Below are 72,089 nucleotides of genomic sequence, written 5' to 3'. Positions count from 1 at the left end.
AGGTGCCAGATGCAAGGGGATGACTGTATCTCTTCTTGCAATGTAATTACAACAGGTTGATCAGCAAGGCAATGATACCAATTTTCACCCGAAAATGCAATTGATATCATCATTATGGGCAATATAACCAGCATATCTCTACCATAAATGTAATTAACACACTGTCTTTTGCACACTAAAGACTCCATTTCTTGGAGAAATGCAATAACATTGTGGTACCATGATCCCATCTATTTGTACAAGTTAATTATCGCTTTTCCACTTGCCAAGCTATAATGATAGGTATTCCTGTAGGGCAGTGTTTGCACCTCTGCCCTCCAGGTAACAATCACATATGCAACCAGAGATAACAAAACTGTCTTTAGGGGCAATGATCAGATTCCTCTGCACAAGGTAATGATAACATATCCACTTTTACTGAAAGATAGCAGGTCTCTTGTCAAGGTTCTCGTCAACTTTCCCTGCAGAGAATAAGCAACAGCTATTGATGCAAGGCAGGTGGGGGTGGGGGGTGGGGTGGGCTGGTTCCAAATCTACCTGGGCACAGTGGTGGATCTCTTAGGAAGCAGAAATCCTACTGTAGTGTAAAAGACAGGAGCAAGAGTGCCAAAGACAAAGAGATGTAAGTTTAAATAGAGGCCACACCAGAGTCCGTAAGGCTTCCCTCATAGCTCAGTCAGCAAAGAGGGAGACCCGGGTTCGATTCCTGGGCTGGGAAGATCCTCTGGAGGAAGAAATGGCAACCCACTCCAGTATTCTTGCCTGGAGAATCCCATGGGCAAAAGAGCCTGGCAGGCTACAGTCCATGGGGCCACAAGAGTCAGACACAACTTAGTGACTAAACCACCACCCCCAGAGTCTGTGTGGCTTTGGGGAGCTGATTCGGCCTCTCTGAACTCAAATGAAAAACAGGATGGTAACAGCTTTTTTGCAAAAAGATTGACATGATCATTGCATTTCTCAACATAGAGCCTGGCTCTTTAAAACTGTTCTTTGGGCTTCCCTGGTGGCTCAGTGGTAAAGAATCTGCCTTCCTTATGCATGAGACAGGGGTTCAATCCTTAATCCAGGAAGTAATCACCTTGGAGCGATTATGCTTGTGCACCAGAACTACTGAGCCTGAGCTCTAGAGCCTGGGAGCTGTAACTACTGAAGTTCTGGTGCCCTAGAGCCTATGCTCATCAATAAGAGAAGCCACTGCAATGAGAAGCTAAGGAACTGCATTTGGCAAGTAGCCCCCACTGGACACAATGAGATAAAAGGCTAAACAGCAACAAAGTCCCAGCACAGCCACAAATAATAAATAAAGAAACAATTTAAAATATATAACAAAGAGGTAGACATAAAAATGATATTACAGGCAGAAGGGAGAGGTTTTGCAAACGTGGCGATATAGAGAAGCTCATGTACATAACGTGATGAGATGTTACACAGAGAGGACTAGCAGACAGCTTGTAAGAAAAACATCCTATGGGAGAAAGAAGAAATGCCCTCAATTACCCACTCTGAGACTGGAGTGAGAATTTAATGAGGCCATGGCTATGTAAGCAGGTAGCAGAATATCCAACCCTAAGTATGTACCCCAAAACTGTGCAATTAAAAATGTTCATCTAGGACTGGAATCTTGGTTTCTAAATATAATTCTCCAATAAAAGGAACCAGACCTCCTTACAGAAATGGCTGATTCTAAAAAGCGGGGAAGGAAACTCCAAGATGAGCCTGGAGCATCTTGGAGGGCCATAAAGTAAGAAAGTACTCAAAGACCAAAAGGATGAAATTGTATTAAACAGACGCAGGAGCCAACCTGAAAGAGCTCTTGATAGCCATGCTGGAACCATTTGAGCACTAAAATAAATAATGATAGTATTGGATGGTAGCCCCCAAAGAAAGTAAAATACCCATGGGTTCATTCTGATACAAATAAATGATGAAGCAAATTATAAAGTGGTGTCCCCATCAAAGAAGGCTCGCAACAGAAGCAGCAGATCCAGTCCATCCTGCAGTCCACTGAAAGGTTCTTAGTCTAAACAGGTGGCCTCGCCCACATTCCCTGCTGACTCCTCCCCCAGGGGTTATGTATCGTCTGTTAGAGTGTAATATCTCCAGCTACATACCTTCTATTGTTATGAAATATTGTAGTACTAAATCTGGTTTTGGGGCTTCCCTGGTGGCTCAGTGGTAAAGAATCTTCCTGCCAATGCAGGAGACGTGTGTTCAATGCCTGGATTGAGACGATCCCCTGGAGAAGGAAATGGCAACCCTACTTCACTATTCTTGCCTGGAAAATCCCATGGACAGAGGAGCCTAGCATGCTACAATCCATGGGGTTGCAAAAGAGTTGGACATGAACTAGTGACTAAACAACAGAAGAAGGAGCAAATCTTCCTGACAAAAGAATTCTAATTAATAAATGCAGAAGAAAGAGAGAAATAAAAATCACCATTGGAACACCAAAGTAATGACTGCTGCAGGCAAAATCCACTGGCAAGTGCTAAAATTAGCGAGCATAACTTCAAGGAAGAGCAGACTTGGGCACTGCCTCAGAGTATCTTCCCCCAAACTTGTTAATTACCATGAGCATTTTGACGTATGATCACAAATTCTTTAATATCCTTCCTTGCAAGAAGTGGGGTTAATTCCTCTTCCCTCAAGAGTGGCTAAACTAAATGACTTGCTTTTAAGGAACAGAGTTCAGAAAAGGAAAAAAAATACCAACTCTACAGTGGAGAAACTAGGAGACATCACCTTAACCAAGTCACCAAGGCTAATATCACCAGTGATAAGACACACTGTTACTATGAGTCCCTGATGGGATGTGATTAGAAGTTTATCACTGCCATAATTTTCTTCCCCTCAAAATCAGTACCCCAGTCTACTGATGAGAAAGCACCAGATCAACCCAAACTGAGAATCAGACTGTTTCACAATGAAAAGAGAGGCATTCTATAAAATACCAGACCAGTATGCTTTCAAAAGGACTAAGGTCATGAAAGACCAAGAAAGACAGAAACTCACAGATTGGAGATAACTAAGGAAGCATGAGGGATAAATGCAATGTGGTGTCTTGGATTAGATTCAGGAGCAGAAAAGGAAAGGCGGAGAAATCCAAAGAAACCTTATAGTTAACAATATGTATGAATGTTAATTACTTAGCTTAGATAACTATTCCATGGTCACACAGTACATTAATATTACAGCAAGGTGAAGGTTATAAGGGAACACTGTATTATTATAAGGCAACATGTAAAATGAGCTCTTATTGGAAAAGATTCTGATCCTGGGGAAGACTGAAGGCAAAAGGAGAAGGGGTGGCAGAGGATGAGATGGTTAAATAGCATCACCAACTCAATGGGCACAAATCTGAGCAAATTCCAGGAGACAGTGGGCTTCACTGATAGCTCAGTTGGTAAAGAATCTGCCTGCAACACAGGAGACTCCAGTTCAATTCCTTGGTCAGGAAGATCCCCTGGAGAAGGGATAGGCTACCTACTCCAGTATTCTTGGGCTTCCCTGTGGTTCAGCTGGTAAAGAATCTGCCTGCAATGTGAGAGATCTGGGTTTGATCCCTGGGTTGGGAAGATCCCCTGGAGAAGGGAAAGGCTACCCACTCCAGTATTCTGGCCTAGAAAATTTCATGGACTGTATAACCTATGGTGTCACAAAGAGTCAGACACGACTGAATGACTTTCACTGTTACTTTCCAGGAGACAGTGGAGGACAGAGGAGCCTGGCATGCTACAGTCCACGAGGTCACAAAGAATCACACATGACTTAGTGACTAAACAACAATGTACTATCTTTACAACTCTTTCATAAATCTAAAACTATGACCCAAAACGTTTAAAGTGTTTGTGTGCTCACACATGCCTGTGTATCTCAGACTTTCTCCTACCATCCCACCCAAAGCCAAGAAAAAGGCATCTTTTAATAAGACCACTTCTTAGAAACCAAAGCACCCTGCCTGGAGAGCCAAGAAGGACCAGCCAAAGAGTAAGTTTTGTGAGCTGCTTCTTTATAACTTTTCTCACTGCGCTCTTTATTATATGTATGTATATGTATATATTTTCCTTGTCTTTTATTTTATTTAGGCGCTTTCTAGAGTTCAACTGTCGCTCAGGGCATCAAACTAATTTTCTCCTCAGCAACGATGGCAGAGCCGCATGCATAATGAACCCCATTATTGCTCTTGCTATTAAGTAGGCTGTTGGGGATGTGGACAGATGGGAGGGAGGCCACAATCCAAAGGCAAGAGTTCTGCTAATGCAGCCTGCCCTCCCTCATCGACTGAGACCGCGGGAACGAGGGGAAAAAAGCACGTGTGGAGAAAGATGCAAATGAGCCTGCGCCTTGATGTGGGGAAATGTCAGAGGTCTGGACTGGCTTTGAGGCACTGACTTTTGTCATTTATTTAATGCAAAATAAAGTCGTTCTTTATTGATCGCTTGAAAGAACTGCATTTATTGAGAACCGATATTCATGTACCATCCTAGGTTATTTTATGAATGTTGCCTCATTTAATACTCATGACAATTCTACGAAGAGGATGTAGTCATCCTCTGTTTACAGATAGGAAACTGAGGCTGGGAGAGGCTGAGTGATCTGCCTATCATTTCCCACATATTTAGCAAGTGGTGGAGCTTCAAATTCAGGTATAGTCCATGTTGGATCCCGTGCTCTTTTGATGACACCACCTTTCTTCCTGGCACAGTTCAGACATCCCAGGATACATTTACACACCTTCATAGGTACCAGAGCAGGAAGCTGGTTTTCTATGCTGTCAAAGGCAACAGGGTTCCCAAATTTCAAAATGCATATGAATAACCCGAGATCTGATTAAAATGAAGATTTTGATGCAGAAGGTCTAGAGGGTGTCCAGAGAGTCTTCATTTTTAACAGCTACCAGGTGGTGATGTTTGATGCTCCTGATCCTTGGATCCCACTTTGAGTAGCAAGAAAAAGGACAAGATTGGAATCCCACTACTATGGAATCATGTCTCAGACTGAACACAGAAATGTGGAAATCTTCTGTTTTTCTAACTCTGCTTTTGTCGTGTGTGTATATATGTATCACAGACATTTCCTTTCAGTCTATAAATTTATCTTCTCACTGTCATTTAATGGCACTTTTTGAAAAGAAATCTTTTACTTTGATGAAGTCCAATTTTTTTTATTTTATTTTATGGTTAGTGTATACCATTTCCTAAGAAATTTTTGCCAAATTTAAATGTTAATGTTTTCTTTATATTTTGCCTATATCTTTTAGGCTTTACATATATCTACAATCCATTTGAATGAACTTTTATATAGACAGTAAAATTTTAATTTGTTTCCATATGGATTCTCTTTCAGTGTCATTTCTTAAATGACTGTCATCTTCTCATTGAATCACTTTGGTATCTTTACCAAGATACTTAGCCAAAAGTCAATAACCTGCATACAGGTGGGCATATTTCTGGCCTTTCTATTGTTTTATTGATCTAAGTATTTGTACTTACACCAATAATCAAGACTATATAGTAACTTTATAGTAAATCTTGAAATCAAGTAATGTATGAAGTAGCCCTCTAACTTTTTTTACAATAGTTCTTTTACAAAATTGCTTTGGCTAGTCTTTGAATTTCTATATAAATTTTAAAATAAACTTCTAAATTTTATGGAAAAAACCATGCCTATTACTTCTGATATTCTCATGTATGCAAAACATAATGAGTCTCTACTTGTTGAAGGCCAACCTGCAAGCTGGGATTGATCACTCTACTTTCAGTATTTGAACAATAAACATTTGTTAACTAAATAAGTGAATGTATGACTGGTCAATGAAAGAACAAACAAATAAAGATTTTTTTTTAAATTTTAGTAACAGCAAATAAAATGTTATCTGAAAAATAAATAACAATCAACAAATTCATAAATGAGGATTTGTACTCAAAGAACTTAAAAATAAAGAAATGAAAAAATATACACACTTTAAAAGAAAAAAACACATGATTATGGCTGAAATCACAAGGAATCAGCTATTCAGCCTTTGAGATTCTATTTACTTTACAATATAACTTAGATGGTATACAATTGTTTCACCTATTTGTAAGTGAAAGTACCAGTGCTTGGAGCCAAGAGTCTTCTGTGTACTTTTCATCTGAGATTATAGTAGGTGAGAGCTACATGTGTTTTCCTTTTCTCTCTTCCAAATAATCTTGAATTATTGCTACTAGGTTGTACACATCTATTTTTCTATCATTGCTATGAACATGGTAGGGCTTTTTAGTGAATACACATTTACAACACACCTGACACTCCCTTACCTTCACGGAGACGCAGCATATGACATCTCTCAAGTTTGTACCCCATTTCTCCCTGCTTTTTTATACTTCTAGATGAAAGGGATTATCATGCCCGGACTTTCCTCTTTTTCATCAACCATGTTTATTTTCAAATCAGATTACATGATAACTAATGTCTAGTAGTTATTCAAATGATCTGAAAATTATGGATCCCACCCAGCGCCACTTTTGTTATCTCCACACATGAAAGAATCAAAGAAATGTCTCTCTTTGGGTTCTGACCTTGAAAACACAACCCACAGGTTTTGTCATCTCCCAAAGCTTTTCCTGCTGTGAATAGCACATCAGAGTCCCCCAGACAGCTGTTAGAGCTCAGAATCAATTTACTTTGGGGTGAGGACTTGAGGGACACAGATGGGTGAATTACAGGTGTTCAGCTTAGTGGCAGACCCTACTTGGCACAGTTTAATATGGGCTCCAACCTGTTTCAGCTGCAGGGCAGCAAAGCTGTCACTCTTTGCCCTGGAGAGGCTGGTGGGTTTTGGCTGGGTGCCATATGCAATCCTAGTTACAAGGTCAATTGCCTGTTTTTGGTTTTGGGAAGCTGTTACAGTTTGAGCAAGTCACTGACTGTACCATTATCCTGGGTCGGGCTTCTCTCCTTGGATTTTAACTGAGACTCTAAAGTGACTGCTAATCCCATTCAGTTGCTCTCTCCAAGAGCCCACAGATATCATTCGTATCCCATGCTTATGTTACTAATGCTCACTTGCCCTATTGCTTTTTCTTCTCTTTATTTACCATTTCCTATCTTCTCGATTGCACAATGCCATTCAGTTCCTCCTTACCATCATTTCTTAACTTTTCAGACGTTCCCTTAGTGCATAATCACAAATTGATAAAAGCTCAGAAGATGAGGAATTCAGTTCTATGGAAACTTATGACAAGATAAGTTAATCTAGGGATGAAGGGGGAAAGGTTCAGGTTCCAATGGGGTGAGCACTTCTCCAAGTCAAAGTCTACAAAGAAGTGGACAGTAGCAATGATAAAATAAAATGCCCCAATATCTTAGCCATTCTAGACCTGAGCAGATCTCCTGAGTATACAGAAACTGGGTTCCAGGCAAGGTGTTCTAAAAACCAGAACTGCCTTGGGAATGGAGGAATCATTTCTAAGGCAATGAGGATCTGGGCCCTGGGAAAATAATTCATTAGACTAGATTTGAGAGCATTTACAGTCTGAAGTTATGCCAGGTGTACCCCGTCCAGACCATAGCATGACCTCTGCAAATTCATATCTATCATTGAAAAGGCTATGCTTTCCGTAACTCCTTCTGATATGCTGCCAAAAACTCAAACAGCTATTCCGATTACACTTTAATTGGTACTTTATATTCAACACATAAGAAAACTCACTATAAACAGAAGTTGTTCTTTCCTGAACTCTGTGAAGTTAAAGTATCTGGCCTGTGTGTTAACTATATAATATTTATGGAGTTCAGCATATGAGTGAAGTCAGCCAAGGCCCATTTCTTCTCCTTAAGGCCTTATATATTAAGGAATTCTTTATATATGATGATTTTTTGAAATAGCTTTGAAATACTGATCCCCACGAAGTCCTTGCAATGGTAAAGGATAGAAGGAATAATAAATAGTCAATTCAGCTTTTTTTCCTTATCCTTTGAGAAATCATACTAATGTAGCTGGCATTTATATAATCAACCTTCTTTCAAGAATCTCAAAACATATATAAACTCTGCTAGTTGGTTACTTAAAGTAATCATTTGCCCTGAAACCATCAATCAGGTGACATATGGAACTGGTTGTAAGAATTAAATATTAAGACTTAAAATTTTTACCAGTGGTTTATGATCACACAGTATCCCCTTCCATTCACCTACATCCATGCATGTAGGTGAGACCACTGGGGAACTGAGATAAAGAGAGGAATCTAAGGCGCGTGTATCCAGACAAATAACTAAACCTCTCCTCTGTGCTAGACTCTGTGGTGTGCATAAAGGACATGGTGATAAAAAAAAAATCAGATTTTTAGAAAAAAAATTTTTTTTAGATTAAAAAAATCAGATTCTAGACAGCTCTGCTGTCTAGAAACGCACTGTGTCTAGTAAATAATTATAAACAGTCGACACATAGCAATGACATAGAGAACATACCCTGTTGTAAAAGCCCTTCAAGTGCATTAACTCAGTCTTCACAGTTAATCTACTAAATAGCCTAATATTACATTTAATAGAACCCTCTACCCGGATATGAAAGTGCTATTATTGAGCCTTAGATTTTCAATTCATTTTAAAGACAAAAATACTTTTCAGACAGACTGTAGGTCCTCATTGTACCTTTTTATGGACCTCAATTCTTACTTTCCCTCCCAAAAGGAAATTGTTCTTCTCCATCCCCTTCATACAGGGGGTGTATCTTTCCTATGTATTTTTAAAATAAATATGCTGCATATATCTATGCACAGCATATATATATATGCTTATTAATTGTTTTGTGTGTTTTAAAAATTCGTGTCAATGCTATAGTCTCTTCCACCTTGGTTTATTCATTTGATGGTGTGTTTCTGGAATTTATGAATGTTGAGTTATACAGAAAAAACACATTAACAGTTATATATAGTATTTTTTGTATGAATACATATAACTTACCAATCCATTCCACTGTTACTGGGCAATTCCATCGTTTACAATTATTTTTTATTACGTTAATACTTTAATGAACTCATCCTTCTGTGGATTTTCTATGATACATTCCTACAAGTAAATCTGCTGATTCATAGGATAGGTGCATCTTTAAGTTTCCTAGATATTACCAAACAGCTCCTGAAAGTGGTTGTTGTACTCCTGCTGCCAATGGAAGAACGTATAGGTCCCCTGCAGCTTCAGCAGCATCTTGCTGCTGTTAGAAATTTAATTGTGTGAGTTTGATGGATATGCATGAAATATATCTTACTATTATTGTAGGATGTATTTACATTCTAAAATATATTGACTGGTTCAATGTATATATAGATATACAACCCCATGAACAACCCCATGAACAGTAGCCTGTCACACTCCTTTGCCCATGGAATCTCCCAGGCAAGAATACTCTAGTGGGTTGCCATTTCCTTCTCCACGCAATCTTCCCTACCGAGGGATCAAACCCATTTCTTCTGTTCGGCAGGCAAATTCTTTACCACTGAGCCACTTGGGAAGCACACATTGTTTCCCACGTGGTGCTAGTATAGGTCTTCCCTGATAGCTCAGTTGGTAATGAATCCACCTACAATGCAGGAGACCCTGGTTCAATTCCTGGATCAGGAAGATCCCCTGAGGAAGAAACAGGCTACCCACTCCAGTATTCTTGGGCTTCGCTGGTGGCTCAGCTGGTAAAATCCTCCTGCAATGCAAGAGACCTGGGTTCGATCCCTGGGTGGAGAAGATCCCCTGGAGCAGGGAAAGGCTACTCACTCCAGTGTTCTGGCCTAGAGAATTCCATGGACGGTATTTTTTTCTTAAGTAAACACTGCTGCTGCTGCTAAGTTGCTTCAGCCGTGTCCGACTCTGTGTGACCCCATAGGCAGCAGCCCGCCAGGCTCCCCCGTCCCTGGGATTCTCCAGGCAAGAACACTGGAGTGGGTTGCCATTTCCTTCTCCAATGCATGAAAGTGAAAAGTGAAAGTGAAGTTGCTCAGTCATGTCCGACTCTTAGCGACCCCATGGACTGCAGCCTACCAGGCTCCTCCATCCATGGGATTTTCCAGGCAAGAGTACTGGAGTGGGGTGCCATTGCCTTCTCTGAAGTAAATGCTAGAGTTTATTTAATATTATAAAATTTTCTCATATAATAATTTATTGCATGTCTGTGGTTATGTCATGTTTCAAATAAATTTCTAGCGATTATTTGTGCAAATTCCTTTTTTTTTTTCCTCCCTTTACTTGGATAGTTTTCCAGGAAGTTGTCTATTTTATTAGTAATTCCAAAAAATAAAAATTGGGGGGTACTTTTCTCTATTGCTTTTATTATTTTCCATTTCCTTATTTTCTGATCTTCAGTTATTAGTAGCTTCTGTACATTATGAGGGAGAATTTATTCTGCTTTCATTTTTAACTCTTTGAGTTCAATGTTCAGGTCATTAATTGGTCATTTCTCTTATGTACAAAAATATATATTAAGGTTATGAATCTCCCTCTGTGTACCAATTTATCTTCATTGCACAAATTTTCACATGATATACTTCTGTTATTATACTAGTGTTTTTTTTTTTAAGAGAAAGGCTCCCAAACCATACCTGATAAGTCACTTTCCTCAGGAATTTATTAAAATCTTTGCACAGTGCAAAGACTACCCCATTTTCATTTCATAGGAATATGACAGCATTTCCAAATTATATTGGGTATATAACTTTTGGAATTTGGGAACATTTCCTATGTTACTAAATAATATAAAAAATCCCTAGGAAACCAAATGTCCTTCAATAAAAAAGGGCCCCATATCTACTTATAAAACCTTCCTAGGAAACCAATAGACTATAACTAAATTGAGAAACTGCACTAAAACATGTTAGCCAATAGGACGAGCCTCTTGAGGAAATAGAAGTGAAACACGTCCATGATGTTTAAAAGTGGAAAAGATCTTACAGATCACATAGGACTATACTTCATTATACATAGGCAGAGAGACTGAAGGACTTTCACAATTTCACAAAATAATCGGTTGGGGATTCAGGACTTAACACCCTCTGTGTAACTGTTGCTTGGTCATGATTGTTAAATTTTTATCATATTGCTCCTGCCCTCTTTCCTAGGAAATGAGGATCAATAGGTTTGTGCATCTACAGAAAATTTTTGAGTGTTACTATATATGGCTCCTTTATGAATAGGGATGGTGACCCACAAAGCCTGTTTCTAGAGCATAGAGAGCAGTCATGGACAGGTAATCCACTGGCCACAAAAGCGCACCTGTGGCAGCCTTCCTGAGACAGCTTCCGCTGACCCCTTTTACCATTTCCAAAGTGTGAGTCCCTCTTACATGCTTCTTATCCATTCTACTCACTGTTGTTTCTCATTCATCAGGTTTAACCTATAAACATCACCTCAGGGATGACTTTTCCTGACAATATCATCTAAAGAGGATCCTACACCCACCCTCCCCTATCCTCCCTTTCAATCTTACCACCTTTTCACTTCTTCCTCATAAACCACCATGTAGAATTATTTTATTTATTAATCAGTTTACAGTTTGTGTCCTTCCCTTTAGAATATATATATATATATAACATGTCTAGTTCTTCACTGTACTTCCAGTGCGCATCGCAGCTGTGGTCATAGCAGATACTTCGTGAATGCCAGAGGCTTAAATAAATGCACAAATGAGAAAATATTAAAGTGTCTAATACACCTCTAATGAATATAGAAAACCTCAATGAAATACTTTGCAAAATACAACATCGTGTATTCATATAACAACCCTAAGCTAAATTGGAGAAATCCAGGTGAGATTCTGGTATTGATCACTATAACAAGAGATAAAAACTTTAAAAACAGAGTGATGGGTAATTTAATTTCCAGTAATGACCCACTCAATGGACATGAGCTTGAACAAATTCTGGGAGACAGTGGAGGCCTGCTGTGCCACAATCTACGGTGTCTCAAAGAGTCAGACACAGCTTAGTGACTAAACAACAAAACAATGACGGACTAAGTCATTACTACATTTTTCTTTGTCTTCCTGAGGAAAAGCGAAATAGCTGAATGAATTAGAAATACCATATTTAAAAAACTAACAAGATCATGAGCTATCTGGAAGAGATCTGATGGAGCTGGAGAACACAGAGATAGAGTCTAGTAATAGAGGGTGCTTCTCCCCTCATAATATGAAGATTCAGAGTATTAGTTGGTGGCTTGGGCTGTATGTTGAAGGGATGAAAAGTCTGAATGCAGGTTCTTTCAAGAATCTGGATTTTGTAAACCTCTACCACCTTGGGCTGAAACTCTAAGGGCTACAGCTAGGTAGTAAAAGTAACAGCTTTGCATCATTTTACTCTCTAGAAAACATCAAGTATTAAACTGGTTTAAAATGACCAAAAATTCTATGCCTTGGATTCTGGCAAAAGAAAATGAAAATCTTTGGTGCAAGAAGACAACATCAATCATGTCTTAAACTGTTACTAAGAGTCAGTTTTCAAAAAAAATGTCCAGTGAACAATCAGAGATAATCAGACACATGAAGAGATGGAACACCATAAGAGAAAAAAAAAAGAAAAAAAGGGCAAAACAAGGCAGAGTAGGGAAAAATTAGGTAAAGTCCAAATAACAGAATTACCAGCCAGATTATATTACAACCCTATTCACTATGAGAGAAAAAATATGAAGCTATAAAATGTTAGCAGAGAATTAGAAACCATAAAAGTGACACCATAGGTTAAAAAAAGAACCAAATATGCATTCTAAAATTATAGAAGAACATAACTGAATGAAAAAAATTAATTTTTCATTAGGTTAGGTAGAGTTAGATTAAAAAATCATTAAATTAGAAGATAAGTCAGAAGTCTTTGCAAAATGAGACAAGGAAAGAAAACAAAAAGTTAGAAAATATAGAAGAACAGACATAGATATACAGTGGTGGTGATCAACAGAAACTGGGTGTGTCTGTGGTGTCTAATGCAGTAACCACTAGGCACAGGTGGCTCTTCAGTACTTGAATTGTTCTGAAGAATTGACATTTTAATTATAGTTAACTTTAGTGAAAGTAAGTGTTAGTCACTCAGTCATGCCCAACTCTTTACAACAGCGTGGGCTGTAGCCCGCCAGGCTCCTCTGTCCATGGAATTCTCCAGGCAAGAAAACTGGAGTGGGTAGCCATTCCCTTCTCGAGGGGATCTTTCCAACCCAAGGATCAAACCTGGGTCTCCTGCATTGAAAGTGGATTCTTTACCATCTGAGCCCCAGAGAAGCCTATAGTTAACATTAGTTAAATTTAAATTTAAATTTATATAGCCACTTATGCTAAAGGCAAATGTATTGAACAGTGTTGATATAGAGTGTACATATATAAAGTGCAACATATACATAATAGAAGTACCAGAAGCAAGGGAAGATGAGGTTACGTCTAAATAGATAATGGATCAAATGTTTTCAAAAATGATGAAAGAAGCTAATTCAAAAATTCAGGAAATCCGTACAATCTCAACTAGGAATAAACCCTAGGCATGTCATAGTGATTCCAAAGAAAACCAAATACAAAGAGAGATTACCTTCAAATAAATATCATGTTGACTGAGAGTTGACTTTGTAACAACTACAATGGAAACCAAAAAAAATGAAATGATATACTCAGTGTGCTGAAAGACAATAACTCCCATCCTAGAACTCTGAAACCAGAGAAAATATCTTTCAAGGATGAAGGTAAAATGAAGACATTTTAAGAAAAGAAGAACAGACTCTTTAGTACTAATAGATGCTGCCAATGGAAATTAATAAATGATACCAGATAGAAGTAAGAGATGAAAGAAGAGACAAGAACAAAGAGAAGGTTATATGTGTAAATTAAAAGGAAAATACTACATAAAACAAGTAATAATTTATTGTGGATTCTTTCTCTCCATCTTTCTACTATATATTTCTTTGTTTCTCTCAACAGTTAAACACTATATTTCACATTTTATGCTGAAATTGTTTAGCATTACTACTGCACTTTCTACTTTTTTATCAGAGGCCTTTATTAAAGTGTACAATAAGGCAGTGCAACATCAATGTTTGCTTGTAAAGACAAATGGATGACTGAATAGAGCAAAGGCAATTATTTAGGGATTCCTTGGTACTGGGGCAAGAGCACTAAAAAGCAATGAACTTCAAAGAGAGGTGACGATTCTGAGCAGTTGAGTCTCAAAATTGTCAGTTTAGGCTTTTCCAAATAATAACACAGACTTGAGTGTCTTGATTTATGACTCTTATAAAGTTGTCTGGAATAATTTCCTGAGAGCCCATTTTAGCTTCTCGCTTTGATCAAGTCACTTAAACTCTCTAGTCATACTTTTATGTTTGACCCGTTTTGCATCATAGTGTGCATAAGACCACACTTGGACCCTTTTCAGTGACTTCCCTAAAATTTTATGACCTCCTTGGTGGCATACTCTATTTTCTCTGATTTTTATTTTTACTGTTGTTTCTTTTCCAACTCTTTGGGTATTTCCTTGGGAATACTTTTACATCTACAATTTGTGTCCTGTTTATCTCTCTCTTTTTGTCCTCTCCACCTGTATTCTTATGGAACTTCTCATATTGTGTTTCATGTCCACATCTTAAGTGTAAATTGTGTTGATTTTGCACTTCTCTGACACCGATGCAGACTTTGTTGTCATGTTCTTTGAAACTGTCCCTTCTGTCTTCCTTCTACTTTCCCCATCTCGTTTTGTTACCTCTTTCCTTATCCCTGAATGAAAGGAAATGTATCAAGAACTGATGATTGTCAACAAATGGGGTACCTAATTCCTACCTGTAGAAACACTCTTCTGGCTCTTGCGGCAAATTTATTTACTGTTCACATCCCAACTCTCTTCCATGGGAGCCTGCTTCCCTGCCCCAGTGGGCAAGTAGATTGCAATATTTAGGCTGATTTCTAGTGTCTGACTAGCACCTACATAACTGAGCACTGCTGCACTGAGTTAGCTTCCTCAACTCCATCTGATAATCTAAAGAGATAAACACATGACAATTCTTCCTGATATGTACCGCTACCGTGTGTTTTCCTGTCTATTTTCCTGCCAAAGCAGTGCATGTATGCAGGGTACCACAGCAATAAGCTCTTCTTTCCTAACTCTCCAGTTGTTTTCTGGAAGCTGAAGTCTCTAAAAGCTGTGATAAGGAAACAGAAATACTCTGTTGGCCTCCAAAAGGTACCATTCATAAAGTAGAGAGGGATTTCCAAATTTCCTCCCTGAGTTGGTTTTTTTTCTGAGTAAATTCTCTATTTCCAATAGGTAGCTAAAGGTCCACCACTTTTGAAGTTTCTCACCCCAGGCCCATTTGACTTGGAAACCTTTGAGTTTCTCTAATACACATATTGGTCATGGTGTGAACTTTGCTGTTGTTCATTTGTGTTTTATGTGATGGATTGGAGCATTATGAACTTCTCCCACTCAGATATCATCTTAAATTGAAAAAGGTGTCAACATGTCTAAATAGTAAACATGCTATTTTAGAATATTCTATAGTTTAGACTTTATATAGAGTATTTAGACTTTTCACTGGGTCAATGGTCCTTTTATCTTTGTTGTAAACTATTGAAGTCTAATTCTACTAATAAAAAAAAATATGGATTATTTAAAATGAAATTTGGATTAAAGACAGGATTTTGGAAGCTGAAGTTCTCTAGTGCTCCCAAAGATTCAGTCCAGATTCCTAAGGGAGCTATTTGTTTGTTTCAACATTTTATCATGAAAAATTTCAAACATGCAGCAAAGTTGAAAGAATGTCACAATGCACAGCCTTATGGTCACAATGAACCACCTATATTTTACCATTAAAATTTTATTATAGAGTAATCACCCTTATCCACAGGGAATGCGTTCCAAGACTCCCGGTAGATTGCTAAAACCATGGAGAGTCCTGAACCCTATATACTATGTTTTCTCTATGTATATATACCTGGGATAAACTTTAGTTTATAATTTAGACACAATAAGAGATTAATAACAACTACTAATAAAATACTACAAATTTAAGAATACGGTGCAAGAAAAGTTATGTGAGTCTGGTATCACACGTTCTCTCTCTCTCAGAATAGCTAAATTGTACAATTTAATGCCTTTTCCATCTTAACTAAGCACTTACAAAATACTGTGGCTGTAACTTTTGCAGTTTTAGGTGCAATAATAAGAGTAGCACAAGTTTCTTTTTCTTTCTTCACAATTTCACAGATAGAAGATTCATTCTTAACCTACATCTTAGCAACCTCAGCATCTTAATTTTGTTTCTCATTAAGTTGAGAACTTTCACCTTTTCATGTAAAGAAAGCAATTTATGGCTTCTGTTCGACATATCCAAATTGCCAGCATCACAACTCTTGTGCTTTGGAACCATTAGTAAGTATTAATAAAATAAAGGTTACTTGAATGCAAATGAGAACCAAGAAGGGTTCTGAATGACTAATGGGCAGAGTATGCTGGACAAAGGAAGGACTCATGTCCTGGGTGGTATGTGTGGGACAGCATAAGATGTCATCACCCTACTCAAATAAATCTTACAAATTGTATATTTCTAAAATATTCCATTTAATATTTCCAGACCATGGATGACCACAGGTAACTGAGACAAGGGAGGACTCCTGTATTTCCTTTATCATTTATCCATCTTTATCCTTTATCCATCTTTATCATTTATCCATCTTTATCCATCTTTATCCTTTATCCATCTTTATCATTTATCCATCTTTATCCTCTATCCATCAACTAATTCATCACAGTTTAGGAAGCATTTCAAAATAAATCATGGACACTTCCTCCTAAATACTTCTGCATGCATATTATTACAAAGAGTTTATGGTTCATTTACAGCTCTTCTTTTTCATGCAAAAATTTACATGCAATGAAACCCGGAAATCTTTAAAGTACTGAGTTGCGCAAATGCATACAAAAAAGACTGGCCCCATTACAAGGGAACATTTTTAGGATATAATAATCAGATCAAAGTGGAGGAGGGGCAGTTTCCTTCAGAGAGATCTCAGGGCTAACTCAGTTTCCCCACTACCTTGGTGTGAGGGTAGAAAGGGGAATCTTTCTTCCCTGTGGTTTCTTAGATTTTGCACTTCTGACACAGAATTTAGTGTTCAGGAGTGTGGAGGATAAAGAGTCAAATGGAGACAGAAAAAGTCATGTCATCATTAAAAATAAACAGAGACACAAATATGTCAGAGGGCAGAGGCAGGCATTTCATTGTGCCAGTGATTTATGGTGGAAGCTAATTTTAAACAAGCTCCGGCAGCTTGCTAGGGTGCCTTGCAGCCAAACAAACAGTCAAAGCAGCCAGTTCGACAGCAGTCCAGAGCTGCTGGCCTCCTCAAGGAGTAATCTCATTTTCCATGGTGCTGTAAAAGGCAAAAAGTGGCTGTTTACTGTCTAAGGAAACCTTGGTTGAGTCATTGAAAGCAGATCCTGTTGAATGTCACGGAGTTACAAGGATCACGGCTAAGAGACAATGGCCTCAGAGTCAAATCCACACGACAAAATGCGGGCACATTAAAAACAAATAAAGCAGGGGCTTTCCCTCCGTTTATTCCTGGCTGTGGACATCTTTCAGACAGGAGAGAGAGAGAGAGAGATAGGTGGCCCAAGAAATGACCGAATGGAGCTCTGGTCTTGTTATTCGCGTCTAGTTTGTGACAGGGATCAGGCAGGCACCAGAGTTATGCCAGCAGGGAGCCGGCCAGGTCACAGGGCAAGTGGAAACAGGAGAGGCATGAGGGTAGCCTCATCTGGCTACTCTCCTGAGGAGGAGACACTACAGGACTATACAGCTTGGCCAGGCCAGGATTAGAAGACCCTATTTTTAGACTGGGAGCCTTGGGCAATTAGTTTTCTCTGCTTTCAGGTTTGAAGCTTTTCCAAACATCAGTGTTGAAAATTTGGTAGTTCCAGAGTCTAATCCTATGGAAAGTCCTAGGCAAGCAGAGAGAGAGGTTTGTGTGCGTGTTTATTGGGGGCGAGGGGGAGGTTGGGTGGAAAGAGTGGAGGAAGATTGCTTGTCAGCAGTAATTTCAATGAATGAAAATTTAATATGGCCCCTCAATATATATGGTTCAAAAGTCAACTGAAAGGTAAAAGAAGGTTGAAGTGGTAGATTAAAGAGAGAATTTCTTTGGGAAAATGTATGAGTATTTTCCCTCCTGCCTTGCCAAGAAGGGGGGGTGGGTGTGGGTGTGGCCTTGTTGCCTCAAGTCTGGTGACAGTTTTGAAAGACTCAACCAGGGAGTAGATTGTTTTCCCGGGATACAATGAACAGGTCTGACTTTCCAAAGGGTTTCAACAGTGAATGAGGCCTGCACACTGACAAGAAGAAGTGACATCAGCTGTGCAATAGGGGTCTGCTCCTGCAGGGTCCTGTTTTGCCAGGTATTTCAATTCTTAGATTCCTGAGTTGGGGCTGGGAAGGGGAGGACATTGGTAGAGAGGGTTTGGGGGGTTCTTGGAGCAAAAGCTATTTACAGGTTGTTAAGGGAGCACTTCAATGCACACACAGTTAGTATACCCTCCTAGTGCATACCAGCTGATTAGCAGGCCTGAACACGGTAGGTGAACAGGGGCTGTGGTTAGGGAACACCTGCAGCCCTGCGGAGCACTGGCAAATGTTTCCCATAGGGGCGGTGTCAGTCATGTGTACAGAGGAAAGAGAACTAGCCTTTATCACCATAAAGGGAATGTGTCCAAGAGGCCTGCTTGGAAGCAAAATGGGACAATAGCAGAGAGACTATATGGTGGATGGGAAACTCAAAAAACAATGGTATTTTGGCTATAGACCCTTTTGGTAGTCTATATCTATGGGTGACCCTTTCTTTGATTACTGCTTGCAAGAGCAAAAATCAAATTCATAGAATTGCAAAGGAAACCAACCATATCTTTGCTGCTGCTGCTGCTAAGTCATTTCAGTTGTGTCTGACTCTGTGTAACCCCATAGATGGCAGCCTACCAGGCTCCCCCATCCCTGGGATTCTCCAAGCAAGAACAGTGGAGTGGGTTGCCATTTCCTTCTCCAACGCATTAAAGTGAAAAGTGAAAGTGAAGTCACTCAGTTGTGTCTGACTCGTAGTGACTCCATGGACTGCAGCCTACCAGGCTCCTCTGTCCCTGGGATTTTCCAGGCAAGAGTACTGGAGTGGGGTGCCATTGCCTTCTCAGAACCGAATCTCAGTTAACATTAAAAAAAATCTTAACACATTAAATAACCAGATCTAGTATCAGCTCTAAGAACATCATAATTTTAGTAATTTTGAAACAGTGATAAGTGTAAACAACATTTTAAAATATCGTCATAATCACAATATAATATGAAACTCTCTGATTTCACTGGTGACACAGTCACAAGTATTGCTAATAAAACCACATTCTAAATAGCAGGAAATGCTAAATTTCCATTAGAATTTGCGCCTTTATAATTGATGGACACAACAAATTTCAGTTAGAGATCAGTGAAAGCATATTACAAATACTTTGTATTCCACTTTAAGTTGAGGGACCTCTGGATAAGTAACCTTAGGTTTAAAGGTCCCCTTACAGGACCAACTGGAGTATATACCACCTGTAACAAGGACCTGAAGATGAAAACCCCACAAAACACGCCTCAACAGAGTTAATTTTAAACAAAGGCCTTGGCCAAATTAAATCAAATATATATGAATGCTTTTCCAGAAAGGCACTTTTGAGCCTTTGGCCTCTCTTCCCCTCTCTGCCCCAACCAGGAGGTTCAGAAGTCAACACCAGGGAATCAGAGTAGATGGAGGGAGCTGGGAGAGCAAAGAAATAAGAAGTCCCTCTTGCCCTTTGGTAGATTTCCAAAACTGCTGCAAGATCAAGGTGAGAGGCTTAACTCTGAGTGAAGTCCAGAGATTCAGTGATTACACTGAACTGGGCCTATTCATCTCTGAACTGAGGCTGTTTTACGTGGCTCAAGTGTCTGGAGTTCCTTTTCTTATCTCAGAGGGAATTGGGAAGCTGTGCAATCTTCCTGGAGTTCAGATAGTGTTAAGGAATGGCCTGGCCCCATAGGTGTTGGAAAGGGCATTTGTCGGGGGAAATGAAGCTGCTTTGTGATTACAGCCTTTGAGTCTTGGTAGCTCAATACACACACGTGTGTGTGCTTTCACACACACCTTAGAAGGTGTTTTTAAAATATTTCTCTGCCTGGAAAAAAAAATATGCTACAGTCTACAGAACTAAACTGCCTGTGAAAGAATTCCAGCAAACCACTTACTATTTCATCTTGAGTGAGTTCCTTAACCAAACTGCATCCCAGTTTCTTCATCTGTCGAATGGAGCTAATGTTATATGTATATGGAATATGTAACATCAAGAGGAAAAAAAGGATTAAATGTGTAAATATACATAAAATGTTTAGAACAATGCATGGCACTACACAATTATTAGCTGTTGATATTGTTATTATTAAATTACATGCTCCCTTGCCATTCTCAGTTGATTCTAAGGAATATCCACTGAACTCTAAAAAATAAAAGTTGGAAATCATAGCTTCAGAATTTTTGTTTCTGCCTCCCTGATGGGGTATTTGGGTTAACTCCAGTGAAAGAAATGGCTCAACCAGCTGGGTAATTATTGTCCTTGGTACTTGCCAAGGGTCAATACCTGATCATCCTCTCCCAGGCAGCCACCCAGGATCATACCCTGGGCCACCTCCTGTTGCTTCATCTGGGATAATAGCTTTCAGGAACCCACTATGGTGTGAGATGAAACCTTTGAAAGCTGCGTCTGTAGAAGGTAGTTGTTAAACATCACAGGTAGCTAAGGGTCTTTTCAGTTGCTAAGGGAGGTGTTATATTTAAATTTCATCAACAACAAACAAAACAGCTGGTAGATACACCACACCTGATGTGCGCACATGTTTCTGGCAGTTGTAGAAGAACTGAAAGATTATTGGGCAGTAGTCAAGCAATCCTGGACTTAAAATATCATTTATCACTCACCAGCTGCCTGAGATTCAATACATTTCTTAATGTCTCTTAAAGTCAGAATGTTTTTAAATATAGTGAGTATAACTGATAATGCCCTGGTATGGTTGCTCTGAGAATCACATGAGATAAGGCTTAGGTGTTTGGTTGTGTTGATACATTCTCTTCACAGGGGAGGAATGCTATTCAGACGTCAACAGGCAGATCTCTGCTTTACAGGAGAGGAACTTAAACATGGCTCAACCTGTTTCCATCTGACTTTACAAATTCAGTCGTCCCTGGAAGTCCTTAATGGTCTTTAGTTGCTGTTGCTGTTGGTGAGCTCCATCTGAGGGGGCAGAAATGGAGCATGACATTCCTATGGCTCACTCAGCATCCTAGTCTCTGACCTCCAAGCATACCATCTTTATACCACATCACTGTACCCAATAGAAATGAGCAACGTACGCTCTGACTTCACAAACAACCACAGCATGTGCGGCATTGTTTATACAAATAACTTTTTAAATGTCTGAGTCAAGATGAATAAGCTCATTTCCTGGCAGCAAACGAACTCACCGTTCTTCATTACCCTTTAGTGACCCTGCCACCACGAAGCGTCCCAGCCCTCCCACTCACATTCACAGGTGCGTGCACTTCGTTGGTCCTCCTCCTCTTCTCATCCCTTCTCTATTTTCTTCACCCCATTTGTCCTTGAAGCTCACGATCAGCAGTAAAAATAAAACAACAGTCACTCCTTAGTATCCATGGGAGATTGGAGTCACATGCTCCTGGGATACTAAATTCTCGGACACTGTAGTGGCCGGCTCCTCCTCCTGTGGGTTCTGCCTTCCACGGGTTCCTCCTCCCAAAGATAGCAAACACTACACAGTCAGTGCATAGTTGAATCCACTGATGCAGAACGCTTAAGTAAGGAGTGCTAACTGTATGTTCTTGCTTCTGCAGAGCAGCTTCCTACAGCCTTTTATGTCCTGATGTTTGGTATTCTTGCTTGTGAGTGTGTGTGTTTGCTATGTCCAAGTAATAAACCACACCTAAATCAGTGGTAAGATTTAGGATTTGAAGATAAACATTGTTGCTCACTAGCGTATTTACCTGCTAGATGGTTCTACTGATCTAGGCTATGCTGCTCTCCTGATCTTGTCTGGCTTTGCTCATATATTTGCAATCAGCTTGTCGGTCAGCTGGGGGTTGCTTGATTTAGAATGGCCTCACTTGCATGGGTTATTGGTGACAGTGGAAATGAAGGTGCTTGATCTATATGTCTACATGGTAGCCTGAGATGATCCACATGGTAGAGCAGGATTTCAAGAGAGACAAATGAGCAAGTCTTCTTGAGGCCTAGCCTTAAGAGTGATTGAGTGCCACTTTCACACCCTTTGGTCATATCCTATTGACCAAAGCAACTCACAAGATCAGCTCCGATTTAATGGTGGACAGATATGCCCCACCTCTTAAAGGGAGGGGCAAAGTCATTTTACAAAGGGGAATAGATTCAGGGAGGGGAAACATTTACACTATATTTGCAATCAATGTATCATACTCTTTCTCATCCACTCCAGTGGGCTCTTGGAGTTATTTTCACAAGGATAATTACTGCCCTGAGAGAAGTTATTGTGCTGTCTGTTAATATAGTACAAACTTTTTTTTCACCATGTAAGAGAAAATGTCTCAGCTTCCTTTAAGAAAAACAATTGCACAGGGCACTTTGCTTGCTGGCTTCCCTGGTGGCTTGGTGGCAAAGAATCTGCCTGCCAGTGTAGAAGACGCAGGCTCAATCCCTGAGTTGGAAAGATCCCTTGGAGAAAGAAATGGCTACCCACTCCAGTATTCTCCCCTGGGGAATCCCATGGAGGGAGGAGCCTGGCAGGCACAGTCCATGGGGTCTCAAGAGTAGGATATGATTAAAAGACTAAACCACCACCACCACCTCTACTTTGCTTGCTATCTTGAGTCCCATTTCCAGAAAAGAGAAGTTGTCTTTTCCTGAGATAGGGATGGCCTGAGAAAAGTACATCAAGAGTTTAAGAATAAGTGATTCTGTGGAACTGGGCATACTACATACAGCCCCCAAGGATGACCTGTGAGGCACAAGACAATGATTTATGGGTTTGAAGGATGACATGATAGCGCTCTGTAAAACTGTAAAGAGCCACTGAAATATTCTGTCTTCTTCCTCTAGCTTGAAGCTTAACATAAAAGCAGATATTAGATACTCATAGCCAATAAGGTACCAATAGGGATGTTGGGATCTATTGCTTTAAACTTTTACTCTACCTGTTTAATAATTGAATTCAAGTATTTTATGAAAGAAAAAAGTTATTTGATATATGGTTATAAATTAGTAATACCAGTTTCATAAGCCATAATAAATAGTCTCAATGAATTTTATGCAAACTATTAAAAAACTTTTGTTAAGACAAAGATACTCTCTTTGGTCTAAGAAATAATTTAAAGTGGGTGTAAGCAAATTGGCCCTCTCATAGATAAAAAATAGCAAACTTATGGGGAAACAATTTGGCTATAAACTATTCAGCTAAAAACTAGCACAGTAATTCAAGATCTGATTATATATAGGAAATATATCTAAATATGTAAATAAGCTATATGCACTCAGATACTATATCCTGAAAAATAAATTCATTAGTATGAAAAAGTATACCATGACACAGAGTTTAAATCACATTTTGTTATAATTTTAATGTGTAACTTTTATTAGACAGAATAAATTACCTAGAATTAAGGATATACCATGAATTTTGAAACATCTATTCACACCGGCAATGTACCGAATATTTTTCCATGGTGAAAAATGGTTTCCTAAAATAAAGATAGAAACAAATCTACTCATACATGATTTCTCTGTCTTATTTATTTCTATCATTCATTTATTTACCTGTCCACTTACTGTTCATTCAGTTCTCATTGAGCCCCTACTATGTGCCAAGCATTGTATTTTATATATTTATATATTGATATATATATGACTGTTTCAATATATAATATATTGTGTATGCTGCTGCTGCTGCTGCTAAGTCACTTCACTAGTGTCCGACTCTGTGCGACCCCATAGACGGCAGCCCACCAGGCTCCCCAGACCCTGGGATTCTCCAGGCAAGAACACTGAAGTGGGCTGCCATTTCCTTCTCCAATGCATGAAAGTGAAAAGTGAAAGTGAAGTCTCTCAGTGGTGTCCGACTCTTAGTGACCCCATGGACTGCAGCCTACCAGGCTCCTCCATCCATGGGATTTTCCAGGCAAGAGTAATGGAGTGGGTTGCCATTACACATTATATATATGAAACTGTCTTAATTATTTTAATAACTGAAATTTAGGTATTATTTCTCCGTTCCAGCGATAAAGAAAAATAAAGGCTTAGGAAGTTTAAAAATAGTTTCCTTACCTGGTAACTAATCTAGCCAGGAGGCTAATTTAGATATTACTAACTTCACAATCTGAATTTTAACCATATGCTCATGGAAAATGAGCTAAAGTTTACATTATATTCCTATTACTATGTCACATGAAATGCAGTGAAGTCGCTCAGTCGTGTCCGACTCTTTGCGACCCTGTGGACTGTAGCCTACCAGACTTCTCCATCCATGGGATTCTCCAGGCAAGAATACTGGGGTGGGTTACCAGTTCAGTCTCCAGGGGATCTTCCCTACCCAGGGATCAAACCCGGGTCTCCCGCATTGGAGGCAGATGCTTTAACCTCTGAGCCACCAGGAAAGTCCGTAAAATCAAGAGAATGCCTCAACAGCCATGAATTTTTCTAGATCTTGAGTGTGGTCTTACAAATAAAAATGCGAAATTGGTGCCTATGTCAAATGTGTAGTGAAAGTTCTTTGAAATATAAGTTCAGTGTAAATATCTTGCTCTCAGTTTTCATTTTCTGTTAAAAATTACCTTCAACAGCCTACTTTCCAGTTGTTTATGTGCCAGTTTAAGAATCACTGACCAATTCATGACCTTTATAAGATATTCAGTATTTACTTGCTGAATACAAGGAACTCAATGAAAAGTTTGATTAACTTATGTTTTGTTAGGTACCCATATCTACCTATTCTTTTGTGTGATGTAGGTTCCCATAGAAACTCCAATATTTTGGCCACCTGATGTGAAGAATTGACTCATTGAAAAAGACCCTGATGCTGGGAAAGACTGAAGGCAGGAGAAGGGGATGACAGAGGATGAGATGGTCAGATGGCCTCACTGACTCTATGGACATGAGTTTGAGCAAGCTCCAGGAGTTGGTGATGGACAGGGAAGCCTGGCATGCTGCAGTCCATGGGTAGCAAAGAGTCAGACACGACTGAGCTACTGAACTGAACCCATATTTACCACTAACACTTTCCAAGTGGTGCTAATGGTAAAGAACCCGCCTGCCAGTGCAGGAAATTTAAGAGATGCAGGTTCGATCCCCAGGTAGGGAAAGTCCCCTGGAGAAGGAAATGGCAACCCACTCCTGTGTCTTTGCCAGAAGAATTCCATGGACAGCGGACCTGGTGGGCTATAGTCCATAGGGTCGCAAAGAGTTGGACATGACTGAAGCAACCTAGCACAGCACTCAAAATTTACTCATTTAAAATCATGAGTACTATCACTTCTGACTTGTATTTTATTACTCTTAGAGTGGTATTCTTGGAAGTTCAGCAAATTTCCCAGATTTCACATATTTCTGTATTAATTTATTATTTGATTACTCTTTCTAACTTGAATTCCATTTTTATTCCTTTGACTTCTCTCTGTTTAATAATCCTACACAAGATGTTAAGATAACCTCACTGGTGTTCATCCCCTGGACAGACACTATTTGCTCAGATAATGAAAAGAGTTTGCATTTAGGGTCCCAAATATTATTAGCAAACCAGGATCTGGACCTAATCAGAAACAAATATTTCTGGAAAAATAGATTCAAGGAGAGACCCAAACTCCCTGATACATCAGAAGATCCTGAAAAGAAGCGGCTGGAGCCAAGGAAAAGCCAGAAAACCCTGAGGCTCATACCTTCTCTTATTTTTCCTTAAACACTGAGGATACTTCTCCTTTGTCTGCTGTCAACGCAATTCCTCAATCTCTCTGAAATAGTGCTAGTTATTCCAATGAAGTATTCACATTTTGAAGGTAGAGAGCATGTTTTTTCTCCATTAATAAATTTTTTTCTTTTTAAAAAAATTCATTTTTTTAAATTGAGGAATAATTGCTTTATAGCATTTTGTTGTTTTCTGTCAAACTTCAACATGAATCAGTCATAAGTATACATAAATCCCCTCCCTTTTGAACCTCCCTCCCATCTCCCTCCCCACCCACCCCTCTAGGTTGATACGGAGCCCCTCTTGGAGTTTCCTGAGATATACAGCAAATTCCTGTTGGCTCTCTATTTTACATATTGTAATATAAGTTTTATGTTATTCTCAACATACATCTCACCCTCTCCTCCCCTCTCCCCATGTCCATAAGTCTGTTCTCTATGTCTGTTTCTCCATTGCTGTCCTGTAAATACATTCTTCAGTACTGTTCTTCTAGATTCCATATATATGTGTTAGTACATATTTATCTTTCTCATTACTTCAGTCTGTATAATAGGCTCTAGGTTCATCCACCTCATCAGAATTGACTTAGATGTGTTCTTTTTAATGGCTGAGTAATATTCCACTGATCATATGTACCACCACTTTTTTATCCATTCATCTTTAAGTGAACATCTAGGTTGCTTCCATGTTCTAGCTATTGTAAATAGTGCTGCAATGAGCAATGGGATACATGTGTCTTTTTCTTTTTCAATTTTGGTTTCTTCAGGGTATATGCCTAGAAATGGGATTGCTGAGTCATATAGTGGTTTTATTCCTAGTTTTTTTTAAAGGAATCTGCGTACCAGTCTTCCACAGTGGCTGTATCAGTTTACATTCCTACCAAGAGTTCGAATATTCCCTTTTCTCCACATCCTCTCCAGCATTTATTTTTTTGTAGACCTTTTGATGAGGGCCATTCTGACCGGTGTGAGGTGATATCTCATTATACTTTTGATTTGCATTTCTCTAATAATGAGCAATGTTGAGCATCTTTTCATGTGTTTGTTAGCCATCTGTATGTCTTCTTCGGTGAAATGTCTGTTTAGGTCTTTTTCCCATTTTTTGATTGGGTTCTTTGTTTTTCTGGTATTGAGTTGTATGAGCTGCTTTCATATTTTGGAAATTAACCCTTTGTCAGTTGTTTCATTTGCTATTATTTTTTCCCATTCTGAGGGCTGTCTTTTCACCTTGCTTATAGTTTCCTTTGCTGTGCAAAACCTCAAAAGTTCAATCGGGCCCCACTTGTTTATTTTTGTTTTTATTTCCATTACTCTAGGAGGAGGTTCATAGAGGATTTTGCTTTGATTTATGTCATCGCGTGTTCTGCCTTTGTTTTCCTCTAAGAGTTTTATAGTTTCTGGTCTTACATTTAGGTCTTTAATCCATTTTGAATTTATCTTTGTGCATGGTGTTAGGAAGTGTTCTAATTTCATTCTTTTACATGTAGCTGCCCAGTTTTCCCAGAACCATTTATTGAAGAGGCTGTCTTTGGCCCATTGTATATTCTTGCCCTCCTTGTCAAAAATAAGGTACCCAGAGGTGCATGGGTTTATTTCTCAGCTTTCTATCTTGTTCCATTGGTCTATATTTCTGTTTTTGTACCAGATCTTTTAATCCTGGAAAATGACCAGCTACCCAGGTTTTTTTTTTTAATAAAAAAAAAAGTCACACAAAAAATCACCTTGGGTTCTATTGGTCATAATATGATTATATGTTCATCTCTGAATGAATTTCAGTGATAACAGAGAAAAAGAAGTAATATGATTAATTTAAGCCAGTTTGGACCCACATCTATAATTGAGGATGGGGTCCATCTTTATCTAATTAAAAAGGTGAAAATAGAAAATAGGTTAATTTCTCAAAGTAGAATCAAGACATTATGAATAGTTGGAGAGAAAGAAAAGTTTACAATGAAACATGATGCTAATAAAACTACTCAGATATGCATACATCTAGGAGTATCTAATTTTGTTAGCATTTGAAACCTGCATGCCCCAAACTGCTATAATCTGATATCCAAATTCTCATGCTTTGTAAAACTTAATTTTATTTAAGTATGTATTCCCCACAAATTATAGTTCCTGAGCAAGTTTTACATTAGTTATAATTTGAAAGAAGGCATGATTACCTACCTTGTCTCTGGTCTGCCTTTGGCCTGGTGCTTCAACATCTGACTGCAGCTCTTTGCTGGTGAATATGCATCCCTGTTCCGCATGATGGGAGGCTTATTTGTTGCTCTGTTCCACTGGATCAGACCTTGTCCTTGCCTGCTTGTTGACCATCCCTAAGAACCAATGATCTACTTTTAAAGAGCCATCTAGACCCTGGAACGTCATCCCAAATTGATCTCTGTGATTCTGTTACTTCATTTATTAGTTAAGCGTTAGTCACTCAGTTGTGTCTGACACTTTGCAACCCTATGGACTGTAACCTGCCAGGAATTCTCCAGGCAAGAATACTGGAGTGGGTAGCCATTCCCTTCTCCAGGGGATCTTCCAGACTCAGGCATTGAACTTGGGTCTCCTGCGTTGCAGGTGGATTCTTTACTGTCTGAGCCATCAGGGAAGATCTACTTCATTTATAATGGGAAATAATAACATTTTCTCTACCAATATATTTAAGATGACATCACATATAGAAATGATATTCAATAATCTTTCTAGTTAATTTATAGTATCAAGTTAAAATGATCCACGTGAAATTTAAATATTAAAGGTTTATTAAATGCAAATATTGATGTTTATAATATAAAAACATGACCCTGGAGTCTGTGGTATGTTTTAAAACAAAAGATTATTGAAAATAGAAGTGTTACTATTAGCAATAGGAAAGTGGTATAAGAAATGAAGAACTTAGAGTGATGGGAAATTTCCTTGGAAAAGGAAAAAAGGGGGAGATTTAAAAATGCAGTCTTTCAGCTCATGATGATGGATGAATCTTTTGAAGCTGTATTATATACACAAGGTGGGAATGGCGTGGGGTGAGCCTGCAAATGAGACTAGAGATTTTGTTGGTGAGGGTTCCCAACACACTTTGGAAAAGGGTGTGTGGATACCATGCTTTCAGTCTTTGGATTTGATTCTTTGGGCAGGAAGCCTTAGTAAACATACATTTCATGGGAACCTAGGAGGATCATTTGCCCCTTGGAATGAAATTTCGATGGACAAAACCTTGTTTCTCAGGGTAAGATGTGGTTTAAAACATCCTGGAAAAATACACCTATACCTGATTCATTGGGGCAGCTCTGGCCAGGATACAGTTTCAGCTTGGCTTGAGCTGGCAGTCCAGATGTTCCCTGAGAATGCAGCATATCCCCCTGGCTCTAGAGGAATCACTCACTATGCTTAACAATCCAAACAAAACCTTCTTTGTGAAAGGGGAAGGGAGAGTCAAGTTGCGATCCCAGCCCAGCTGCCAATCCCTCCCAGTTTGGGACCCTTTCTTGCTCTCCCCAGAGCTCCATCAAAAGTTGAGCAGAAACATTTGCCTCCCGGCACTGACTGTGTCAGAAGTCTGACAGATTGTTTTTATATATATTTTGTTACATTTAAGTATGGGTACTGTTTTAGAGGAGAATTAAAGAAATAAGATGAAAAGTCCATTTGTTGGCTTTGCTTTGTAATTCTTTCTGTAGTCCTTTTTTTTTTTTTTCAGTCTTAGCCAAGGCACAACCATCAGTTGACTTTATTCCAAAGAAAGGCTTATTTGAGGAGTGATCCATAGAAAGGATTATAAAGTCGGAGGTATGATGAGCGAGTTTGGTATCTAGAAAAAAGAAGTTCTTCCTCCATGTAAGGCTTTTACTTAGACCCAGACTGAAGAAGTGTCAGAGGGAATATTTGATCCCATTACCCAAGGTCTTCATCTTCTTCTGATGGTTCATTAAACTTGAGAGAAACTGGTGGGAACTGGGCTGTAGTAATAAGCTACAAAGTCACAGCAATAAAAGTGGCAATATTTATTTTTCTCTATTTTGTCTACATCTTTTTGATCTCTTAGACCTCTGGGAGTGTATCAGTTAGCTATTGCAGTGTAGCAAACCACTCAAAAACTCAGTGGCTTAAAACCATCGCACTATCATTTACCAGTCTATGTTTCAACAAGGTGATCTTTTGATTGCATCTCTGCTCGCTGATACATCAATGGTCTTCTGTGGGTCAGGTCAGTAAACCTCTGCTCATCTTCTGTGGACTGTTAGCTGTGTTTGGGAGTTCACCTGGCTGAGGTTGGTCTGGAAAGACTTTGGATAGGACAACTGGACTCTTCTCCTTAAGCTTTATCATCCTTCAGCCATGTAGCTCAGACTTCTTACAAAGTAACAGCATTATTGGGAGTATGTAGAAGACGAGGGTAAGACTTCTTGAAGCTGAGACTCAGATCTGGCATGCTGTACTTTCAGCATGTCCTGTTGGTCAAAGGTTGACACAAGACCAAGTCCAGAGTCTTGTGGGAGAACACACCCAAGGGGCATGGATACAGGGGCCAGGGAAAGAAACGTGGCCACAGTTCTGTCTGACCTTGTGAAGCTGGATGTGACTCTACCTGAAAAGACCCCTTTTGCTTCCTACTGCCCACCTGTCATAGACTGAATGTTTGTATCTCCCCCACATTCAAATAGAAACCCTAACCTCCAATGTGACAGATTAGGAGGTGGGGCCTTTGGGAAGTTGCAAGAATTAGTTGGGTTCATGGAGATGGAGCCCTCACAAATGGACTTAATGTCCTTATAAGGGTCATGGGAGAATTTGGTTGCCTCCTCTGCTTCCCACCATGTGAGGACATAAGATGTTTGCAGTGTACAGCCCAGAAGAGGATGCTCACCAGAACGTGGCCATACCAGCATGATGACCTCAGATTCCAGCCTCCAGAACTGTGAGAAGTAAATGTCTGTTGTTAATGAACCAGTCAGTCTCCTGCAGTGGCTGTGTGTGCTATGAGCTCCATCACTTCAATTGTGTCCAACTCTTTGTGACCCTATGGACTATAGCATGCCAGGCTATAGTCCATAGTACCATGGTACCATAGTGAGGCCTCCTGACTTAAGTTACTTCTATAGAAAGTGTGGAAAATAGGAAGAAATCTGTGTAACTGTTGATTGGTCACAATTATTGTTTTGTTTTGTTTTGTTTTACCTTGTTATTCCTGCCTTATCTCCTAGGAAATCTGTCTAGGAGGAGAATCTCTTGCAGGTTTGCTTATTTCCAGAACTTGAGTCTGCATCCATTGCATCTGAACCTGGCAATATGGCATCAATACGCTAGAGCAGCAGTTCTTAAACTTTAAAGTAAATAAGAATAACCATGGGAAATTTCAAGTCTGTAATTCCCAAGCCTCGATTCCAGAAGTGTGTTGTGGTATAGGCCTGGCATTAAGCCAGTACTTTGCATTGAACTGTCTACCCAGGATCCTCTGATTGATCCTCTGACTCTATGTTGAAAAATACTTGATAAATCAATTAATAGTTAATCAACCAGAGTACTACCTAGTGAGTTATTCTTAATCTTTTAAAGTATAATGCTAGTTTCATGTAATTTTGGTTGAAATAAGCAATCAGAGGGAAAAGATACTGTCTTCCATAGGCTTTTTAATTTTAGTCCTGTGTTATATAACTTTACATTTTTATTCCTTTGGAAAATGAACAAACTAAAAATGCGGGGCATTTGATATACCTGATATAATATTTCCTTATATTTTTGTTCAAAATAAGCTGTGATGGCTTTATTCAACAGATTTTGAGTCTGATAATTATTTTTAATCATTTCTTAGAAGAAAAATAGCATAATTTCTCATGCTCTTATGGCCAGAGAATGGAAGAGAGTTGAATACAAGTTTTCTGTAATGCCATTGCTACATCAGGAACTCTGCTTGTGTGGGATGCATTGGTGAGGTGTGGAGTCTGGGCTGGACTTGTGGCCTTGACTACTTTCAGGGACAGTATCTATGATGAGAGTCTCAGGAGACAGTCCCACAAACAAGTCATTGGGAAGAAACAAGGTCCAGCACAGTGAGTCATTAGGAATGTTTCTTATGCAAATAGATCTCATGATTTTTCTGGACAAGACAGTGAAGCTTTCGAGTTAAAATCTGGCCCCCAAGTCAAATAACTTCCAATAAAGAAAGGAGGCAAAAGCTTCCCCAGAGAATAAAGGAGTTTCGAATTGGGTGGAGTCTAATCTTGACAGAGGACCAGTCTGAGATGTCCAAGATCAGTGCTAAATTCACTCATAAAGGTAGAGAATGCATATAAGATCTGACCCCCAATATGCATGTTGACTGAGGAATATTTGTAGGAATTTCTGGAGAAGGAAAACTCTTGAGAGTCCCTTGGACTGCAAGGAGGTCAAACTGCAAGTCTGAGATCAAACCAGTCAATCCTAAAGGAAATCAACCCTGAAGGACTGATGCTGATGCTAAAGCTGAATCTCCAATTGTTTGGCCACCTGATGCGAAGAGCTGACTCATTAGAAAAGACCCTGATGCTGGCAAAGATTGAAGGCAAAAGGAGAAGAAAGCGACAGAGGATGAGATGGTTAGACAGCATCTCCAACTCATAGATGTGACCTTGAGCAAATTCCAGGTCATAGTGGAGGACAGAGAAGTCTCTCCTGCTGTATCATGGGGTTACAAAGAGTCAGACAGGACTTAGCGACCGAACAATAACAACAACTGGGGAAGGGAGGGTAAAAAGGAAGAGATGTGGAATGAAAGTTGAGTGAAGGAGATGATCTACAGGGTGACTGAGGAGAGTGAGCAAAGTCTCTGGATTCAAATGACCTGGGTTTATGTCCACAAATGGGCTGTGTGACCCTGAGAAGTATTTTAAGCCTAGGATGCTTCTGCTCCATTACACTCTGAGTGTAACACGGATGGGAAGACTAAAGAGATAATCTATACTAGAGTGCTTAGCATGGAATAAACTATTATTATTATTATTATTATTCTCACCATCATCATCAAGAGCACGAGCAGCACTAATGACATATTGGGTATTCTGGAAAGGAATACTTGAAACCCTAAGCATCCCTGTCTTGCCAGACTTAGAGTCCATTCCTGAGAAAGCAGCCCCAAGCAGCTAGAGGGACGTTTCTCTGCTGATTTTTGGAAGGATTTCCACACTTATAGCATTAACCTTGCCTCTTCAGATTAAGGGGTTTTAGTGGATTTCTTCAGAACTGCCTACCTCACATTCAACAGCACTCAATCACTGTCTTTTAACCTGCAGCATCACTTCCCACTCCACAAAAGATACTTTTCTGCTTCAAGCATCCTCTTCCAGGTTGGTCCAAGTTGCATTGTCTGGGTGGGATTCTTTGCCTGGGTGGGATTCTTTGAAGTTTATAGAATCAAGTGGAGTTGTTTTCCTAGGGTCCATATAAGGAATGCTGCTTTTTAATTGTTCTTATTATTATTACGTTGGATATCATAAAGAGTAAGGGCTGAAGAAGATTTTAAATGTGTCTAATTTCCAGACCTGGCAGCATTTTGTTGAAGTTGGTCCATTCTTATGGCGATGTTGTGGGGTTGTTGTTGTTGTTGTTGTTGGCTCCACTGTGTCTTTGTTGCTGTGTAAGCTTTTTGCTAGTTGCGGCAGGTGGGGGCTACCCTCTAGTTCTGATATGCAGGCTTCTCAATGATATGCACGCTTCTTACTGCGAAGTACAGGCTCTGGGGCAATAGGCTTCAGTAGTTGCAGAATGTGGGCTCCTGGGCTTTCAGACACAGGCTCAGTAGCTGTGGTGCACAAGCTTAGTCGCTCGCAGCATGTGGGATCTTCCTGAATCAGGGATCAAACCAGTGTCTCCTGCATTGGCAGGCGAATATTTATCCCTGAACCACAAGGGAAGCCTCAGTGATGTTGTTTTGAAAACCAATGCAAATATTTCTGGAGAACAATGTGACAACAGTAACAGAAGCCGCAAAATATTAGTTTTCTTTCACTCAGTCATTCTTCTCAGTGGGATTTTTCCTAAGGAAATAATTCACCAGAACCAAAACTTGGCTTCACAAAGAATATGTGTGTCATGGACACAACCTAAAAAGCTAACGATTAGAGAGTGGTTTAGTCAATGGAGGAATTTCCACTCACTGGAAAATTATGTATCAGTAAAAATTGGTCACTCAGAAGTCTCTTGTAAGCACAAAAACATACAAACTCTGAAGTTAAATGAAAGAAAAAGGCAACAAAAAAATAGAGCAGACATTTTATTTATAATTATTTTAAATATGTGTTCACATACATATATATGAACTCAACAGAAAATGCAATTGTCAGATTACTATTGTGCTCAACGTGATTACATATTGTTCTCTTTTAAAAAAATCTCCCATTGGGACTTCTCTAGTAGTCCAATGGTTAGGACTCTGCTTCCACTGCAAAGGGCCTGGGTTTGATCCCTGGTTGGGGAACTAGGAACCCACATGCCACAGTGTGGCAAAAAGGAAAATAAAAATAATAAATAAAATGATCTTTAAACACATCAAAAATGACTCAATTTAAAAAAAAATCCCTTTAATACAGAATAAACTTTATTTTTGACATTAAAAATGGCAATTAATTTTAGAAAGCTAAGAGGACAATTATTTGAGATTACCTTTACTTCTGTTTATGAATGTGTATCCACCAAGATGGTGTTAACATGGCCTTCTCAAAAGCAGTAACACAATTCTGTGAAGATAGCTCTGTCTGTTCCTGGTTTCTTGTCTCTATCCTTCCTTCTCTGCACCCCTCTGCCTCACCTCCACCAGGTAATTTGGTCTCATATCTCTTCTCTCCATAGACCAGCTCCAGGCCAGCCCTTGGCCATCTCTACTGAGGCTGTGCAAATGGGTAACTCAGCTGAGCCCCACTGAGGGCAAAGCTGGATGAAATGATATGGGAGCAGTAATTGTCTTGGGGTGTGTGTGTGTGTGTATGTGTGTGTGTGTGTGTGTGTGTGTGTTGAGTGTGTGGGAATGGAGGATCTTTTCTCTTTCAAACCAAAATGTTCACATTTCTCCACTCCATTTTTTCCCAGAGTAACACCAGTCACTAGGTTTGCACAACTCAGAATGTTCAAGCGGATTCTGCTCTGATGTCTGTAAGGCCTCAAGGGAGCCTGTCTCCTGGGAATGGGCCTTGGGGTGGGGGGAGGGTGCTTTCCATATGCGGGTTTGTCTGCTTTATTTATTCACGTCTGCATCTGCTTTGCTTTTTCTATTTGGTTTAAGAGCTTCTGATGTGCATCCTCAGGGATCCAGACCGATCCAGACCCCACCCCAAGTGGCTGATGCTGGGTTGGGTCCTGGAGAGGAGGAATCTGGAAGTCTCTGCCCCATCTTTTAGGTAGAGGATCAGTATTTGGAGTGAGAGAGACATCCACTTCTCTGCCTACCGAGGAGCAGGAATCTCTCTGTGTTTTTGCTCACGCTTTGTGGTATCCAAGAATGTTAATGCCTCTGTGCCAAGAGAGAGAAATGACATAATAAGGGGCTTTCTAATCATGATAGACTCTTCTAAATGTTAGAATCCACTTAATGTGCTATAATGTATGTTTTCTCTCTATCACAATTCACTGGGTAGACTGTAATGAAATGGTGATGGCTTCCAGGCTAAAAGGTCCTGAAACTTGCAGGACTGGGATAGAAAGAATATGAGAAAACAGAATGCCCAGCAGAGTGCCTTCGCAACAATGGAATATAGTACAATTCAAAAATATATATATTATGAAGTGAAAAGGATGCGGGAGAGTTGGGAGTCACCAGCTATGTGTTCATGAGCAATGAAGCCTCTGGGAAGCCCAGCTCGTTCTCTGAGCCTGGGCGGCCGGTGCTGAGAGGGTTAATGCTGCTCCTGCTCTGATGGAAGGGGGAGGGAGGCAGCTGGTGGGTGCTGGGCTTGGCACAGGGCATCAGGCCTTACTCCACCCTCCTCCTCTGGGGCTGCTAGATCCTTGCGTTGCTGAGCAGCTGTTGTGCTCCGGCTGCCAGCACAACCTTTGGAAACCGAGGCCCCGAAGTAGCAGGGGTTTCTGCTATTCTGACCTAGGAAAGGCAAGTTAAAGAAGACTTTGCATTTGCACTTTCCAGGGAGGTGTAAGGGCGACATTTATCAAAGAGCCTCAGCCCCAGACCCCTTCGGTATGGCACAGCACTTGGGCTGCTGGCACCGAAAGGAGAAGTGAGGGAAGAACTTTCTAGGCGCCCAATAATGCTGACTGGCTGGCGATCAACTCAGAATAGAAGGGGTTTTCAGAAGCAGGAAGCATTTACCAAGAAAGCTCTGAGGCCGCTCCTCACCCAGAGGATTGGTTGGTTTCGTAGGGACCAATAGAACTCTCTGGACTTCCCTTCTGGGTAGTGATCTGGATCTGGTCCACTACAGTTCTCCGCTTGAGCCAGCAGAGGAGACAGGGGAAGGGACTCAGAGCCAGGCAACTTCATTTGAATGTTGGCTCTGCCATTTACTGACTGTGTGACCCTTGGAAATATGGTCCTGAAATCACACACTGGCTCTCGGTTTCTTTAGAATCAAAATGTGGGTAAACATCATATCTATCTCAAAGGAGGTATATTGGGTACATGAATTAAGGTGTGTAGTAGGCTTAGAATGGGGTACTTCATTACTGCTTATGAAAAGAAAGTAAAAATCATCTCGTTATACAGGCAGTAGTGGTAAATCCCTCAGTGGAGAAAAAGAGGTGGAATCAGCACCACTTGGACTGATAGGACACTCTGAAGTAGCCAGAAGAAGGCTTAGCATGGTATGAAAATAGCCCCAGTGAGGCACAGGTGGAACTCAGTGGTAAGAGCCAACTGTGCACCTTCCCTTCCTAACTCCATGTTGAGTGACATCACCTAGGCAACTTGAGATCAGCCGAGGTGGCAGTATTTACACCACAGAAACTGACGAATGTTACACTTAGGTTTCTGTTTTGTTTCAAAAAGTGAGTTGTTAAACATCTATCAACATACCGGGCTTCTCTGATGTCTCAGTGGTAAAGAATCCGCCTGTGATGCTGGGGGCCCAGGTTTGATCCCTGTGTTGGGAAGATACTCTGGAAAACAAAACAGCAACTCACTCCAGGTAAGCCTGGTGGGCTACAGTCCATGGGGTCACAGAGTCAGACAAGACTTAGCAACTAAACCTCCACCACCAACATACCACTGTCTTTATAACATGTATTTCTAAACATCAAGGCTATAGAAGATTACCTGTCTTCCAGCAGATTTTAGTTTTGCACCAAGCATCCCTAGGATGACAAAAGGAATTTGAAGTGTCTATTGGAATAACAGATAACTCTTGAGCACCTACTATAGACCAGGTAGTGTGCAAACGCTTTGTATGGATCAGACAATGGAGTGATTATAGCAGCCTTAGTAGCAGTGCCATTTTACAAATGAGGAAAAAAATGAGACTCAGGTTGGGTACATAACAGAAGAGAGTGGCAGAGTAGGCTACAAAGTAGAGTGGCCCCTTAATATGAATCAATGGGTCAGCAAATGTAAATTCATTACCTACTCAAAACACAGAGATGTTATGGGGAGGGAGGTGGGAGGGGGGTTCATGTTTGGGAACGCCTGTAAGAATTAAAGATTTTAAAATTGAAAAAAAAAATAAAGATAAAAAAATAAAAAATAAAAGGAAAAAAAATAAAATTAAATTTAAAAAAACAAACAAACTTCATTAACCCATGATGTCCCAAGACTCCATGAACACATTCCTATGTGGCTTATAAGAGAATTAAAATTACCTTCTAAGGAAATACTTGTAGTTCTCTTTTTAACTAAGCTAAAAGTTGTTGTTAACATGTCATCCATTCCAAAATAAATACATTTGACCTCTTCCATGTGAAGGATACTATCCCCGGAACAGAATAATAAAGAGAAGCATGGCTTAGATGGTGAAGAATCTAACTGCAATGCAGGAGATGTGGGTTTGATCCCTGGCTCAGGAAAATCCCCTGGAGAAGGGAATGGCTACACACTCCAGTATTCTTGCCTGGAGAATTCCATGGAGAGAAGAGCCTGGTGGGCTACGGTCCACGGGGTCGCAAAGAGTCGGAAAACAGAGTGATTAACACTTGCACTTGTTTTTTCTCACTTTTCAAAAGTTGTTGTTAACATAAGTCATTCATCCAAAATAAATGTATTAGAGTTCTTCCCATATACTGTCCTGGGAACAGATTAATAAAGAGGAGCATATGACTTGGTTTCTGGTCTTAACACTTTATTGACCAGGGGATTTTTGCAGAAACTAATGCCAGTGGCCAGCGGTTTGTTGTGGAAAGTAACACCGAAGCATATACCGTCAATAATGTCTGGATGACCAAAGGGGTATTAATGCATCTCTGGTTAATAATGGGAGCTGACAGGCTTCTCAGTGAGAAGTTGCTTGAAAGGACATTCCTATCCCATGGTAGATCTTTGAGGAAATTGGGAAGTGGAGGAGTTCCCTGGGAGCTGTAGTAAGCAAAGAACCTCTCCAAGATTCAGGTCCTCATCAACACAGAAGCATCACAACAGTACCAATGCCTCACAGGTTTGTTGTGGGGAATTAGTGAGACAGTACATTTATCAACTTAGTTCAGTGTCAGGCAATTGTAAGAAGCTCAGAGGAGTAGTAGTGTTAGTCACTCAGTAGTTATTGATTGTTAAGCAATGTTATTGTTATTAATCAATGTTATTGATTGTTACTGATTTCTGACTCTTTGTGACCCCATGGACTATAGCCCACCAGGTTCCCTTGTCCATGGAATTCTCTAGGCAAGAATACTGGAGTGGGTTACCATTTCCTTCTCCAGGGGATCTTCGTGACCCAGGGAGTGAAGACCCTGGGTCTCCTGCATTGACAGGCGGATTCTTTACCATCAGCGCCATAAGGGAAGCCCTAAGACCCTCATACACCATCAATATTAATTGGTATCCTGATGACAGTTCAATAGGGTAAGAAGTCTGTAAATGCTTCTTGTGTTGGAACAAAAACAAAAAGATACTAGACCATAGCAAGGGGAAATTAGTGCACCATAGTCTCCCTATTTGAAATTGCAAGCCATCACACACATCTATCGTGACACTCCAGGTCTCACTTCATTTCCATGGCATATTTCTCTATTTAATTATCCTATATAAGTTAACTTATTTGTTATGGTTATAGTTTGCTTTCTGCTTTCCCCTGAAGAATATAATCTCCATGAGAGCAGAAGGATCTTGACCTATTTTGTTTGTTGATATATTCCAAGTCCTAGAAGAATGACTGGCACACAGCAGATAATAAATATTTGTGAAATGGATAAATGAATTCCCTAACCTCTGTGAGGGCTTCCCTGGTGGCTCAGCTGGTAAAGAATCTGCCTGCAATGCAGGAGAACCTGGTTCAATTCCTTGGTCGGGAATACTCACTGAAGAAGGGACAGGCTACCCACTGCAGTATTCTTGGGCTTCCCTGGTGGCTCAGCTGGTAAAGAATCTGCCTGCAATGTGGGACACCCAGGTTTGATCCCTGGGTTGGGAAGATTCCTGGGAGGAGGGCATGGCAACCCACTCCAATATTCTTGCCTGGAGAATCCACATGGACAGAGGAGCCTGACAGGCTACAGTCCATGGGGCTCTGGAGAGTTGGATACAACTGAGTGACTAAGCACGGCAACCTCTGTGAATCTCAAAGTTCTCTTTTTAAAGATAGGAAGTTTACCTTCCTCTGCAATTTTCTGGACGAGTTTGAGTAGGATAGGTGTTAGCTCTTCTCGAAATTTTTGGTAGAATTCAGCTGTGGAGCCGTCTGGACCTGGGCTTTTGTTTGCTGGAAGATTTCTGATTACAGTTTCAATTTCCATGCTTGTGATGGGTCTGTTAAGATTTTCTATTTCTTCCTGGTTCAGTTTTGGAAAATTGTACTTTTCTAAGAATTTGTCCATTTCTTCCACGTTGTCCATTTTATTGGCATACAACTGCTGATAGTAGTCTCTTATGATCCTTTGTATTTCTGTGTTGTCTGTTGTGATCTCTCCATTTTCATTTCTAATTTTATTGATTTGATTTTTCTCTCTTTGCTTCTTGATGAGTCTGGCTAACGGTTTGTCAATTTTATTTATCCTTTCAAAGAACCAGCTTTTGGCTTTGTTGATTTTTGCTATGGTCTCTTTTGTTTCTTTTGCATTTATTTCTGCCCTAATTTTTAAGATTTCTTTCCTTCTACTAACTCTGGGGTTCTCCAATTCTTCCTTTTCTAGTTGCTTTAGTTGTAGAGTTAGGTTATTTATTTGACTTTTTTCTTGTTTCTTGAGGTATGCCTGTATTGCTATGAACTTTCCTCTTAGCACTGCTTTTATAGTGTCCCACAGGTTTGGGGTTGTTGTGTTTTCATTTTCATTAGTTTCTAAGCATATTTTGATTTCTTTTTTGATTTCTTCTGTGATTTGTTGGTTATTCAGAAGTGTGTTGTTCACCCTCCATGTGTTGGAATTTTTAATAGTTTTTCTCCTGTAATTGAGATCTAATCTTAATGCATTATGGTCAGAAAAGATGCTTGGAATGATTTCGATTTTTTTGAATTTATCAAGTTTAGATTTATGGCCCAGGATGTGATCTATCCTGGAGAATGTTCCATGAGCACTTGAAAAAAAGGTGAAATTCACTGTTTTGGGGTGAAATGTCCTATAGATATCAATTAGGTCTAACTGATCTAATGTATCATTTAAAGTTTGCGTTTCTTTGTTAATTTTCTGTTTAGTTGATCTGTCCATAGGTGTGAGTGGGGTATTAAAGTCTCCCACTATTATTGTGTTATTGTTGATTTCCCCTTTCATACTTGTTAGCATTTGTCTTACATATTGCGGTGCTCCTATATTGGGTTCATATATATTTATAATTGTTATATCTTCTTCTTGGATTGATCCTTTGATCATCATGTAGTGGCCTTCTTTGTCTCTTTTCACAGCCTTTGTTTTAAAGTCTATTTTATCGGATATGAGTATTGCCACTCCTGCTTTCTTTTGGTCTCTATTTGCGTGGTATATCTTTTTCCAGCCCTTCACTTTCAGTCTGTATGTGGGATCTAATTAAAATTAAAAGCTTCTGCACAACAAAGGAAAATATAAGCAAGGTGAAAAGACAGCCTTCTGAATGGGAGAAAATAATAGCAAATGAAGCAACTGACAAACAACTAATCTCAAAAATATACAAGCAACTTCTGCAGCTCAATTCCAGAAAAATAAATGACCCAATCAAAAAATGGGCCAAAGAACTAAATAGACATTTCTCCAAAGAAGACATATGGATGGCTAACAAACACATGAAAAGATGCTCAACATCACTCATTATCAGAGAAATGCAAATCAAAACCACAATGAGGTACCACTTTATACCAGTCAGAATGGCTGCGATTCAAAAATCTGCAAGCAATAAATGCTGGAGAGGGTGTGGAGAAAAGGGAACCCTCCTACACTGTTGGTGGGAATGCAAACTAGTACAGCCACTATGGAGAACAGTGTGGAGATTCCTTAAAAAATTGCGAATAGAACTACCTTATGACCCAGCAATCCCACAGCTGGGCATACACACCGAGGAAACCAGAATTGAAAGAGACACATGTACCCCAATGTTCATCGCAGCACTGTTTATAATAGCCAGGACATGGAAACAACCTAGATATCCATCAGCAGATGAATGGATAAGAAAGCTGTGGTACATATACACAATGGAGTATTACTCAGCCGTTAAAAAGAATTCATTTGAATCAGTTCTGATGAGATGGATGAAACTGGAGCCGATTATACAGAGTGAAGTAAGCCAGAAAGAAAAACACCAATACAGTATACTAACACATATATATGGAGTTTAGAAAGATGGCAATGACGACCCTGTATGCAAGACAGGAAAAAAGACACAGATGTGTATAACGGACTTTTGGACTCAGAGGGAGAGGGAGAGGGTGGGATGATTTGTGAGAATGGCATTCTAACATGTATACTATCATGTAAGAATTGAATCGCCAGTCTATGTCTGACGCAGGATGCAGCATGCTTGGGGCTGGTGCATGGGGATGACCCACAGAGATGTTATGGGGAGGGAGGTGGGAGGGGGGGTTCATGTTTGGGAACACATGTAAGAATTAAAGAGTTTAAAATTAAAAAATAAAATAAAATAAAATAAAGATAGGAGTACTAACACTAATTGCTTTAGAAAACTATCATAAGAATTAACTGAAACAAAACATATGAGGGATTAGCTCTTCTTGTTACTTGGTAAACATTCAAGAAACCGTTAGTATCATTATTATTTGGCAATCATTTTAATCTCAGACCATACTAATAGTTTGGGGACAATCTCCATTTGTAAAGTAGCTCACCTCTGAGCCAAGGATTGCTTTAATTAGTCAATGTTATTGATTGTTTACCTGATCAATTACATGACCATCTAAAAACAAGAAGCAGCTTTCGGCCAGACCATAGAGCTCTCAGATTGCAAATCAGGGAGTGAAGCTACTGCCTTTATCTCTTGTGCACTGCAAGGTACTGTTAGCCTCTGTTCTGCTTTGAGCATGCCCTCATGCTTCTGCTCTTTCGGGCAGGCTCATAGCTCTCTCTTCTCCAGGAATGTGGGGCATGCAAGTATGACTTGAATGTCAACTCGTCATTCACTCACATCATGGATCAATTCTGAATTCCAGGAGTGAACATATGGCTGATCTCAGTGGCCTAATTGTCCATCACCGCATTATTGGGTTGGCTTGCTCATTTATAGCTTCCATTGGGGTGCTGGAGAATAAGCCACAGGATTTGGAAGTGTGAAAGGGAGTGACTGTCCTGGCCATCATGATGGCAGCCTAGCACAGCACTCAAGAGCCCAGACAAGGTTCACCTATTGTCTCTGCCGCTGCACTCAGATGGCACATTTCACTATGTATGATTCAATTCCGTCATGTGTATAAAACTGGATAGTGATAATCATAGTAACCATAACCTCATAGGGTAGCCATGAAATTAACTGAGCTGATGTTTTATTGAGTGACTCAGAATATAGACAGATGTACATATGTATGTAGGGAGGAGTTAAACCGACAGCAACCAGACTGTACCCAGGACACGAGCTGTCACAATTCCAAAAACTGGCCACAAAGAAATGGGAAAAAATGGACCCTGGAACTGAAGATTAACTGTACCTAAAACAATCAAGATGATGCTGGTCAGACCATTGAGGACCAATTTGAAGATGACTGTTAGAGACGACTGTGCTGTTTTTATATGTAGCTGCCTGCCACTGTGTCTATAAAAGCTTTCACCCTCTGCTTGTCAGGAGTGGGGTGGGGTGTGGGGAAGTCGGCCTTTGGACAGATGTCTGCCACCCTCCCCACACCAGATGCTGGCATCTGAAATAAAGCAAACTTTCCTTTCCACCAACCTGGCTTGTTTATTGGCTTTTGAGGGGCAAGCAGCCATACCCCACACGCATACTCTTTTGGTAACACTCTCTTCATGTCACTTTGAAGGAGTTTTCACCTGAATATGTGTCTCGAGAATCCAGGGATGGAGGACCCTGATCCTTATTGCTCTCAGAAATTAATATGTCCCCCAATACCCTCTACTTTTATGGGAAAGATCAGGCTTCTGAGTCGAACTGTGTGCATTTATTGGGAATCACGTGCTGGAATATCTGCGTCATCAGTATCCTTCCCTCCCAGATTAAATACTTGTTCGCTTCTCCTCAGTCAGCTCAGACTCATTATCTTTGAATCACTGCTCTGTATCCTAGACCTGTGCCTCTCTTGCTGACCTAAACTTAATCTCTGCCCCTGAAAGTCATCAATTGCTCCAACAATGCCAGCTCGGCCAGCTGTTCCTGGAACGGTGATATCCCCAGTGTCCTGAACTTTACTATCCAAGAATTCTAACCCTGGAAGGAATCAGAGGAGGTCAGAGACCATGCATCTATCTATCCATCCAACCATCCATGCTGACCTTTTAGCAGATGGCAGCCAGCCCCCAAGGGTCTTCCTACCGGCAGCGCTGTGTCCCTGATATGAGCACCAGCTCATGAAGTCTATGCCACGGCAGCCTCTGTATTCAACAAGTGGGTGTGGCACCCCCCTGACAGGGGTCAAGGCTGGTTACCCTAGTGCCTGGGAAGGGATTCAGACCCCTGCTGCTGAGCCCTAGGCTGCAATTAATCAGAGCCCAAGGCCAATTCAGGATCTGGATATTAAATCAGGCAGTTAAGCAAAGGGAGCAATTAGGAGCCAGGATCAGGGTGCTTGGCCAGGGACAGAGATATGGAGGTCAGGACCTGGGGGAAGCCCAGGCTAGAAATGGAATTCAAGGTCAAGAGTGTAAGAGAATGGAATTGGGATGTCAGTCAAAGTGGAAAGCAGAAGGAAGCATAATGAAGGAGGGTGATGGTGACTGTTCTGGAAAAGAGCAGAGCTAGGAAAGCAGAGTCCAGGCCAAAGAGGGGCTGCCGCCCTATTACCCAGCAGGGTGCCCTCCCGCCCTGAGAGTTCTCGTCTTGGTTTCTGTGTCTCTTCTCTAACTCTGCCGTTCTGTGTTAATCCCTCCACCGTGGAGGACGCGTGATAGAAGGATGGGCAGTGATGATGAGCGCAGGCTTGAATGCTAGACCACCTGGGTGTGAGTTCTGCCACTGCCATGTGCTAGCTGATTCAAAACTGATACTAAACCTCAGTGAGACTCGGTTTCTTCATCCACTGAATGGAGATTCTAATGGTGCTGAATTGCAGGGCTGTTCAGGGGAGTTGGATTTTAGTCAATGTATGGAAAGCACTTAGTACAGAGCCCATGATATGCGTCATATACATGTGTGCTTATTACTGTTACGAAATGAATGCCTTGGTCCTTGGAGAAGGGGGTCACGCACAGGCCATCAGAGCCTGGAAGTTTTCCACATCTTCTGGAAGCCAAACTCTGCCAAGATCAGGGGGAAAAGTTTCAAATTTGGGATATTGTTATTGTACGTACAAGGAGGGAATAAAAAAAAAATTCATTTTTCCAAGATTTCGCCTGATTGCCCCAGAAAGAAAACATTTTCATTGTGTGGTCATGATTGGGAACACATGTGAACCACACCCCACTTAGCTCAGCCCCTTTGCGTCCTTAGTCTCCATGTTTCTCCCTCGCTCCTTCTCTCTGTTACTAATTAGAAAGAAACCACGTAGAATTTGGTGTTTCCTTCCAGGCTTGGTAGGGGTGTCTGTAGTGGATTAATTACCTCAAGCCATTTTGGCTTCCCTAAGAAACAATTGGCGATAGGACTTGGGGTTCAGTGGCTTAGGGAGGCATGACAAATTTACAATCTCCACCCGAAGACACCAGAATAGGAGGCAGTGTGGTCTGAAGTTTAGCGGAGGAGGAGAAGTAATCAGAATTATGTTTTCTGTCTTAGCTTGACCGCTAACTTTTTGTGAGACTTGGTTCTGTTGTAGAATTTAGCTGGTAGGGGAAATAAATCTACCTTTCAGCTGGGGAGGGGTGAATGAAAAATGATAACAGCTATCATTTAATGAGTTCTTACTGGTGAGAACCAGGCATGGTACTTATCATTTCATATATATTCTATAAGTATATACAAATATATGCATGTGTGTGTATAAAATATATAGCATATATAAAATACATGTACTTTTATATATGTATATATTATTTATATATTATCTGCATATGTGTATATAAAGTATACATATATAATATACATATTATATACAAATATTGTACATATTATATATAAAATAGGACTTCCCTGGTGGCTTAGCTGTAAAGAATCTGCATGCCAAGCAGGAGAGGTGAGTTTGATCCCTGGGTTAGGAAGATACCCTGGAGAAGGAAATGGTTACCCACTCCAGTATTCTTGCCTAGGAAATCCATTGGACAGAGGAACCTGGTGGGCTATAGTCCATAGGATTGCAAAAGAGTTGGACATGTCTTAGCAACTAAACAAAACAACAGTATATAAAATTATTTATGTTATATATATGTACACATGTGTGTGTGCGTGTGCACACACATATATATGTATATGTTATATAAAACAACAAATGCTATTCCTGGTATATATATATATATAAATAATCCTCTTTGGTAAGACTACGATTTTCCCCATCATACAAATGAAGAAATGGAGCAGAAAAAGATGTATGTGATTTTCCTAAGGACACAATGAATGGGACAGCATCATACATCACACTCAGTTCTGATTTACCCTTAAGTTCCAGATTGTAACTGCTCCTTCACACCGTGCATTAATGCAGGGAGGTATGATTATGCATTTTAGAATTTTTTTAAAAAATAAAATTAAGGATTGGTTTTAAAGGGTTGATAAGATGATTCAGTTGGCTGAGAGAACACCTTGATTATTCTGTGTTACTCTACCAGTTTACTTTGGATATGGCTGCATTTTTGGCTTTGAGCTTTTAATAAATAAAACTAATTTTGAGAAAAATTTCCAGAAATCAGCTAGTTGGTCCCGTCTCTACAGACATGGTATTTCTCCTGGAGGGTTGTGGAGTGGAAAGTTGGAACAGACTCCAGCAAGGTGCTCTGTCTGAAATCAAGAGGGCAGTGGTGTGGGAGGGCAGTAGTGGACACAGAAGGGCCTTTCTTAGTTGAGGGAAACCCCGATGTCCCATGATGCTTCCCTGGTAGCTCAGCTAGTAAAGAATCCAGGTTGCAATGCAGGTGACCCAGGTTCAATTCCTGGGATGGGAAGATCCCCTGGAGAAGGGATAAGCTACCCACTCTAGTATTCTTGGGCTTCCCTGGTAGCTCAGCTGGTAAAGAATCTGCCTGCAATGTGGGAGACCTGGGCTCAATACCTGGATTGGGGCTACTCATTCCAGTATTCTGGCCCAGAGAATTCCATGGACTGTGTAGTCCATGGAGTCACAAAGAGTTGGACATACCTGAGCAACTTCCACTTGCACTGATGTCCCATGGCAAATCAGAGGAGGAAGTCAGAGAAAGAGTCGGGCTGATCATCAAGAGAAAGGAACCATAAACGTGTTGGTTTGAGTGTTTTCGAGATATGGTCAATCCTGCTGCTCCCAGAATCACGACAGTCTGGCTCAGTGCTGTGTGCCATGCTGTGTTCCGTTGTGTCTGACTCTTTGCAACCCTATGGACTGTAGCTTCTGCAGTCTACCAGGCGCCTCTGTCCATGAGATTTTCCAGCAAGAATACTGGAGTGGGTTGCCATGTCCTCCTGCAGGGGATCTTCCCAATCCAGGGACGGAACCAGCGTCTCCTGTGTCTCCTGCATCTCAGGAGGATTCCTTACCTCTGAGTCATCAGGGAAGCCCCGTATTGGATCAGCTTCACCTGCAAATCCATTGCCCAGCCCCTGCCCTGAGCTTCTTTGGGTGGAACCTGGGCAGCCCTGGGTCTTTATGACTTTACCATGGCTCTAGATCTGGAAAGAATGACCAGTAGCCAGATTCACAGTCTCCCTAACCCCCTCCTTAAGGATAATTCCCATTCCCTTCTTATGCCAAAATCTTGCAATAAGAATATTGTACAGGTCCTCTGTTTTCCTCACACTGCCCACTCATGCACTCAGGAGAACTCAAATGGAACATTATTAAGGGATAGGAATTCCCTGGGGACACTGAGGGAAACGAGGTAATTTCTTTACTGGTGGATATTGTGTGCCCCCATTAAACAGCAGCAAGAACCCTGGAGAAGAAAGCATACTTAACAACCTAAAACACAACTCCAAACGAAGGGGAAGGCAGGCTTGTTTCAATCATCTGCCCCTTGTTCTGTAATAAAAATGTATTTTTTTTTCCTGAGAACAATTTAGTGTGGCCAATAAAAGCCCAGCTAATTTCTAAATCAGCATGGAGCCAAGTCAGCCACCCAGGAGCTCTCTCCTAGGGCAATATTTCTGAGACACACACAATCTATACTAAAGCGATCAGCTTGCCTCCGTCCTGCCAAAGGGATGCGTTAGCGGAGCCCAAAATATGACAAGAGGAAATTTATGTGCAACTTTTACACATAATATCTCATTATGACTCTTCTCAATCTTTCAATTTTAAAAATAAACGGCCTTTGTAATGATTTTACCAGGAGAACATCTAAACTAAGATTAAAAAGAAAGGAGGGAAGTGGTTCAGCTGCTGTGATTTCTTTCTTTTCTCCTCGTCTTTCTGGAAATTCAGCTCTTCCTTTCTCTTCTCTTTCCCTCCATCCCTGACTTTTCTTTCCCTCCCTCTCCTTCCTTCCTCCCTTCCTCGTTGGCTTCTTTCCTTCTTTTTCTCTTTCTTTCCCCTCAACTAAGAAGGAACAGAAATGTTAGGATCTGACATTTTATCTAAAGGAACAAGATGTCTCTTAGAAGCAAAAATGACTCTGACTCATTGGTACATGATACAAGTTTCCACTTAGAACTGACTGTTGAAGCAGAGCACCCAAAGCTCATGATCCGAGACAACCCAGAGGGATAAGGTAGGGAGGGAGGTGGGAGGGGGGTTCAGGATGGGGAGAACACATGCATACCTGTGGCCGATTCATGTTAATGCATGGCAAAAACCATCACAATAATTATCCTCCAATTAAAATAAAATAATTATTTTTTTAAAAAAAGAGCTGAATGCTTTATGCCCAAGAATCTGGTGTTAATTCATACCACACTCCCAAACTCTCTTGCCTCAGTTTCCTCCTCTCTCCCACTCTTGGTTCTTACAGCATAAATGCCCACAGAGACACATCCACAAACACAGGAGTAGATGTGTTGGGCTTCCTCACGTCACACATCCCCATGTCATCTGCTCTGCTCATGCTGGGCCTGGGATTGCTGGCCTGGCAACCCCATGCTTTGTGGGGTATGCAACAGAGTAGAAGACAATAGATGGTGATCCCTGTCAATAGTGGGGCTCAATCTTCAGAGAGATCCAACATTTCTTCCCCAGAGGTTGGCCTCAAGCTTTATAACACTGTCCATTATTTATCTGGTGGAGATATCCAACTCCTGGGCTCCTGTCTCCTTGTATATACATCTCTCTCTCTTCTGCTAGAGAACCCATCTCCTGTGGGCTATTTCCTGGAACACAGCTGCCCTTGGCAGTATCTCCCAAAAGTAAGGCTCTGCACTGGTTGTTTATAGTCATCCATTTGTATGTTCCAGCACGTTCCATGAAGAATTAACTCTACCCAGGTTTGGAATTCACAGGTGAATTCAACAGCGTAGCTGTCCTTGAAGAACTCATCCTAGCTGGGGACGCATCAGTTCAGTTCAGTTGCTCAGTCATGTCTTACTCTTTGTGACCCCATGGATTGCAGCATGTCAGTCTTCCCTGTCCATCACCAACTCCCAGAGCTTATTTATGGAACACATACCCATAAACAATTAAAACCATTTCATCATGAAAGTGTCAGAATGGAGGGTAGACTGTGGAGGCAGGTGTGGCTGGTTGTGCTTGGGGATATCAGGCCTGCCTTGATTCAGAACCTATGTGCCTTGAATTCAGGCCAGAGTAGAGGCCTTTTTGAGGAAGAAGTACTATTGGGAGGTTTCTAAGCATCGTGTCTTCCTAACCTGAGCTGAACCTCTATGAAATGGGATTCTATTTCAGGGTGACAAAACATGTTTCCTGTGTGCATGAGAAGAAAGGGTCATTTCAAGGGCACCTAGGCATCAAACTTCAAGGGCACCTAGGCATCAAACAGATCCAGTTAAACCAGAGACAGAGGATTGAGGCAGAGACCCAGGTGCTTTGACCCTTGACTTGGAATCCAGAGAACTTGGCTGAGGCCATGAGAAGAATTGGAATTACCATGGTAAGCTGGATAATGGATGATAGCCTGGGCCTATGAGGGATACTCTAAAGCCCTACAAAGCATGGTCTATCTTCACCACCAACCCCACCTATTCTGTTTGTTCCCTGTTGTCAATAAACATTTTCCCCAGAGTTTATTCAACCTGTGTCACATGAGTAGTACAATCAAGATGGTACTTGAGTCCATGATCTTATTTAACCTCTCAGGTCTTTAGAAGGAGACATTCTCGTGTCTGTGATACTGATGTATAAATTAGGGTTCACAGATGTTCTGCCACTTGGCCATGGGCCATAGTCACCAATGGCAGAAAGAGGACTCAGCTTCAGGGTGCGTAAAATGCAGACACTACTTCTTGGGGCTGCTTGCCACTGCATCCAGGCCGTACACTTCCAACCTTGACCTTTGACTATCCGTGTCTTCTCCCCGCCTTCTATCATCAATCTGAGTTCTGTCTCCTTTCAGACCTCTGAAAATGTCCCTGTATGCAGTGACCTTCTCCTTTGGGAAGTCCTTTCATGAACATATATTGAGTATCAACCATATGCTAGTGTCTAGTTTAGGTCTTTTCACAAGTGGCTTGGCTTTAGTCTTCATATCGAACTTGAGAGGTATATCAGAAAGCACACTTTCACCAGCCACTAAACAAAAATAGAGCCTGCAATTCAGAGAGTTCAACTAACAGGCAGAATTCAACTAGCAGGCAAGACACCACATCCTCGTCAATGAGACCAAGATGTGAGCCCACTTCCCCAGAGAAAATTCACTGCTTTCTCCTCTGTGACCCTCTAACAGCTTTGCCTTGTTTCAACAATCACCATGATGCCCAGCATTCATAGGTAATCAACCCATATTCTGAACAATAAATGAGTAAATGAATGGACTGTTTATATTAGGGAGGAGACACAGGCTAGTAGAAAAGCACATGGATTCTGAGATTGGATTCCTAGGGCTCAAACACAGAAGGGGATGTCCACCTGTCCATGCGGCTGTGACTGGTCAGTAACAGAGCCTGTGTTTAAGCCTCACAGAGCCTCGTGCCTACCTATGACCATGTACGTGCTCACTCAGCTGCTCAATTGTGTCTGAATCTTTGCAACTGCCTGGGCTGTAGCCCACCAATCTCCTCCTCTGTCATTGGGATTTCCCAAACCAGGATACTAGAGTAAGTTGCCATTTCCTTCTCCAACCTATGGTCAATCACTATCATATCCATGAAACTGGTACCAAACTGCCTCTCTGTTTTGAATATCTGCCTTTTTATTTTTTTCTATCACAGAGACATGCAGTATGGCTATTTGTTTATTTACTTTTTAAAGAGAATATGCAAGTCTATGTTTTTCTGAGAATGAGAAAATGGGAACAGCATGGAGGTGAAAGGAAGGAGAGCAAGAAGATGGTGTAAAGTGAATATTTGGTATAAGCACTTACTGAGTTTGGGGCCCCGGATTTGCACATTGATGCGTCTTCTTCTTGAAACCTCCCAACCACATTTCAAGTGGAAAAGTAAAGTCAGTGCAGAAGCAGAGTCACAGAGAACACACTTCATCTACCCAAGGGCACCCAGCTGTTGAGTAACTGGCCAAGATGAATATGTCTTCTGGTTCTAAATCCATAGTTATAGTTACTCATAGTTATAGAATTGGGAATCCTTGGTCTAAGACAAATTCAGTGTCAGAGCTTGGGTTCAAAATTCAGGGTCTGGGTGAGACTCGGAGGAGAGTAAACTTTGACTCTATAGACCCCTTTGTCAGAGGGTGGAGAAACGTCAGGACACACCTTCCAAAAATGATCTGTTGAACTTTTACTTCCTCACATCTCTATCCCTCCAAACTAAATGGCAACAGTGTTGCTCTTTAAAATACTTGATGTGAAAAACCCCAGAGAGAAGGAGTTAACTGTCTCTTTTCTTTTCTTTTTTTCCCCTCTAAGTATAAACAGTTTTTCTCTTTCTCTCTCCTTAAGTGATAAATTTGAGTCTGAAACACATTATGAGGAAAGTGCTTATTTTCTTCTGATGTTTGATAGGAATTAGGATTGGTAAAACCCAAACTCCATTTCCCTTTTTACGCAGCCTGTCATTTTTGTCAAACAAGAAGCTGATTAAGTTTCCATCAAAAGAACAAAAGGCTCCAGAAAGATTCCTCTTGGAAAAGCAATGGCTTTAGCAATTACCCCATGGAAAATACATTGTGTTGAGCCTGTGACTTAACTCTAAAACGGGTTTATCCTTTCTGTTTAGATGGAGAGTATCAGAAACATGTTGCCCAATGCCACTGAATTCACCCTCTGACATATAAGAGAACCTTATGAACCACTGAAACCAAAATCTCTGAATATTTATCATGCCTGTTGGGGTAATTTCTTTTTAGTGGATGTATTTCAGGTCAGTAATTGTAAATGGAAAAGGAGATGAGTCTATCAGGAACAAACAGGATAGATGGAAGAGAGAAAACCCTCGTGACTGTAAAAATAGCAACCCATGACTCTTCACCCTCTCTCCTTGGCCCTTGGAAGTGTCTTCCTATACTCTGTCTGGCCTGCCACCATGACTTGCTTTGGTCAGTGTGACCCAAACTGATATTTGGACAGGGAATGGACTTCAGGCCCTCTCTGACCACCCTTGAGAGTCTTATGACCAAATACAGGGAAATGAGCCTAAACCAGCCTCGTGGGTTCTGAGAGATATCTGGTTGAGTCAATCCTGTAGTCCCAGCTGGCTTCACATCAACCACTAGATGTGTGAGTGGGGCCATCCTTGCCCACCCAAGCCACCCCACACCAGAAGAACCTCCCCCATCCTCACCCCCACCAGGGAGTCATGAATCTCACAGATCTCAGCGAAGTGTGACAAATAATATATATTTATAGTTACAGAGATTTTGGAGGTGCTCTGTTCTGCAACAAAAACTAACCAATCCAATGATTTTTTTTCTTTCCAAATTCCAGTCTCAGTCTATTGATTATGACAGGGTAAGGGTCGCAAAGAGTTGGACATGACTGAGCGACTGGACTGAACTGAACTGAAGATTCTAAACATAATTCAGAATGCCCTGCTCTTTGAGATCTACCATCAGGGGCTTTCAGGCGTAGAGCCTGTATTTAGCAAATTCAAAAAGCTGACTCCATTGTTTACATGGCTTGTCTTCCTGCCACCCACATGTGGCTTTGACCTAAGATTTAAATTCTTGTTCACTAGCTACTGAGCACTCCCCTTTTCAAATCTGATGCATTTTGTTTGTTTTATCATTAGACTGTAACCCATCCAGTTTTCCATTATATAGTTCAGTCTTGGCACTGCCAGGTAGAAGAGATTCTAACTAAATGGAAAATAGTGGTGAGATATCAGAGTAGCCAAGAAGCCTCTGTTTTGAATTTTCTCATAATCATTGTCCTCCTCACACTTCTTCCCATTCCTTTTCTTCTCCTCATCTCCAGTGTATGTGGAACTATATTAAAGAGAATAAAGATCTAAGCCAAACTTTTTGAACTTCTCTTCAGTGAGTAATTCAGACATGTTTCATGTCCCTTGTCTGGTCCCCAGGGAATCTGAATTCTGGTTTACTTTGACAAACTAACTTTTCCATATAGATTTGCATTAATAACTAATCAAACCTGATATATCTTCTCTTGCTGTCTTTGTTTCATTCAGTCATTATAATCAAATGTGTTGTCCTGAGCTTAAATCAGCTTGCATTTGAGAGTCATCACTGGCCTTGGAAAAACCCCAGAGATGGGGAACTCAAGCAAGTTAAGAAAATCATCAAACCCACACAGCTTTGCTGTGTACCAGAAGCCTCCTGCCTTTTCTGTGAAATGAGAAGAAGCTCCAAGCCCCAGTGCCAGACCAGATGAACCCACTTTCATATAGATACTGGGAAAGAAGTCATCACTTGTGTTTTCCTGCTGGCAGCCAGCCCTGCCCATCTTTGGCCTCGCCACAGACTACCTCCTTGAACTCAGCCAGGAAAACACGTCTGCTCACAACCTCACTTCATTTCTGGCTTTTTTCATTTTTTTTTTTTTAAAGAAAGTCAAATAAACTTAACCTGGGGTGACTCAAGGGATGTTTCATGTGCTTGTTGTTGTAAAGCACAGAGTGTGCCAGTAACAACATGAGAAGGTCACAAGAATTATAACAGAATGAATGATACCTTCTTATTAGTCTAATGGAGGGGGGAAATAATGGTGTTCTGGAGACATGGAAGACCTCTAGTCTTCATTTCTAGTGCATAAAGTAAAACCCTCAACTACATATTCCAAGAATTCCAGTTTTGTTATAGCAATGACATCATGTTGTTGGTTGTCCATACTGCTGCTATTTAGGAGCTGCCTGGAGAAAAAGGCATTTGATCCCAGACAACATCTAGGACAGAAGCTTCTATGTGTCCAGATTTGAGGACTCACTTTTTCTCCAGTATGCTTATTTCTTTGATTCAATTATTTCTCAAAAGCACAGTATAATTTGAGTTCTGAAACAAGGGCAGCTTTAGGTGGCAAAGTCATTGGGGTCAAGTTTATGAGTCAAAGCTGCTCTGTCTCTTATAGAGGAAACCTAGCATCTTTCTGGCGTTAATTTTTGCTTTAAATGTAATTTTGTGATATCAGTAAGTGAAATGGGAGGGCACTGAGCTACTGAGGAACAGAGTTTGTATGTTTCTGAACTTAAGTTGATATAAATTCAAATTAAAGTATTATAGCTTTACTATATTAAATGCAATGCTCATGACAACCACAAGGAAAATCTTTATAGAATATACACACTAAAAGATGAGAATGGTATTAAAATATTTCACTATTAAAAACAAATTAACCAAACAGCAAAGAAGACAGTAATACAGGAAATGAAGGACAGAATAATACAGGGCATATCAAAAACAAATAACACAGCTACAGAAGTAAGTCTCTCCTTACTGGTAATTAGTTTAAATGTAAATGGATCAAATTTTCCAATCAAAAGACAAAGATTGACAGAATGAAAAGAACAAACAAAAATCACACAAACATGACCCAACTGCTAGTTTCAAGAGATTCAAATCCAAAGACACAGATAGCTTGAAAACAGGTGATAATGAAAGGGTGGAAAAGACATTCATGAAATAGTGACAAAAAGAGAGCAGTGTATTGTAAATAGTGCTGCAATGAACATTGGGGTACACGTGTCTCTTTCAATTCTGGTTTCCTCGGTGTGTATGCCCAGCAGTGGGATTGCTGGGTCATAAGACAGTTATATTTCCAGTTTTTTAAGGAATCTCCACACTGGAGCAGATTATACAGAGTGAAGTAAGCCAGAAAGAAAAACCCAATACAGTATACTAACACATATATATGGAATTTAGAAAGATGGTAAGAATAACCCTGTATGCGAGACAGCAAAAGAGACACAGATGTCTAGAACAGTCTTTTGGACTCTGTGGGAGAGGGAGAAGGTGGGATGATTTGGGAGAATGGCATTGAAACATGTTTAATATCATATAAGAAATGAATCGCCAGTCTAGGTTAGATGCAGGATGCAGGATGCTTGGGGCTGGTGCACTGGGATGACCCAGAGAGATGGTATGGGAAGGGAGGTGGGGGAGGGGTTCAGAATTGGGAGCACGTGTACACCCGTGGCAGATTCATGTTGATGTATGGCAAAACCAATACAGTATTGTAAAGCAAAATAAAGTAAAACTAAAAAAAAAGAGAGAGAGAGAGAGCAGGGGTGGCTATACTAATGTCAGAAAAAACAGACTTCAAATAAAAAAAAATTAAAGAGAAAAAGGACATAATATTAAGAAAATGTACAACACAGATGGAAGATATAAGTTATATATGTTTGTGTAACTAACAACAGTCAAAATATATGAGACAAAAATTGAAAAAAAAATGAAGGGAGAAATAGACAGCTCTCAATAATAGCTGAACACTTTGATACCCCACTCTCAATGCATAAAACAACTATACAGAAGAAAAATGAGTAAATAGAAGATCTGAACAACACAATAAATCCCTAAATACCCAATGGTATGTACCCTTTTCCTAACTGTACTTGGGACAGGATAAATTATCCAGGATAAATCATATGCTAGGTCACAAGTTAAAATTCAGTAGATTTAAAAAGATAGACCATATAAAGTGTCTTCTCTGACCACAATAGAATGAAGTCAGAAATCAATAATAGAAGAAATATTGGAAGATTTGTGAACATGTGGAAATAAACAAACTCAAATATCAAATGGATTGAAGATGAAATCACAGGAAAACTTAAAAAAAATATTTAGAGGGTAAACAAAATAAAAACATGCAAACCCTAACAGGACCTTTATCTTATACCACATACAAAATATAATTCAAAATAATTAAAAAATAAATGGAGAGCTAAAACTGTAAAGATCACACAAAAACATACAGTGAAATTTTCACAACTTTGGATTTATCAATTATTTCTTGGAATTGAAACCAGAGGCACAGGCAGAAAAGAAAAATATTGAATTTCATAATAAGGAAACATTTTGTTCATCAAAGGACACCATTAGCAGAATGCAAGTGCAGTCTATAAATGGGAAAAAACATATTTGCAATAGCTTATGTGTGATAAGGAATTAATATTCAGAATATATATAGAACTCCTAAAATTCACCAACAAAAATACAAACAATCCAATTAAAAACTGACCAAAAAATTTGACTAGATACTTTTCCAAAGAAGTTTTTGAATGTCTAATAAACACATGAAAAGATGTTAGACATCTCTAGAGACATGTACATCAGAACCATACTGACATATCACTTTACACTCATTGGAAGAACTACTATAAAAACAAAACAGAAAATAACAAGTGTTGTGAGGATGTGAAAAAATTGGAATCTTTGTACACATTTGGTAGGAATGTAAAATGATGCAACCACTGTGAAAAATTTTATGACATTTCCTTAAGAAAAAACTAAAAATAGAATCACCATATGATCCACGAGTTCTACTTATGGGTTTATACCCCCAAAGAGGTGAAATAGCAATGAGATATTTGTGCACCCATGTTTAAAGAAGTGTAGAGTGCCTAAAATGTGGAGACAACCCAAGTGTCAATTGATAGATCAATGGATAAATAAAATGTGGTACATACAAAAAATGCAATATTAGTCTTAAAAAGAAAAAACATTTTGACATGTGCTCTATTGATGAACTGTGAGTGAATTATGCTAAGTGGAATAAGCCAGTCACAAAAAGATAAATACTGTATGATTCCACTTATATGGAGCAACTGGAGTAGTCAAATTCATAGGGACAGAAAGTATATTGGTGGTTACCTGGGACTAGGGGGAAGAGAGAATGGAAAGTTACTCTTTAATGGGTACAAACTTTTCATTTTGCAGGATTTAAAGAGTTTTGGAGATGGTGATGTTTGCGCAATATGAATGTACTTAATACCACTGAACTGAACACTTAAACATAACTAGGCTACTAAGTATTAGGTGATATATATTTTATTCTAATTTTAATAAATGCAAAAAAATGTCAGAGTGCAGCATCCTGTGCCTGGAGAAGAGATCCTGGTTGTGTGTAAAGGAGTCAGGGACAGAACTAAAGGGTCTGCAGTTGAGAACCACTGAGTGCATAGCCTCTGATTTAGGGGAAAGTTTGATGCATGTACTTCATTTTCACGAGGACTATGAGGGAACATGGACGTTCAGTGGACACACAGGGACCAGTGATTCACCCTGGACTGATGCAAAGGCAACCAGACTTTGAGCTGAGAAGCTTCAGTTAAAGAGGTCTGGGAAGCAGCAGTTAACAGAAACCTCCTCTAACTGGAGCCAGGCCTGTGACCTTCAGTGCTCAGTGCTGCTCATGATTCCCAGTGCTGTTGCACAGCTTTGTTTTGTTTCAGGCAGGAAGGAAAAATCCAGAGATGCATTAGACTTGAAGGATTTGGGTATTTCAAGAAACAATAACTCTATCCTGTAAATGTCCTCATTGCCAAGGTGTATGGAAGGGCTAGAGTGGGGCTGGCTAAACCAACTCAGCAGGGAATTGTTTAATGAAAATTCAGACTCCTACTGAGATTGCTTGTATTCAGAATTCATTCAAACAGCTGCAGAAACATCAATGATGGGCGTGAATCAGAATGATATGATTCTCCATCCATTCCCTTGAGGAAGACATTGGTTCTCCTGAGGGCTCTTCAGAATTGGATTTCTTGAACCACCATGCATAGTTGCTGTCTGGGACTCAATCATTTTTTGCTTGTTTGTTTACAGCAAATACATCATCCTTTGTAGCTGTGGTTTTCCCTCTGCGAGCTGACCTGCTGTGTAGGGTGAGGGTGTTCTGGAGTCTGGGGGTGGTTTTGCATCTCCAGATGTAGCACAGAGGGAAGTAAGAGTGGGAGGAACTTGTTTACTTCCTGCAGGGCGCTGCTGCTGGATGCTCACCAGCTATGGATTTAGACTGACTGCTACAATTTCACTTCAGCTGCCAGTGGTTGAGGCAGAGTGTTCCCATTCTATCTGCACCCTGCCATCTTCAGGTTCTGGGAAACAAACAAACAAATGCATCAGGATTATTGTGGACCCATGAATGAAGGGAATTACATATTATAATTGTCAGTAATGGATCCTTCAAAGCCAGGAGTGGGCTTGATTTTATTCCAGGGAAGGAAACATAAAACAAAACAAAACAAAAAACTGAGCTAATTTGGGCTTCCCTGATCACTCAGTTGGTGAAGAATCTGCCTGCAATGTGGAAGACCTGGGTTTGATCCCTGGGTTGGGAAGATCCCCTGGAGAAGGGAAAGGCTGCCCACTCACTATTCTGGCCTGAAGAAGTCCATGGCTTATGGTCCATGGGATCACAAAGAGTTGGACACGACTGAGAGATCTTTGCTTTGAACTAATTTATTCAATCAACAATAATTGCTTTTAGTAGATATATGAGGTATGAAGCACATAGTTGAGGCCTGATAAGAAACAAAGAACTTTGTATACATTTGCTCATGGAATCATTACCCCACCAGCTTGGGAGAGGGACTGTGACATTCTGTATAGACATGGAAACTGAGACAGGGAGATACTAAGTGACTTGCTCAGTCTTTGCTGGTAAGGCTTGAACCCAGACCATCTGACTGCAGAAACTGCATTCTGAAAAACGCTGGCATCTGGTCAATCTGACTTTGGTTTTGGAGAAATTCTAATATTAAAGTTGCCAAGGCACACATGTAATTCATGTGGTTCATGTTAGATGCAGAGGGTTTTTGGTTTGGGGTATTTCTGCTTTCATTATTTTATTTTAGCTGAGCTGTTGAGAGAGCAGAATTCTTTAAAATATTTATTTCTAACCTTGATTTTTACATTACAGTGAAAAATCCAAAATGACTATCTTCAATCAGGTCATGGGCAAAGAGGCAAAGAGACCATATTAAATGCTGGAAGCCTCAGAAAGACAAATCAGTGTTTGGAGAAAAGATGGTACTGACTTGGCTCTGTTGCTCCAGACCAAGTCTAACTATTAATACAACCTTGGGCTGGATGGGCAGGGGTGATGAGAAGTCGATATGGCCTTCCCTAAGGTGATGGAGATCCTGTGCCTGGGCAGGTTGGGGGAAATAGTGAGAATTAGTCCTACAAGGATAAGAGAAAAACAGAAGCATTCAACTACCATCTAAGAGGGAACTCAGGGAGAGCTGTAAGAATTATAAAGAATGTAACATCCCCTTTTTGTTCCTACCATTAAAAAAAAAAATCCTCCTTACCTTATTGAAAACTGTGTCTGTCATCCAAGATGCTCCATTCTTATTTTTTCTGCACTTGATAAAACATTCTCAGAGAAATGTTAATGTCTCACTACGATTATATATTTTTTCTTTCCCTTCGATTTTTGCTGATTTTTGCTTTATGTATCCTTCCTTGTTGTTAGGCGTCTAATGGTTTATGATGTCTATCTTCTTTGTGAATTGTACCTTTTATCTTTAATTTTATGTTTATTTTTTTTTAGTTTTTATAGATTATTTTTTAATATAAATTTATTTATCTTAATTGGAGATTAATTACTTTACAATATTGTATTGCTTTTGCCATACATCAACATGAATCCACCGCAGGTATACACGTGTTCCCCATCCTGAATACCCCTCCCTCCTCCCTCCCCATACCATCCCTCTGGGTCGTCTCAGTGCACCGGCCCCAAGCATCCTGTATTCTGCATTGAACCTGGACTGGCGATTCATTTCATATATGATATTATACATGTTTCAATGCCATTCTCCCAAATCATCCCACCTTCTCCCTCTCCCACAGAGTCCAAAAGCCTGTTCTATACAGTCTTTTGTCCAAAAGTTCTGTCTCTTTTGCTGTCTCGCATACAGGGTTATTGTTACCATCTTTCTAGATTCCATATATATGTGTTAGTATACTGTATTGGCGTTTTTCTTTCTGGCTTACTTCACTTTGTGTAATAAGCTCCAGTTTCATCCACCTCATTAGAACTGATTCAAATGTATTATTTTTAATAGCTAATACTCCATTGTGTATATGTACCACAGCTTTCTTATCCATTCATTGGCTGATGGACATCTAGGTTGCTTCCATGTCCTGGCTATTATCAACAGTGCTCTGACATACATGATAGCAGGATTCTCTATGACCCATCTCCCAGAATATTGGAAATAAGAGCAAAAATAAACAAACGGGACCTAATTAAACTTAAAACCTTCTGCACAACGAAGGAAACTATAAGCAAGGTGAAAAGACAGCCTTCAGAATGGGAGAAAATAATAACAAATGAAGCAAGTGACAAACAACTAATCTCAAAAATATACAAGCAACTCCTGTAGCTCAACTCTGGAAAAATAAATGACCCAATCAAAAAATGGGCAAAGAATGAACTATCTTTAATTTTAAAACTAAAATTAAAAAAATCTTTTTAATTTTGCCTTTATTTATTTAAAAATATTCATTTTTGTTTCATTTAAAAATAAATAAATGAATACTTTATAATTTAAAATAATTTATAATTATAAAAATTTATATTTTTTTTAAAAAAAGAAAACTATGTCTGATTCCCTGCTCATTCTTCCTGTTAACTTAATCAAACAACACACATCAGGGATTTCCCTGGTGGTCCCGTGGTTAAGAATCTGCCTGTCAATGTGGGGGGCATGAGTTCAATCCCTAATCAGGGAACTAAGATCCCAAATGCTGTGCAGTTTGGCCAAACTTTAAAAAAAAGAAAATCAGATACAGTCAGGCATCAGTAAGGCTGGCTGTCTGGTACACATATTAGTATAATACAGGATAGGGAGTGCTTCTACGGATAAGTTTGATTGAATTTTCTGTTAGAAAATATTGGAGGCTACCATGTTTCAGTGAAAGGAGCTATTCATTCATGATTCCATTTGTTTGTCCATTCATCCATTCCCCCAACCAGTGTTCATGAAACATTTGCTATGTACTAGTGTTGGGGAGCAAGGGCACTCCATTCCAGTACTCTTGCCTAGAAAATCCCATGGACGAAGGAGCCTAGTGCTTTGCAGTCCATGGGGTTGCTAAGAGTTGGACAAGACTGAACAACTTCATTTTCACTTTTCACTTTCATGCATTGGAGAAAGAAATGGCAATGCACTACAGTATTCTTGCCTGGAGAATCCCAGGGACGGGGGAGCCTGGTGGGCTGCTGTCCATGGGGTGGTGCAGAGTTAGACACAACTGAAGCGACTTAGTAGCAGCAGCAGCAGCAGCAGCAGCAGCGTTGGGGAGAAACCAGGGATAAGGTCGAGCCCTCACTCTCTCAGATCATACATTCCAGGAGGGGAGCCAGAATTTTTTTTATTATTATTATTATCCAATATGTAATGGACAATACAAACATATTCAGATGATCGCTGTACAAGGTATTTAAACAAGGTGATGCTATAGAGAATTAGGTTAGAGTGCATGGTCAGGAAAGGCTCCAAGGAGGAGTTGTTGAATCAAAACTCTGCATGATGAAAATGAGCCAGTACTTGTAAAAGTCAGAGTACAGACTGTTCTAGGTCAGAAAGTTGCTTGCCCAAGGGCTCTGAGGCAGACCCTCCCAACCATGTTTGAAGCATTGAAAGAAAATCAGTCATCTGCAGTGCACTAAGCAGGAGTAGTTAGATACGCGTTCAGGGAGTTAGAAAAGACCAGGAATTTGGGGGTGCTAAAAGCCCACCTAAGCAATTTGGCTTTGATTCTAAGCCTGATTGGAAACCAATGGTGTATTTAAGCCTAGGAGTGGGATCTGATTAACATTTCAGATGAGCACTGTGGTATATAGAGGTAGGACTGTAGGAGGGGTAGAAGTCCAGACAGGCAGCCGGAGGACTGTTTCTGCGGTCATGAGAGAGGGAAGACATTAGAGATGCTTGCAAGTGGATGAATTATGCAGAAGCATGAGATAGAAGAGGGAGGATGGTGATTTAAATCATGAGTCTTCTTTCATCCTTTTATTCTTTTCACAGAAATGTATCGAGCATTCATTTTTACTATGTACCTGGTATGCAAAACTCAGTACATTAAAATCCCTGACTCCAAGGAACCCAAAGTCCTAGTGGAAAAGACTGAGAACAAAACAAATAATTAAAATACATTTTAATAAAATTGTAATCAAAGGGTATACATATGTGCCATGAGAGTCCAAAGGAAACTCTGATTAATATTAAATATGTCAGTCTTTTGAAAGGTGTTATTTTTATTGAAATCTATTCATTGATCCATTGGGTTGTGTTAATATAAAAAAGCTCAATATAATTTATGTCAGTCAAATGTTTGGGCTCCTGTGTTCTGGACATAAACTTGTTCGATGACTCTGGATGACTCACTTCTACTTTCTTCACGTTTGTAAAACAGTTTAAGTTATTACTACCCCAATTTTGGACCTAGGACAGTTTGTGATGGTCACACCTTCATGTCAGCAACTTGGTGATCTCCAGATTATAGCAGAGAGCTGTGCATGTCACCTGGGCCTGGGGAACTCTATTTCTCCCTTTGGACCACTGATGAGGAACAAGAGAGTTGGTACTATTTTTAAAATGTCCTCTTTCTTCACATTACTTCTTTATTAAATTATACTATTGCACAGGGTAAAACTCACTTTTTTGTTACACAGTTCTACTTTTGGGAAATAAACTTTTAAAACCACCAAAATCGAGATTTAGACCATAAACAATACCCCAAAACTCTACCTACCTCCAATTCCACAATCTCTGATTTGTTTTCTGTTCCTCCAGTTTTTGCCTCTTTCAGAAGACATCTGTCTTAGTGTGTTCAGGCTATGATAACAAAAATACCACAGACTGGAGGGATTATATGAAACAGAAATATATTTATCACAGTTCTGGAATCTGGGGCGTCCAAGAAGAAGGTGCTGGTTCTATGGAAGATGGTATGGGGATTCCTTTAAAACCGAGGAAAAAAATAATATATGATCCAGCAATCCCACTCCTAGGCATATACCCTGAGGAAACCAAAATTGAAAAAGACACAAGTACCCCAATGTTCATTGCAGTACTATTTAAAATAGCTAAAGAATAGAAGTGGAGAAGGCAATGGCAACCTACTCTAGTACTCTTGCCTGGAAAATCCCGTGGATGGAGGAGCCTGGTAGGCTGCAGTCCATGGGGCCACTAAGAGTTGGGCACGACTGAGCGACTTCACTTTCACTTTTCACTTTCATGCATTGGAGAAGGAAATGGCAACCCACTCCAGTGTTCTTGCCTGGAGAATCCCAGGGACGGCAGAGCCTGGTGGGCTGCCATCTATGGGGTCGCACAGAGTCGGACACGACTGGAGCGACTTAGCAGCAGTAGCAGAGCATAGAAGCAACCTAGATGTCCATTGACAGATGAATGGATAAAGAAGTTGTGGTACATATATACAATGGAATATTATTCAGCCATAAAAAGAAATGCATTTGAGTCAGTTCTAATGAGGTGGATGAAACTAGAGCCTATTATACAGAATGAAGCAAATCAGAAAGAGAAAGATAAGTATCGTATACTCATGTATATGGAATCTAGAAAGATGGTAGTGAAGAATTTATTTGCAGGGCAGCAATGGAGAAATAGACATAGAGAACAGAATTATGGACATGCGGAGCACGCATGTAAATCTGGGGGACATATTCAGTCCATAGCATCATCTAAACAGAATCATATAGTATGAAGCTGCTTGAATGTGACTTCTTTCACATAGCATCATGCATTGAGTTCAGTAGTTGCATGTATTAGCTGTTAGCTTCTTTTTTTTTATTACTGAATAGTAATTCAGTGTATGAATTTACCACAGTTTATTGATTCTACAGTTGAAAGACTAGTGGGTTGTTTCCAGTTTTTGATGATTCTGAATGAAACCACTGAAGCATTTGCAGTTATTTTTTGAATATATAAAAGAATAAACTTTTATTTCTCTTAGGCATACCTAGGAGAGGAATTGTTGGGTCACATAATAAGTATATGTTTAACGTCATAAAAACCATTACACTGCTTTCTAAAATGGCTGTATTATTTTGCCTGTATATTAGAAGTTCCAGTTGCTCTATCAGTTTGCCAACACTGGATAATGTCAGTGGTTTTTTTTTTTTTAATTTAAGTTATTCTAGTGGGTATCTCATTGTGGTTTTAGTTCACATTTCCCTAATGAATTAATAATATTGAGCATATTTTCATGTGCTCTTCTTATACATGATGCATTATATAAATATATGTCATGTCCTGTTATTCAAATACACCTATATGTGTTTGGTCTTTTCTTTGTAGTACTAGAGATGCAAAAAAAATAAGTCTCAGTGTCTGCCCTCAGGAATTTCCTGCCATGCATTGTGGATAAATATATTATCTCTGCAAATGTAATATGAGTGTTTCTGTGGGAGTTCTGAGTCAGGTAAGAGTATAAGCTGTTAGGACAATTGGAAAAATCTTCAGAAAGCACACAGGTTTTGAAAGGGCTTCAGAATTTAATTTTGAAAGACAGGCTGGGACAGGGGCCATGGAGAGGGGGATCTCCAGGGAGATACAGGAATTTGACTTCAGTGATGGGGAAGAAACCAACAAAACTGGGAGGAAAGTGCTTTGTGAAGGGTAAAGATGAAGAAAAGAAAGTTGTGCCAGCCTGGGCACAGAAGTCTGAGTTGATGAGCAAGAGCTCATATAGATGAGTGGACATATAGATCATTTCAGAGGTCAGAAGAAAGAACTTTGAGGGGGCTTGATTTAACAAGCAGTTGACACAACATTACCCAACCAGAGTGAGGAGGGATGAGGCAGGCTTCAGACTTGAATGAAGCAAAGGACAAGTTGGGGGAGGGCGAGGAGCTCAGAGCTATCCTGGCTGCATTTCCCACTTCAGACTAATATTCCTGCCCTGACTTCACAGCTCAGGACATCCCAGGGGCAGAATGGAAGAGTTTCATCCATAGCTAAGATTCTCGCTCCCTTCTCTGTCTCTGCCCCCATCTCAGCCTCCCATCTGGGTGTCTGCTACTTGGCTATTTTTCAACCTCCTCCACACACCATTCACATATACATCTTCAGTTGGCGGCTAGATCAGAAGCCCCGTCAATATGGAAAATTGATGGGGCACCTCCCAACTCCTTCTCCAGTGGAGTATTCACCATTATATCAGGGTCAAGGCAGGACCGGGGGAGAACCTGCCCCAGAGTCTATTGTTACAAAGTGGTCCTGTAGTTCACAGACCCTCCACTGCCACAGTGCAAGGATTAAAGTGCAATGCAGCAGAAGTAAGTTCAGAGAGTGAGGGCATGATGTCTGCAGTAGGGGAGCTTCTTTCACCCAGAAAGAAGACTTAAGCAGAAAGGTAAGGCATGAATGGTGCGGCAATTAAAGGCATGAGCTGAGTCTGGCCATGTCAGCACAACCACAGGTCTGCCCCAATCATGGTAGAAGCTTCACAGTTGTTTCCAGCACTGGTTCCATGACAACAATGGGAAAGAAGACAGTAATGTACAGTCTTGGCAAACAGGTGTGATTGGATTTTGCAGCCAATTCAGAAGTGTGAAACTTTTTCCTTTTCTTATGTAAGGATAAGAAATATGTAAAAGATACTAATATTCCTAGACTATATCATTGTGTACTTGCTATATGTCAGTCATTTCATGAAGCATTTTATTTGACCTTCAGAAAAACTTTATGGGTAAGATTTATTTCTCCATTTTAAAGATGTGGAAACTGAGCTTTATAGAAAGTGACATGTTGAGATGTAAATCCGGAAGATCCAATTAGAGAAAATGCATTCCCGACCTCTACATACAGTCACTTCCTTGTGATACAGTGGAACAGTCACCTCTAAGACTACTTTTTCCATTTGAAACAGCTTTACCGTAAATTTTTAAAACTAAGCGATCCCTTGTGTAAAGCTTGAGAATATTTTGAATAATATTTGCTGCTTTCATTATGCCCTGGCTGACTGTGACACAATCAGAAGTATGCATTTGGTCTCTGCCCCCTGTTCCTGACACAGAACTCTTAAAACCCTTGTAATTTCCAGAGTCATAGGGGTGGTAGGAGCACCTTGTGTCATAATACTTGGTCTTTGACCCCAGTTCCTGACAGAGTTCCCAAATCCTTGGAATTTACTGGATGATAAGAGTTTCTTTTATTCCATGGTACATATGTACAGTGGAATACTACTCAGCCATGAAAAAGAACCAAATAATGTCATTTGCAGCAACATGGATGGACCTGGAGATTATCATGTTAAGTCAGACAGAGAAGGAGAAAAATTGTATGGCATCTCTCATATGTGAACTCTAAAATAGAAATGATACAATGAACTTACCTACAAAATAGAAAGAGACTCACAAACTTAGGGAGTGAATTTTTGGTTGTGATGGGGTGGGAATGATGGAGGCAATGGATAGTTAGGGAGCCTGGAATGAACATGTACACACTGCTATATTTAAAATGGGTAACCAACAAGGACCACTGTATAGAGCTCTGCTCAATGTCATGTGGCAGCCTGGATGGGAGGGGAGTTTAGGGGAGAATGGATACCTGTATAAGCTTCGCTGAGTCACTTCACTGTTCACCTGAAATTATCACAACATTGTTATTTGGCTACCTTGTGAAAGTGTTAGTCACTCAGCCCTGTCTGACTCTTTGTGACCCCATGGACTGTAGCCCTCCAGGCTCCTCTGTCCATGGGATTCTCCAGGCAAGCATATACCTCAATACAAAATAAAAAGTTTAAAAAAATGAATTAATGAAAGAGTATCTTTTATTCTATGATGGAATTCTTGGTGGGCTCCCTGAATAGCTCCTGGATGGGAACTGTTTACTAGAAACACCAAGCCATGATTAGAAGCTTGGAGCTTTTATCCCTACCCACTAGCCTTCTGGGGAAGGAAGAGGGGAGGGGAAATTTAGTTAATAATCAGCAATGCCTATGTGATGAAGCTTCCATAAAAACTTCTAAAGTAGAGCATTTAAAGAACTCCTGGGTTGGTGAACAGACCCATGTACCAGGAGGGTAGCACAACCCAGCTCCATAGGGATAGAATTTCTTTTGTTCAAAACCCTTCTGGACGTCACTCCATGTACCTCTTCATTTGACTGTTCATCTACAGCTTTGCAATACCCTTTATAATAAACCAGTAAACTGGACAGCAGATATTAAAGCTTTGCAGGTTTTTTGATTGGCCAAACTCAATATCCAGCCTGTGGCCTGTCATTTCTTTATTTGTATCCTTTGCATTCTGCATAGTGGATTTCCATTTTAATATGTTTTAATACATCAACTGCTTTTCATTATTGGTATCGAAGAGAACCTGCCATAAATGTCTCTTACATGTTTTTAAAGATGTATTCTTAGATATCTTATGCTCTCTATTGCCATTGAAAATGATACCCTTGAAAATTAATTATTGTAACTATCTCTTGCTGGCTATGTGGATAACAGCTTTTTAATATATTAACTGACTAGTCAGCTATCTTGCTCTGCATCCGTTAGGCTCAGCCAAAAATACATAAACCACTTCAGGTTTTCAAGCAAAAGTGATTTTATAGAAGGGATTGGATGGCTTACAAAATCACTGGAAAAGCTGAAGGATGTAATATGAGGATGGAGAGGCAACACTAACTTTCAGCTTCAGGTTCAGAAGAATATTGAAGAAACACTTCCTTTGCCAGATATTGAAATATACTATATGGCAGCATAATAAAAAATTTGTTATTGGCATAAAAAATTGTCAAAGGGATTAGAGAAAACAGAATAGAGTGCCCAGAAACAGATTCCAGTATATATGGCCATTTAATAAATGAAACAAGTGGTATTTCAATTCAGTGGAAATTTAATAAATGATTCCAGTGCAAGTGGTTTTCCATCAAAAAGGGGGAAAAAAAATCTTAGGCACCTACTGCATGCCATATTTTTTAAAAATTCTATCTGGGATGAAAACATAAATATTTACTAAAAAAAAAAAAATAGAAAGGTACGGGACATGTTAAAACCTGAGGGGTTAAGAAATCATTATAACTAAGACCACAAAACCCAAAACAAATTTAAGGAAAGGCAGACTTTTGATTGTTTAAAAATTAAATCTGGGTTTAAATATGTTTTAAAATCAATACTTAAGCAAAGCAAATAATGCATTCTACACAAGTTTAGGTAAAAGGTTAGAATATATTAAAAATAAACTGATAACAAATTGACAACAAAAATGCATACAAATCTGCAGGGGAAAAAATGGACAAAATATGTGAATGATATTTGCAAGCATAAAAGGCCAATGGAAACAAAAGAATGAATACCCAATCTCTTTATCAGTAAAAAAATTTTTAAGAATTAACAACAAGATCATCTTTTATATCTAAGAGATGAGAGGAAAAAGAGTTATTTATGGCAAATAGTAATATAGACGATATGGAATTAATCCACCATTGCTGTCAACATGAATCAGTAGAACAGCCTTTTTTTAAAATTTATTAACCATTTATCATTTATTATTATTATTATTATTTAACTTTACAATATTTGGCCAGTAATTTCAAAGGTTTTTTAAAATTTTTCTTAAAATGTATTTGTTGACCCAATAATCCCACTCTTGGGGATCTAATTTATAGAAATAAAAATATCAATGTGTAGAGATCCAAACATGGAAGCAAATATTTACTGGAGGATTTTTTTTTAACAGAATCTGAGGTGAGTGAGCAAAAGCTTTTTGAGATATACAGTTTGAGTAGATCATGCTACATCCACAATAGGGAATATTATGTTAACATTAAAAGAAGATGTTAGAGTCAGACCAAACAATTTGACAAGAGTACTATCATCTATGGTGAAGGGAGAAAAGCAAGATGCATTATATACTGTGGTCATTTTTAAAATAAAATGGTGGAAAATTTTTTACTATCTATATTCATATCTATACTTGCAAAAATATCAACAGTTAAAGCTACAACTATAGGTACTGGATCATATGATCATTGAATAGGGTATGGAATGTTAGCAAGAAGTGTTTGATATAAGTCATGTGGAGCAGGATGGGGGACCAGGAAAGGGAAAGCAGGGGACATTATTCTTTTAATTGTATTAAGATACCTAAAATAAGCAACTTAATGTTTGTATATGTGCATACACACATATATATATAAAGTACATGAAAAGATAAACAGCAACATGTTGATTTTGATTATGCTGGAAAGCAGGATTTCAAGAGACATTAAATTTAATATGTCACCTTTATTTTTACAAATAAAACAAATTAACTGCATAATCCCTAGGAACTAGTGATGGGCTTCCCTGGTGGCTCAGATGGTAAAGAATCCACCTGGAATGCAGGAGACCCAGGTTTAATTCCTGGGTTGGGAAGATCCCCTGGAGGAGGGCATGGAGAATCTCATGGACAGTGGGGCCTGGTGGGCTACAGTCCACGGGGTCACAAAGAGTCAACATGACTGAGCGACCAAGCACAGCATGAACTAGTGAAGCTAGTTTCACTGTTGAAAAATGAAGAAGGAAGAAAATTTTGTCTCTTCTAGGTGTCTACATAAGCCTTCTTGGCCAACCCAATATGAACCAAAAATCACGGGCACCCAGAAAAAAGTCTCTATAAATCTCTAGTCATTCATGTCGGTGGGTCACAACAGATCTTCACATGGTCTACTCCCTACACTGTCCATTCTGCTCAGGGTTAGCTCTTAAGAGAGAGTTTTCTTGACCACTTTATCCGTTTTACCCATCACAGATCATCACCTAAGCCTTTATGTTGACTTGACATAACATTTATTGTACACAGTTAAAATCAAATTTTATTTTCAGCCTTCCTCTTTTAATAATTTTTGAAAATGCAATTCGGGCTCTTTTGCTTTGAAAAAAATACAGCTTAGCTGTGACCTGCAATTTTTGTTATGAGGTTTGGGTTTTTCTTTCCCATTCATTCTTTTAAAAAATAACTAGTAATTTTCATTTTCCCCTCTTCGTCAGGTGTTGTTTCAAAATGTTTTAAAATAGAAACGTGCTAGTTACATTTTTCAGGGGCAGAAGTCATTTGTTATTGATTTCCATATTTTTGAAGAGGAGGGGGAAGTAATTCTAAAATGAGACCTATAAAATATGCCCTTTAGAAATTTACTGAGCATTTTTGTGGCTACCTATATGGTTATTTTTTGCCATGTTCCAAGGACATAAAAGGACATATATTTCCATTTTGTTAGGATAGCATACTCTTTATAAATCTATTAAATTGTGCTTACTGATTATTTTTCTCAAATGTTCTATTACTACCCACATGGGTTTTTATATCTCAAAATAGTTAGACTGAAAATTTCCAAATAAATGCATTTTGACAAATTACCATGTTAAATTACCAAACTGCCAAATTCTAACCCAACGTTTACATTTTGCTGCAGTGTTCTTTGTTGTGTAGGGATGTACATCCTTTGTAAGTCTCTTACGGACTGTTGCATTTTATTATTATATAATATCCTTCTTTATCTTGCTTAGTGCCTACGACTTTGATTTTTCTTGTCCTTATATTTGTATTTTCTCTAGCACTTCATTTTATTTGTATTTATCTCAGAGCCCACAATAATGATTTTTTTTCTTCCTTCTCTTCTCTCCTGGTAATTTAGAAGCTCTATAAGTCTGTCAGTAGTTCCCACTTCTAATTGTCAAAATCAAACCTGTGTTTCTCCCACTGATGCTTTGCATACCTACTCCTCCATTTCCATTGAGAGGAATGTTTTAGCATAGAGTCACTTTTACCTCCATAGTAAACCTTCAGAACTGTAGTAAACACAGCCAAACATGATCTGAAGATTGTGCAGTTAGTCAGTGTCTCCTGACCTCTGGCCAGCTCCAGTTTTCAAACTATGGTGGGTTGGTTAAAGTTCTTGCTTTTTTGGGTTGTGGTTGGAAAGGAACTGCTTGTGACTAATGGGGACATTCTTAGTGGAGGCAACATTTCATAAGATTTCACTGTCTTTTTTTTCCTGATCTTTGACCATCCAGATCTGCAAATAACACTGTATTATGTATTTCATTAAATTCATAACACCAAGGGCCTGCGTCTTTTGACAGTTGGGTTATTTGGAAACCACATATCCCATCACGGTGGAATTTTATCATATTTTAATTTTCTGCTCTTTGCCACTCCCTCCCTCCCCTCCCATTCTCCCACTACTGGATTTTGCTGAGAGTTGTGTTTTTTGTTTTTGTTTTTATGAGGACATTCTATTAAAAGTCTTCCCTTGTTTTGGGTGTCATTTTTTCCAGGACTACTTACTTTATACCTATGCTACAAATTAATAGTAACATTGTCATAATCAATTGTACATAATTGCCTACATATATGGAGTGCTCACCCATCTCTACCTGCTATATATTTATTTGTTGCCTATCCCTATTTCTTTTCCTTTTATATCTTACAATAGGTTGAAGTCTTCGGTCTTATTGAAATTTAATGTTCATAATTACAGTTACTTCCTCTGACACTGAACATGGATTATACTCTCTGACACCTTTTTTTTTCTTTTTTTGGCCAATAGATGTATAATGTGTAGAATATTGACACTGTACAGGCTTCCCAGGTGGCTCAGTAGTAAAGAATCCACCCGGCAGTGCAGGAGACCCCAGTTTGATCCCTGGGTTGGGAAGATCCCCTGGAGAAGGAAATGGCAACCCACTCCAGTATTTCTGCCTGGGTAATCCCACAGACAGAGGAACCTTGCAGGCTACAGTCCATGGAGTCGCAAAGAGTCAGACACAACTGAGTGACTTAAACACAGCAACAACAAAGCGACGTTGAAGCCATCCTCTCTTAAGAGTCTACAGATGTCGCAGAACAGTT

This window comes from Capra hircus, chromosome 13 (genome assembly GCF_001704415.2).
Source record: "Capra hircus breed San Clemente chromosome 13, ASM170441v1, whole genome shotgun sequence".
NCBI lineage: Eukaryota > Metazoa > Chordata > Mammalia > Artiodactyla > Bovidae > Capra > Capra hircus.
This window is presented reverse-complemented; position numbering follows the sequence as displayed.